The sequence below is a fragment of the Nipponia nippon genome, unplaced genomic scaffold (assembly GCF_047370975.1).
Source record: "Nipponia nippon isolate SJK-2023a ecotype South Korea unplaced genomic scaffold, ASM4737097v1 scaffold_33, whole genome shotgun sequence".
In the NCBI taxonomy this organism is placed as follows: domain Eukaryota; kingdom Metazoa; phylum Chordata; class Aves; order Pelecaniformes; family Threskiornithidae; genus Nipponia; species Nipponia nippon.
Genome location: NW_028262351.1, coordinates 4,991,955 through 5,064,043, shown reverse-complemented (window position 1 = coordinate 5,064,043; position 72,089 = coordinate 4,991,955). Strand labels below are relative to the sequence as shown.

Genomic DNA, 72,089 nt, shown 5'->3' with positions numbered 1-72,089 from the left:
TTAGAGGCCATTCTCTAAAAGCCATGGTAATGGCGTGCAACTCGACTAATTGAGGTGCACCCTCAATTTGTTCTATTTTGTGTTGCCATTGACCTTCTTTTTGCCATGTGATGACTGCTTTTCCTGTTTTCCCTGAGCCATCGGTGAACACCATTTGACCCTCAACCGGTTGCCACTGGTATAGTGGCGCCTCTTCAATTTTTACATCATTATTGTAAAAGGTGAACATTTTATGGGGGGGTGATGAGTATCAATTCTTCCACTAAACCCTGCTAAGGCCATTTGAAGTTCTAGACTATTTTGTAAGCACCAATCTAAGTAGTCCTTGACGACAGGAAGGACAATGAGATGAGGCTCTTCTCCAGCCATTTCTACAATTCGTTCTCTGCCCTTTTTTATCAAGGCGGCGAACATTTCTGTACGAGTAGCCAGGGTTTTCGCAGGTTGATGTGGCAAAAACACCCATTCCAACATTATGAGAGGGTCTATTCCTTTGTTCTCCCATTGTCCGATGATTGCTAGAGGCTGTTGTTTTTGGTTGCAGATATATAATTGTATGGGTAAATTTTCAAGTCGTCGGTGACATTGTTGCAGTGAGAGTTTTTCATTTATGATTCTCAGTGCGTTTTTTGCTTCGGTCATCCATTGGCGTGGTGCGTTAATATCGGTATCGCCTTTAAGTAGCTCAAATAAGGGTGTTAATGTGTAGTTATCGATACCACACTGTGCTCTAATCCAATTTATGTTTCCCAGTAGTTTTTGTACATCATTCAAGGTTTTTGTCTCTGCTGAAATGATCACATTTTGAGGTTGTATATTTTGTTGTAAGATTTTCCACCCAAGATATTTCCATGGTGCTTCCATTTGAATTTTTTCTGGTGCGATTTGCAGTCCTTTGCTTTGCAATGCATATTTTAAAACAGGTAGTGCTTCACGCACCATGGTGTTCGTGGGGCCTGCTAGTAAAATGTCGTCCATATAGTGATAGATATACATTTCCGGGAATTTTAGTCGTACAGGACGTATGGCTTTAGCCACATATGTTTGACAGATTGTTGGAGAATTCTTCATTCCTTGAGGCAGGACAGTCCAGTGGTATCTATCCATTGGCTCGCCTCGGTTAATTTTTGGTACCGAAAATGCAAAACGTGGTGCATCCGTAGGAGGTAGTGGGATAATAAAGAAGCAGTCTTTTAAGTCTACTATGATTATGTCCCAATTTTGGGGTATCATTGTTGGCGAGGGCAAGCCGGGTTGGAGCGCTCCCATTTCTTCCATAGCTTCGTTTATTTGTCTCAAGTCAGGTAGCAGTCGCCATTTTCCACTCTTCTTTTTTATAACAAATACAGGAGAATTCCAGGGGCTGGTTGTAGGAGTGATATGTCCTTGTTGCAGTTGTTCTTTGACCAGTTCTTGAAGGGCGGCGACCTTTTCTTTGGGGAGTGGCCATTGATCTATCCAAATGGGTGTTTCTTTTTTCCAAATAAGTTTCATTGTCGGTCGCTCATCAACGGCCGCTACTGAAAATTTTCAGGGCAATTTAAGGTGAATCCGCATTGGGACATTACATCTCGCCCCAACAGTCTCATGGGCAAATTTGTCACATATGGCCGTACAGTAAATGTAGACCCTTCTTGGGTATTGATATTGAACAGGTGGGTACTTTGAAAGGTTTGAGAAAGGCCGCCGACTCCAATCAAGCCCTCTGTGGGGGTGGCTATTAAATCTTTTGATTGAAGAGACAGAAAATGAGAGATAATAACAGGAATATTATTTTCAGACATATTCAGGTAGTTTAACACATACACGGCTTTGCTTAGTCTGTCTGCTGGAGTGGCTCCTGGCATTCCCCCTTTTTGTTTTTGCAGGTTCAATTGTTTGTTGCAAGGTTTTCCAGCCCAGATATATCCAAGGCTCAGTTTTTTGCACTTTTTCAGGGGCTATTTCAAGTCCATATCTGTTTAGAGCTCGTCGTATCTCTTTTTCTTAGTTGTGGGCAATCTCTTTTAAAATGTCCAGTTTTACCACAGGAGAAACATGATTTCTGTACTTTCATTGCGGCGGCAAAAGCTGTAGCTAATGTTTCCATATGATGGGATATTGACCCCACCTTTTGGGTAGCTTCTATCATGTCCATTAAGGAGGGATTTTTTAGAGGCAAAAGCACTTTTTTACAGTCCGTATTTGCATTTTCAAAGGCTAATTTTAAGAGTAGGACCTCTCTTGCTTCTGCATTTTCGATTTGTTTTTCCAAAGCCTCTTTAAGACGATCTAAGAATGAGATATATCCCTCTCCTCTTCCTTGCTTTATTAATGTAAATGATTTTGTCGCTCTTCCGGCATCCGACACTTTTAGTAGTGCCTGTAAAGCAAGGTCTCTGCCTTGTGCTAATATCTCTGGTCGTAATTGTGCCTGTAACGTTGGGTGATTTAGCAGCGGATCCCCCATAAGGTGGGGGAGTCCTGCCCCTTGTAAAGGGTCGCCTTGTTGCTGCATATTGATAATTGTGGTGTTTTGGCAGGCGGTACACCAGGTGCTTTCAAAGATCACCTTTTGCTTTGGGGTCAATATAAGATTAGTAAGCGTGCATATATCAAATGGTAGTATTTCATTTGTAAATATTCCCTGTAGCAGGGATTGTGTAAAAGGAGAACCCAGTCCGTGCGCGGCAACTGTTTGTCGTAGATCTTTTAAAACATTACAGCCAAAAGGTTCATGCTCATCAGGGACATTTGCATTGCTGCGTATGATGGGACACGCTATCGCTGAACAAAAAGCTGTATCTCCCGCTTGCAATGCTTGGTGTCTAATCTTTTGCCACCTTGTAGCAGAGGCTGATGCCCCCCATTCCTCGGGCGGCAATTGATTATGGGTTTGTGGAGTATCGGCATTAGAAGCAGTAGAGAAAGGAGGTACGAGTTCCGACGCAGCAGGGGCCGGGGTGGGTGGGCAGGGAAGTGGAGGGGTACTGATTGCAGGGATCGGAAGGTCTAGCAGAGGTGTTGAAGGCATAGGAGCAGGTGAAGGAGAAAACGGCGCAGAGGGTAGCGGCGGCGCGGGGGGGGGGGGGTGGGGGTGGCTGCTATTATCTTGTATGCGCACCGGAAACGTGAACCCCGCGGTTTCTCCATCTTTCAACGCTTCCCTACGGAGCTGCTCCCACCGATCCCGGGGGTCGAAGGCTCGCTCAGGCTGTGGTACAGCCTGCGGCGCAGGCGGCTGCATCGGACACGGGGGACAGGACAGAGTGGATTTCATTGGAATGGAACTTGGGGGAGGTGGTCTGAGTCCTGTTCCCTTGTTTGTTTCACCCAAGTTCTCATTCTTTTAATTTTCCCCAAGTCTATAAGAGCTTCCTTGTCTTGGGGCTTGCTTTCACTCAGTTCATCATTCCTTATCTTCGCCGCTTGAGCGACTGCGTTTTGTACCTTTTTTTTTTCTTTTTTTTTCTTTCCCTTTTTTTTTTCTTTTTTTTCTTTTTTTTTTTTTTTTCAGCTTGCCATTAGCGCAACGTCTCAGTCACTAATTGCCAAGTGGTCATGACTTCGGTGGCGGTGGTGTCCCCTCTGGACGCCACCTCCCAAATCGTCTACCCTCCTGTTCCCAAGTTTTCACATCAAATACTGCAGAGACTGTAGAGGGAGCCCCTTGCGTTTGTACGAACTTCAGTAATAATTTTATTTTATATGCGTCATACTTCACTCCTCGTTTCGCTAATAGCTGCATTAAAAGTTTAACTATAGCTTCTTCTTCAGCTGATGTGTTAGCTCCCATGATTACTGCCCAGCTGCTCACCTGTTTCTTAAGGTGATGTGCAGGGATTAAAGCCGCGGTCCTGCTGTCAGCTTGAGTCGTTCAGCTGGGGTTCCCTCCGGACGCTACTTGCAGCGCTGCCTCCTCCGAATCACGTCGGGGTCACCATTTGAAGGGAATGAGACACGGACTCCGCATATGAGTTCAGGCGAAGACAAGCGAAGACCCTTTATTTTTACAATCTATCCCTTTTATAATATGATCTAGTGTTCACAAGCAAGCAAAACCCATTTCATTGGCTACTGTCTTTCGTCCACGCGTCTCTTCAGCGTTACTTATTGGTTCTTCAAGCTGGTGCACGCGAATTCCTCTTTCAGGGATGTATCCAATCTCATCCTTATTTTTCTGCCTCTAAGTTTCACAGACTTGTTTGTAACAAGCCTCAAGGCCACAGCTGCATTCCTGCGAACCTGTAACAAGCCTCAAAGGCACAGCTGCATCTCATCAAAGTAAAACACAATCTCACGTATTCCTACAGCGGTGGATGGATTTTAGTAAGGCTTTTGATGCTGTCCCTCACAGCATCCTTCTGGACAAGTTGTCCAACTGTGAGATGAGCAGGTACACGGTGCACTGGGTGAAGAACTGGCTGAAGGGCAGGGCTCAAAGGGTTGTAGTGAATGGGGCTACATCTGGCTGGTGACCAGTCACCAGCGGTGTTCCTCAGGGCTCAATTCTAGTGCCAGTTCTGTTCAATATTTTTATCAATGATCTGGAGGCAGGAGTTGAATGCATCCTTAGCAAGTTTGCTGATGATACCAAAACGGGAGGTGCTGTTGACTGTCTTGAGGGACAGGAGGCCTTGCAGAGGGATCTGGATAGATTGGAGCATTGGGCAATCATCAGTGGCATGAAATTTAACAAGTTCAATTGCCGGATTCTGCACCTGGAATGGAGTAACACCAGGCACAAGTATACATTGGGAGAGGAGTGGCTGGAGAGCAGCCCTGCAGAAAGGGATCTGGGGGTTGGCAGCAGGCTCAATAGGAGTCAGCAGAGTGCCCTGGCAGCCAAGAGGGCAAACTGCATCCTGGGGTGCATCAAACACAGCATAACCAGCCAGTCAAAAGAGGCGATTATCCCTCTGTATTCAGCGTTGGTGCGGCATCGCCTGGAGTACTGTGTACAGTTCTGGGCCCCACCATTTAAGAAGGATGTGAAGGTCCTTGAATGCGTCCAGAGGAGGGCAACAAAGCTGGTGAAAGGGCTGGAAGGCATGTCCTATGAGGAGTGGCTGAGGACTCTGGGCTTGTCTAGTTTGGAGAAAAGCAGGCTGCGGGGCAACCTCATTGCTCTCTCTCATTGCACTCTTCGCTGCGTAAAAAACTGGCTGAATGGCCGAGCCCAGAGAGTGGTGGTGAATGGAGTCAAATCCAGTTGGCGACCAGTCACGAGTGGTGTTCCTCGGGGCTCAGTGTTGGGGCCAGTTCTGTTTGATATCTTTATCGATGATCTGGATGAGAGGATTGAGTGCACCCTCAGTAAGTTTGCAGACGACACCAAGCTGGGTGGGACTGTTGATCTGCCTGAAGGTAGGAAGGCTCTACAGAGGGATCTGGACAGCCTGGATTGATGGGCTGAGGCCAACTGTATGAGGTTCAACAAGACTAAGTGCCGAGTCCTGCACTTGGGTCACAACAACCCCATGCAACTCTAGAGGCTTGGGGAGGAGTGGCTGCAGAGCTGCCTGGCGGAAAAGGACCTGGGGGTGCTGGTTGACGGCCGCCTGAACATGAGCCAGCAGTGTGCTCAGGTGGCCAAGAGGGCCAATAGCATCCTGGCTTGTATCAGAAATAGTGTGGCCAGCAGGACCAGGGAGGTGATAGTGCCCCTGTATTCGGCCCTGGTGAGGCCTCACCTCGAGTACTGTGTTCAGTTTTGGGCCCCTCACTACAAGAAGGACATTGAGGTGCTGGAGCGTGTCTAAAGAAGGGCAATGAAATTGGAGAAGAGTCTAGAGCACAAGTCTTATGAGGAGCAGCTGAGGGAGCTGGGGTTGTTTAGCCTGGAGAAGAGGAGGCTCAAGGGAGACCTTATCGCTCTCTACAACTACCTGAAAGGAGGTTGTAGTGAGGTGGGTGTCGGTCTCTTTTCCCAAGTAACAAGAGATAGAATGAGAGGAAATGGCCTCAAGTTGTGCCAGGGGAGATTTAGATTAGATATTAGGAAAAATTTCTTCACAGAGAGACTGGTTAGGCATTGGAACGGACTGCCCAGGGAAGTGGTGCAATCACAGTCCCTGGAAGTGTTCAGAAAACATCTGTCTGTGGTGCTTAGGGACATGGTTTAGAGGTGGACCTGGCAGTGGTTGGACTCAGTGATCTCAGAGGTCTTTTTCAGCCTTAATGATTCTATGATTCTATGATTCTATACAGCTTCCTGAGGAGGGGAAGTGGAGAGGGAGGTGCTGATCTCTTCTCCCTGGGATCCGGTGATAGGACGTGTGGGAATGGCTCAAAGCTGCATTAGGGGAAGTTTAGACTGGGCATTAGGAAGCATTTCTTTACCGAGAGGGTGGTCAAACACTGGAACGGGCTTCCTAGAGAGGTGGTCGATGCCCCAAGCCTGTCAGTGTTTAAGAGGCATTTGAACAATGCCCTTAATAACATGCTTTAACTTTTGGTCAACCCTGACGTGGTCAGGCAATTGTACTAGCTGATCGTTGTAGGTCCCTTCCAACTGAAAATATTCTCTTCTCTTCTCTTCTCTTCTCTTCTCTTCTCTTCTCTTCTCTTCTCTTCTCTTCTCAAGACCTTCGTCTGCCTGTATCCAGGACCTTCTTCTACAGAAGAACATCTAAATGGGCAGGGCTCAGGCTTCCCAAAACATGCCCAGAGAGAGTGGAAATAATGGCTGATGTGCCACTTCAAAAATGGAAGACCAGTTCAACTTCCTCCTCAGCCAGATGGGATTTGAACCCACATCTTCACACTTCCTCAGGTCACCCATATGGTGGGAGCATGCCTTGTCCCCTCCATTGCAGAGTAATTGAAAATGGGTCATTGCACAGAAGGAAATCCAAGGGACGCAGGGCAGGAGGAGACCAAGAAATCAGCAACAATCCAATGCAACAATCAGCTGGGAGAAGTCTCTGCTTTCTGGACATGGATGCATTTTACATTATACCATCACCAGATGTAAAAAACGATGCCGGGAGCCTGGGTGTCTCACTTGCTTGGAGAATGCCCTAACCATTTAGACACAGTATGAAAAGGTGTGCCATCATCTTCCATTTTCCTAGGTGTGTTTCCAAATGGAGAATGACAATATCATCTGTGCTTTGCACTGGCCCTAGTGCTATTTCTGTACTTCAGAGAGTCTCCCCTGCAAGGACTTTAGCAGATTCAAGGCTATGCCACCAGTCTGGACTCCAGCATTCCCTCGTCTAGTGTGTTTATATATACACTGGGGAGTTAGAGTTTAGATGCCCAGGAAATTCTATGGTCCAAAACATAGCCCCTGAACAAATATTATGCATTTCCAGGTTAAAATGTTTACTAAAGCATGGGCTTTCAGAATTGCTCCTTGGTCTGGAGTACTTAAATTCTGCTCAAGTCCCACTTTACGCATCAAAGTGGGTTCTTTGGATGTTTCCAATTAGACCATTTTTTCTATATGAAGTGTTCATAAGCAGCCAGCACATAAGTCCATCTAATTAAAACACATGCAAATATATCAACCAGTATTAAGCACACTAAGCATGTGATTAGATATTAACCACACCTCAACCTTCAGATTAAAAATACAGAAACAAAAGAGCAAACTTTACTCTGAACTCCATTGCCTGATTAAAACTTTGGCCTGGGGCCACTGGGTTTCAATGTATATTGTAACATTGTAAAAAAAAGCCAGATAAACTTGCTCTAGGCAAGATAAGATTAGGACTTTCCCACTCAGCAAAAAGGGAGCCCTTAGGAAGACTTCCCTAACCAGGGATAGCCTTCTCTCTTCTCCAATACTGTGGCAAATAAAGTTACTCTTCTGGTGGCCAAATCTTAAAAACAATGCAGTATGAATGTTTGCTACAAAAGAACCTAGTTTTAAAAATAATTTAGTGAACAGTAATTAATCTTTGTGGCCTTAAAACACAATCTGCAATAATATCTTCTATTATCTCACCACAAATATTCTGGTAACTAATTTTTATCTGTGTGATAAAACACAGATAAACAACAATCTAATAACCTTCATCTAACTGTGGCCTAAATTTGTCCATGGTTAGCTTAAATGCACATGGTAGCAGAACCACCCGGCAGCTCAACTGTCTGTTTTCACCTCTAAATGCACTTACTTAGTAAGAAACAGCATCCACATTCCTCCCCATCCTTCATCTCTATAGACTAAGTGTTTGCTGGGCTACTCTCCTCTTACTACTCCCATCTGTCTTGCCCAGGAGCAAGCAGAACCTGATGATATAGAGTTATTATCAATAGCTTCATGATATTAAAATATGAAATATAAATTTTAAAGTCAGAAGGATAAATGGAAAGGTAAATGTGTTCTTTCAATACAAGGAAAATATTTTTCACCACAAGGATGGTCAAACACTGGGACAGGTCACCCAGAGAGGTTACAGACTGTCTGTCCTTGGAGGTATTCAAAACCTGACCCCGAGCAACCCGATCCAGCTTTGAGGCTAGCCCTCCTCCGAGCAGAGGGTAGGACCAGGCCACCTCCAGGGACCCCTTCCATCCAAATTCTGCTGTGGTTCTATTCCATGATCAGCAATATCAAAGCAAAAAACAAGAAGACATAATGACTGACTGATAGCAAGCTTTTTAACTAGACCTGCCTAAAAAGAAAAGATTTGTACTAATAAAAAAGTAAAGTTCTGAAACAACTCTTTTTTTTAGCAATGTTTTTCTTAAGAACAATTTCCAGTTTCAGTTCTCCTCTTTCACCACCTCCTCTTCTAGCTCTTCAGTGTGACAGAAAAAATGGCATTTCCCCACATTTTTCATTTTCTTTTCCCCTTCCCTTGAGGAAGATTTCAAACGCAGCAAAATGGCAAAGAAAATAAAAATTAAAAAATACCACAGCGAGAAGAAAAATAAACATGTGGTAAAAAAACAACATAATTAATTCAACTGCATTCAGTGGGAAACAGGAAGAAAATCAGGAAAAAAAAAGAAAGCACGGGGCTTCTTCAACATATTCATATTTAAATGGTATAAAATACCATTTTTCCATCAAGACACAAAACTAACGATTCCTAAGATTTGAAAGATGCACTGTTGGCTAATTCATACAGGGTCAGCTACTGCAAGGCAGGTGGTGCTATAAAGGCTATGCACTACCAACCAGGACATTGTTTTGCATTGCATCCTGATTCTTCAGCCAAAACACTTTGAGTTACACAGAGCTGAGCCAAACATAGTCTGTTTTAAATATTAAATAAATCCTTTTGTTCTTCCTTGCACCTGAATCTCTTCCTATGTCCAAAACAATAAACTAAAACCAAATATTTCTCTCTGACAGAAATAACTAAGCCCTTTCTGGGCTATGAATCTCATTCATTTCCTGGAAGGAGACTAAAAACCTCAAGACTTGCGATTTGAAGAGCAGAGGGAGACATCAAAACTGGCTGACAAATTCCAGTTTTTCCTGGCTTCATACTTTTATGCATTACTGTTCATTATTTCATTTTCCGTTATGTATGAGATTGTTTATAAAGCTGTCTTCAGTGCACCCCACTGCTGCAAAAACACACATATGTGCTTAACTCACACAGCAAGTGGTTTCATGAACAGACAGCAGTGGCTGCGATGCACGAAGTCAGGTATGCAAGAGCCTGTCTGAGGGCAGGGCTGCAGTGGCATCTCCCCTTTCCACTTACTGAATATCTGGAACATCCCCCTTTAATGAGTCCCCCTGTTCATCATACCTTTATCAACTAACACCCGGTGGCTGGCATCAATGCTGCAGAGGGGAAGGAGGAGATGTGGAAAGGTTAAGCTCCATCCCAAAAGCCTTGGAGCCATGGAGCCTTGCCCCGGCAGTTTTAGCAGCAGGACTGTTAGAGGAGGCTCCCATCCATCAGCCCCATGCGGTAAAGGCTGTGCATGGTGCCACTACCTACACCAGCAGGTGAAGTTTCAGTTGACTTTACTGCTTGGGCAACCCCAGCAAAGATGCAAAACACTACAGGAGATGGTTTCTGTTAACAGAGGGATATTCCTCTTTCATTTGTACTGCAGCCAAATGCTCCCTTGGGCTGTTTGGTTTAAGACACTTGTTTATTGAGTGCCAACTGTGTGCTCAACACCAGGTGGGGACACCCTCTCAGCCAGGAGCAGAGAAAGGCTCTCCAGCCCAGCACCAACCTGAGGTTGGGGCCTGGGTCAGGCCATAGCTTCATACCTGGTCTCTCCAGCAGCGCCCAGTACCAGATCAGGCTACAAAAAAAACTCCTGAGCGCCACTACTCATATATTGCCTTAAATAAGAAGCTTCATCTCTTGTATCTCTTACAGTACTTGCTCTACTGTCACTCTGCATATCACCATCTCCTCCAAGTGCTCTGGGCTTTTCCTGAAAAGCCCCTTCATGGTTGGGGGACCTCAAATGTCTCCTCTCTGCTATTTCTACCACAGACCAGAAGATGAGGATCATATGCTCACTGGAGACCTGCAGGTTCAAGCATGCTTGAACCAACATCTTGCCTCATGCTACAAGTTTCTTGGTCAGCAGCAGGCACTGGAAGATACTCCTCTGCCTCCCAATGCCCAGGCTGGCATCCTTCTCCCTCTGCCCCACACAGTTTCCAAAGAGGCAAATTCCTACAGGGCCAAAGGTCTGTCTGTTTCTCTAAACCCCTAAACTGTCTGACCAAAAAAATATTACCTCTCCTCACAAATCTCACCACACCTATAAATATTTATCCACTGTTCCCAGTGTTTTCCTAATTCCATGAAGGAAAACAGGCACTTCGCCCCTTCTCCTTTTCTTTTCACAGGAAAAAAAGAAATCTAAAACTCCCACTGAGGAAAAGACACAGAGATAATTTTCTTTAATTTAGACCAAAAATAGGACACGCGTGAGCCAGGTTTGAACACATGCAGCTTAGCAGGAATGTGTTTAGCACCAAGTAGAAACAGTAACGGGATTTACAAAGAAAAGGGCAGGGGGAAGGAAAAAAAGTCAAAAATGCCACAGAAAAATCGAACAGTGTTCCCCAAAGGGAGACTATAAAGCAGCAAGGTTGGATACTTCAGTTCACTCCACAAGACCTATTCCTAGAAAACAATTACAAAGCATTTATGAAATAAAATGGAAATTCTCTTTCTTCACGAAAGGGAATTAAAGAAGTCTAGACACTGTTCCCTTCTGTATGGGCAGACTGTTCGGTGGATAGCAAACTGGCTGGATGGTCGCATCCAGAGGGTAGTGGTCAATGGCTCAATGTCCAGATGGAGATCAGTGACGAGTGGTGTCCCTCAGGGGTCCGTACTGGGACCAGTACTGTTTAATGTCTTCATCAATGACATAGCAGGATCGAGTGCACCCTCAGCAAGTTTGCAGATGACACCAAGCTGAGTGGTGCAGGTGACACGCCTGAGGGATGGGATGCCACCCAGAGGGACCTGGACAAGCTCGAGAAGTGGGCCCATGGGAACCTCATGAGGTTCAACAAGGCCAAGTGCAAGGTCCTGCACCTGGGTTGGGGCAATCCCCGGTATCAATACAGGCTGGGGGATGAAGGGATTGAGAGCAGCCCTGAGGAGAAGGACTTGGGGGTACTGGTAGATGAAAAGCTGGACGTGAGCAGGCAATGTGTGCTCACAGCCCAGAAAGCCAACCGTATCCTGGGCTGCATCAAAAGAAGCGTGGCCAGCAGGTCGAGGGAGGTGATTCTGCCCCTCTGCTCCGCGCTGGCAAGATCCCACCTGGAGTACTGCGTCCAGCTCTGGAGTCCTCAGTACAAGAAGGACATAGACCTGTTGGAGCGGGTCCAGAGGAGGGCCACAAAAATGATCAGAGGGCTGGAACACCTCTCCTATGAGGAAAGGCTGAAAGAGCTGGGGTTGTTCAGCCTGGAGAAGAGACGGCTGCGGGGAGACCTTATTGCGGCCTTTCAATACTTAAAGGGGGCTTATAAGAAAGATGGGGACAGACTTTTTAGCAGGGCCAATAGCGATAGGACAAGGGGTAATGGTTTTAAACTAAAAGAGGGTAGATTCAGACTAGATATAAGGAAGAAATTTTTTACGATGAGGGTGGTGAAACACTGGAACGGGTTGCCCAGAGAGGTGGTAGATGCCCCATCCTTGGAAACATTCAAGGCCAGGCTGGACGGGGCTCTGAGCAACCTGATCTAGTTGTAGATGTCCCTGCCAATTGCAGGGGGAGTTGGACTAGATGACCTTTAAAGGTCCCTTCCATTCCAAAGCATTCTATGATTCTATGATGATTCTATGATCCACAATTAATTTTCATAATTCAGGGTGTAATTTCATTGCTTCTACTAATAGCCTTAAACCTAAAAGAGCACTCTTCCTCTTGAAAATAACTGTAAATAGTGCCAAAGCCAGCAGCAAATGTTTAATTATCAGCAAAGTTAAGTTACCCAGACAACCTGAACTCACCCTCCTAGCAATGTCCTTAAAACAACCAGAAACTGAGACACCCTCAGCCACCTGTATGTAATGCGGACTCCTCGCAAGGTCCACACTCCTGTACTTCCGCTCCCCCTCTGACAGCCAAGGGACATAAGCCTGAGTGTGTCAAGGACACAAAAGTTGCAGCGAAGATGCTGAACCTATGCCTGATGGCCTTTGGGGGCTGCCAGTCCTAAAAGACTGCCCTAACCTGATCCTACTAAAAGAGGAAAGGTTACTTTGAAGAATTTTTCTCATCCAGATTAAACCACTCCATCTTTCTTTCTTTCTTCGTTTTTTTTTGTAAACAGAAAAAGTGTAGGAAGATTATCTTTTTTTTTTTTTTTTACCAGCTCTAATAAGTTATTTGGCTTAATATTTATTACTGATTAGGTTCATAAATTGAATAATCCAATTTTCAGACGGAAAATATCCTTTATGAATGTGCAACCAGCAAAGAAAAGCAGCTTCTCCCTCTTCCCTACCTCTCTTTCCCCTTTCTTCAAGTCCACCAACAAATAAATGTCTAAGCACAGCATCTCTGTCAGGTCCTCAGTTTCCTCTGACAGCAAACCACTTGTGAGCCAGGTGATCTGAACATCCAACCAGTTTTTGTGAGTGGGCAGCTTCTGAGATGGTTGTCACACAGGTACTTATTACAAGTGAGGATTACCAAAAGGTTCATGCTTTCTTGTTTCTTTTGTTGAATTTTAAATAATGTGGTTAACAAGTCCTGACCTTTGCAACTGCACTAAATTCCTGAATTATTTGCAATACTGCCTAGACCTTCCAGGCTCTCTGAGAGCTCCAGGCTCTCATTCATAAAAACAAATGAGGTCCAAAAACATCAGATGGTGCAACAATTTTCTCCAGCAATGTGTCACTCAGAAGTATTTTTTTCCAATAAAAATAGCCCAGCAGCTCTGAAAACTGACAGAATCTCACAAGCATGAGGTCCTAACTAGTGATGGATGATACCACCCGAATCTTTCACAACACCGATACTAAAAAAAAACCATCCTGACACTGTCAAGTGTTAAGACACTATCAGACCTCCGGGGCAAGGAGTTGCAGGAACAGCAGGTAGGGAAAGAGGGTCTCAAATTCTTTCTTGATCCTCATAAATCCCCTATTTCTCACCCAGTTTGATCTTTTGGAGGGTGGGGAAGAAACAGGGTGCTAGAACAACCCTTGATCACCTCATGGTGGAAGACGAAGAACCTTCTCCTCCTCCTCTTGCCCGTGCTGGGATCTGAAGCCTTCTCTGCCCCAGTCCATCCCCTTCTCCCTCCCTCTTCTTCCCCTGCATGCACAGGGCTCCCTCAGCCACATGCAGCCCATGGCTGCACTTGGCCTCTTGGCTTTGGGGACAAAAACAGAGTCATGGGAACAGCACGGGGAAGCAATATGAGTCAGTGCTTCTCAGAGTCAGGTGAAAGGAGAATATGGCTGTAAGAAGAATCAAAACTGTACTTTCAGAAAGGAGAGAGAAAGGATACAGGAGCTGAAGAAAAATTATACTAACTGCTTAGAGGAGATCAAAATAGATGGACTTGGTGACCAAAAATAAAAATAAAAAAGGAATTTAAAAAGACCTATGTAGAGATTTTTAAAGTAAAATGCTAAATACTCAGTTACTGTGGGTGAGATAATCTCCTTCCAAGCTGACTATATACCCCCTGAGATGAGAGCCTTCCATATTTCTGCACACATGCACAGGGCCATAACCAGGTATTTGAGTCATTCTTGCAAGAGATGGACTAGAAGAACCCCACAGACATACGCCCCAACAGGCCAAGAGTTACTTCTCTGGATCTGGAAGGGTCCCCATGACCGACCTGCACTAACAAACGGAGCCACAGCAAACTGCCCTCCAAAGACCAGGATCCATTTTGTCCCGGTTCAGCCTCAGCCTCCTCTTTTGAACAAACACATCCTTACCATGGCGCTGGCAACAATACATTTATTACCCTGACTGAAGGGAAAACCCAGCAACATCAGGCCCAGCACAAGCCTGGACCTTGAAGAGAGACAGAGGGAATGACTCTCAGTCAACAAGGGTGGCCAGCAAGTACTGCCCAGGCAGGATTGCACTGAGAGCTCCTTGCTGTGCACAAGCATCACTACCAGGCCCTGGGAATTCAGTTGAGGTTTTGTTTTATTCAGAAACAAGGGGAAAGATCCCAGCTTCATTTAGGAGCAATGACTGGAGTACAAATGGAGATGTCACCTCTTCAGTGCAACAGTGCCCTTGCAGGCAACCGCTAATGCAGCATGCTCAAGACATACTTATCTAACATTTCATACATTTACAGAGATTTTGTATAGTGACTGAAGCACACATCCCTGCTTTTCTGCTGTATTCAAATTTTGTTTATGTATAATATTTAAATCTGTAAAGTGAACAAAGTATGAAAAAACACATAGAAACAAAGAAACAAGAGTCCTTTAAAAGACTTATGAGGGCAATGTACTCTTTTCCATATAGATGTTGCAGTACACCTGAAAATTAACAACTAACATAACTAAACATTAAAGAATCTTGCTATTTGGATACCAGCTGCCTTGGCAGAGCTCCATCTGGTACCAGCTGAGCTGATTTCCGACCCTCCAGACCCACAACACACCCATGTTTCAAGAAAGCAGGTACCCAGTTGGCTTTGCCTGAACATCTATCAGTACTTCTGGTATCCCGCTGATGCTTCTGGGTTGGGCTTCAACAGGTTTTGATGAAAAGCTTAGCCAAGTCTGTGAAAAAACTACAGCTGATTTCTTCAGGCTTTGAATCAAGGTCTTCATTGCTAAGATCCAACAGCCATTCCAGCAGTTGAGTAATGTGAACAAATATTTACTATGCACCAAAATGAAACAAGTAAAGGATATTTTTTCCTCCAATTTCTAACCAATATTTGAATGAGACTTCATATTTGTTTTTACATCTCTTGAAAGAGCTGTTTACAACAGACAGACAAAACCCATCCTTCTCCTGATGAAGGCAGTAGCAGTTTTCAAGCTATCTGTCATTAAGAATTAGAAAGATTTAAGATGGGGAAAAAAAGGCTTCACCCAAAGAAATAGGCTAAAAGTGCTGTGTTTTTAGTTCCCAAAAGCTTGCATGAATCTCTCTTTCAGTTTGGCTCATATGGAAACTGCCTGTCCTCCTTAGCAATTTAAAGTACTAAAAGGAAAACAGCCAAAAGTACCAAATTTTCAATGAAAAACATGTGAAGCCATCAAGTTTAACACTGTTTCCAGCCTCAGCTATGAATCAGCTGGGTCTGCAAAAAAATTATACTCTTCAGCAAAACATAACTACAGTTTTGTGTTTGCAATGAAACCTGAAACCAGGCAAATTTCACCTGATTTTGTTACAAAAGTTTTCAATAGCATACCCTAACATAAATTTTCACGTATATTTTCATTCCACTTCCTCTAAAATAAAAAAAAAAAACACAAAACTTGTTTAATGATACTCTCCCCAAAGAATGATCATAGTCATAAATAAAACATAAACACTGACAGAACTGTGATAAAAATTATGTTTACTCTATACATCAGAATTCATACAGTAACACATTCTTCTGTTTTATGACCATATACTTTGTCTCCTTTTTGTCTGCATAATTAAAATATCTCACTTGGCTGGAATCCTGGTGAAGATACTTCACTACTACAATTCTTGCTTTTTTAAAGCAGACAGCTCTTTAATCTTGCAAAGACAGAGTCTATTTATAAAAAGAACTGTATTCACAGTGAGTCAAGGCACAAAAAGCTTCTGGAGAGACTGAGTTACAATAACCATTATTATCCTTTTTAAACTTCTGGGCACAAACTGAATCTCTGATTACACCTCTCATACTTGAACAATTTTTAATCATAACCACAAAATAAAGCATAAGGGTTGAGAACCTTCGATAAAAGTGAGATACTCTGCTCTGAACTGTGCATCAAGCCACTGTTAAAAGCTTTCCAACTTAAAATAAAATCTTACCACCTTCTGAGCAGTTTCCAAGGATGTTCCATGTTGATGGCAATTCTTCATGAGCAACGGCCATCATCAAATCGTTATCCAGGGACTGAATATCTTTTATCCTTAGCCCAAACTTATCCAGTAACATCTTGTGACTAGTGGTAGTGACACATTCTGTGTATTCAACCAGAAAATGAGACAACTTGCAAGACAGATTCTCTCTGTAAGTGATGGGACAGCTGCCAAGGACCACAGGCGAATATCCCCTTGTGTACATTAACACAGAGACAGAAACTGCTTCTTGGCATCCATAGCCTTTAATTATAATGTAAATTAATCATTAACATTACATATGTTCAGAAAATACACTTGGATTTGACTAGACTGAACTGCCAGTCCTCCCAATTACACTGACATAATTAATTCTAAACCCAGTCTTTTTAGGTGAAGTTTCTTTAACCACAATGGAAAGAAGAAGTAACCACATCAGGATGAAATGCTACAAATCAAAAGCCATAAAGTTCTTGGATAAGAATTAAGAAAAATGAGACACCCATGAAAAGAGTGGCAGAGTGGCTTGCAACATGATCTCTGAGTAATATATCTATTTATTAACACCCATTTTGTACCTACCGAGTGCCTCCATGTAGACCAAAACCCAGAAGCTTTTAATAAACGCATGTTTCACGCTTTTGGCAGACTTGATTAAATGCTATATCAACTGTCTAACTTACAACTGGGACCCTCGAAGTCCAAGGGAGTTTGTCACTCAAACCTCTTAAGCATCTTGTGCATCCCTCCTCTTTCTTTGCCATCTAAGTGAGGATGGATGTCATACATCTAAAAGAGGTGCAAGCTGTCCCTGAAAAAATGAAGGTGCTTTCAGAAACATCCAGTAAGTTTCTCATCTCCAACAAACCCATTGATATATAATATATACTTCAGATGCAAGTTTATTATAACATTTTCAACTCTACTATACAGAGCCTGTGATCCAATGACAAATCTGCAGTTTTCTACTTCCATTTAGAAAAATAACACTGTTTTTATGCCTGCACAAGCAAGGGTGATTTAAAAACTTGTCTTTTAACTAATTCTTTCATCCTGACCCACACAAATATATCTGACTTTTAATTAAAAATGCCTCAGAATAAGCAAGTCAGTGAACCTGAGTATTTTGCTACTCTTTGTGTTAAAAAATTCAAAAGTGCTTGAAATGATCTTAGACTTGGTTTACAAAAAAAAAAAAAAGAACTTATGTAATTCTACAGCTGACTCTGCTGGTTTCAAAGAATACTAGTTCCCAGATATCTGCCCGTGTTTTTTTTTTTTATAGTAAATAAAAAGCAATCAGCCAAGAAAAATCTGTCATACAATAGCTTCAAAAAAGAACAGGAAAGGGATCTGAGAAGCAGCAAGCAATAACAAATGTCTGACATGTCTGAGGGAGGAAATTCAGATGAAGTTGCATTCCCTCAAAGAGGAGAACAGTGTGCTCCACCATGGTTCCTGGCTGTTCTAAATAAGACAGAATTGCCCCAACATCTGGCAGAAATGGTGTTTTCAGTCTTTCATGCTTCAAAAGGATGCCTACCCTGTCTCTATTCAAACCAGTTATCACAGCACTAACTCCACCAGCTCCATAAACAAGTTTGGTAAAAACCTGCACCAAAGCACGACATGGTAGCACAGAAATTTCCATGGCTCCAGTGGTAATAGGATGCAATTGTAAAAATGTTCATGTGGTGAGAAGGGGAAATGACATAACTGTACCAAAGGTATTTTGGAGAGGAGTAGGTGAGAAGAAAAAAAGATACTTTGAAGCTAGAGAAAAAGGCATTTATGGTGGCCTGAACAGCAAACTGATGCATATTTTAGTAGTGGCAGTAGAGAAGAAGATGATGGAATTGAGCAATGTGAAACGAGAATGTCTGAAGATAGGATGGATGTGATGGCAAATGGGAAGCACTGGAGATGATGATAGGAGCTTGTCCTTTGTGAATGTCCTGGTTTCAGCTAGGATAGAATTAATTTTCTTCCTAGTAGCTGGTATACTGCTGTGTTTTGGATTTAGTATGAGAATAATGTTGATAACACACTGATGTTTTAGTTGTTGCTAAGTAGTGCTTACACTAGTCAAGGACTTTTCAGCTTCCCATGCTCGGCCTGGTGTACAAGAAGCTCTTCTCCCTTTTACCCTTCCGATTCTGTCCCCCATCCCACCAGGAGGGGGGAGTGAGCGAGTGGCTGTGTGGTGCTTAGTTGCCGGCTGGGGTTAAACCACGACAGTCCTTTTTGGCGCCCAACGTGGAGCTCGAGGGGTTGAGATAACGACAAATCTGACCAGAGCGTGTTAAAATAAATTTGTTATAAGCATTCATTATATTAGTTTAATAGTCGCTGGTCATAATGCTGTTTTATTTGTTCGCATGGTTGTATCATGTAATTCCTCACTTGCAGTATGCATTCCCTGCGGTGCTGTTTATCACCTCTGGGAGATGGATCAGGATTATCATTTTACTGTACTGTGTAACACTGACGTATGATATGATAATATTACTAGTCAAAAAACTCATTTGGGATTTGTATTTGGTATTGCTGTCATCTCTGTACCTCAGGCGCCATCTCTCGGAAATTATTAATAATGACACTCTTTACCTCCTCGGAGAACCAGTCTATGGGGAAGGGGGGGGGTGCTTTCTCCCGTTCCTTCACCTGCCCTTTTTTCTTCAGGCTAGTTACACCAGCTCTCGAGAATTCTGAATATCCTTGGGATGTTCAAACCAGCATGCTCCTATTGCTATGTCGCCTGAATGTCTTTCAGGTCTTGTTTAGGTTTAAACTATTTAAAAAAATTTACCCAAAGATCCAGATGAAGTCAAGTGCACACGACCCATGTGGCAGAAGTTTGTATGGAACACACCATCATCGCACGCAAACTCATTGGAAGTAATGACCTGGAAAGATGGAGAGGGACAAATGGTGGATGAATTGGCTGGCCAACTCTGGCAATACGAAGAAAGTCTCTCTTCCTCCCTCATCTCAGCTGTAGAGAAACTGTCCCAGGAGGTCCAGCAACTCGAAGAGGATATGTCCTACTCCTCACCTGTATGGACCAGTATCTCAGCTATTAGGAGTCAGCATCCCTCTGCTCAAGAGGGAGGATATAGATTGTACACACCATGGGGCACCCTATGTTTTTTCCTGTGTGACCATGGAGAGGACATGAGGAAGTGGGATGGAAAACCTACCTCAACCCTAGAGACGCAGGTACGTGAGTTGCAAGGAAAAACAACTACAAAAGGTGGTTCTTCCAGGAAAATTGCTGCTCCAGTTTCCAGTGGGCAGTTCCCCAGACAGAGTAGAAGGGCTGATTTTACTTCCAATCTTAATAAAGGGACTTTTGATTCACATTTACAAGAAGTGAGTAGCAAATGCTATGACCAGGACTAGAGGGGCCCTGCCTCCAGCCATGTGGAGGAAAGGGACAACCAGGTTTACTGGACTGTGTGGATTCGATGGCCTGGCACATCCGACTCAGAGGAGTATAAGGCTTTAGTGGACACTGGTGCACAGTGTACCCTAATGTCATCAAGGTATAAAGGGGCAGAATCCATCTGGATTTCTGGAGTCACAGGGGGATCCCAACAGCTGACTGTATTGGAGGCTGAAGTGAGCCTAACTGTGAATGAGTGGCAGAAGCACCCCATTGTGACTGGCCCAGAGGCCCTGTGCATCCTTGGCATAGACTACCTCAGGAGAGGGTATTTCAAGGACCCAAAAGGGTACTGGGGGGCTTTTGGTATAGCTGCCTTGATTACATAGAAGATTAAACAGCTGTCTGGCTTGCCTGGTCTTTTAGAGAATGCTTCTGTTGTGGGGTTGCTGAGGGTCAAAGAACAACGGGTGCCAATCGCCACCACAATGGTACACCGGCAGCAATATCGCACCAACAGAGACTCCCTGATTCCCATCCATAAGCTGATTCGCCAACTGGAGTATGACATCATGCTCAGTATATAAACTGGGGGGAGGTGGCTGGGGGACAGCGATCACTGCTCTGGGATGGGCTGGGCATCAGTCAGCGGGTAGTGAGCAGTTGCATCACTTGTGTTTCCTAAGTTTTGTTCCTGTCTTTGTAGTTGTTGTTTTTTTCACTACAATTTATTATTGTTGTTGTTGTTGTTATTTTATTTCAATTATTAAACTGTTCTTATCTCAACCCACGAGTTTTCTCCCTTTTACCCTTCCGATTCTCTCCCCCACCCCACCGGGGAGGGGGGAGTGAGCAAGCGGCTGTGTGGTGCTTAGTTGCTGGCTGGGATTAAACCTCAACACTGCTTCACAAGGCTTTCCCAGAGCTTTTTGGGAGATGTTACCTCTTTGTAACACAGCTTCTTCTTAGCAGAGCCCGAGTGTTCAACCCAGGCTCTCAATCAAAACATATATCCACTAGACTATTACAACAATCAAATAGTGTAGGTACACAACAGTGAAACACATTACCAGGAGTTCCACAAGAAATTCATACTCACAGAAAACATTTGTTCAACATCACTCTCTCCACATCTAGAAAAAGCATTTGCTCCACTGCTTCCCACCCCATTCTGCAAGGCACGAGCAAAGCACCTTCTCAAGTCTGTGAAAACCTCTGACACTGACCCATTGCTAAAGCATGAAGAGAATATAATTACGGTTATCAGCATTTAAAAGTAGGTAAATCAAGCCCTAATTCACATATCAGTACAAAAGAGCAAAAACAACAGAAAAAATTGATGATATACCCACTACCTGAAATGAAGACACTGCTCTTAGAAAGCAATGTTTGTTCTGAGTCCGTTCCAGATACCGAAGCTGGAAACACATCCTAGCAGCATATTTCTTCCAAAACAGTGTGTGTTTCTAAATATAGAACCAATTTAGGCTTAACGGTTATTCTCTAGGTACCAAAACCTAAACTAAGTCAGTCACACGGGTGCCTCATCTTTGGAAAACCAGCCAAGTGGCCTGAATAAAGGGCAGGTGTGAGAGCATGGACCCGGAGGACTTTGCTGGGCCAGATTCCTGAGAATTCACCAGTTTCTAGGTGTCTTTGATGTTATTTTCACAAGTTCATTTGTCTAACAACAGTTCAATCTCTTTCCCTAACAATCTTATTTATATCCAGATGTACTTGGAAAAACGTAACAGGGAGCTACAGATTTATTTCTACGTGTAGGTATGCTTAAGCATGCTTCTCAGGGTCCACGTGGACCTAAGATAGTTCAATCCCTGTTTAATCAAAGCAAAGGAAAGGATGTGCCCCTTCACCATCTCAGCAAATAAACACAGCCCCTGGTCACAGCTGGTTTCTCAAATAAATGCTGGGGAAAGTCCTTGCCCTCAAGTTCATACAGTGTTGATTCTGACAGACTTGTAGAGGAAGCAAATTTTAAAGTCAACGGGCACTTATTGAGACCAGCCAGGCATTATCTTACTTAAGATTTACACCTGGGTGGCTGAAAACAAGTACCTCAACTCCACCACTGCAGGGACACACAGGAACTGGAGATCCCTCAAACATCATCCAGGCCTGTAACAACAGAGAACTTCAGGCAGCCATGTCAACATCTCCGATTGCAAAAAGATACCAGAAATTGTATAGAAGGAAAAGCCACTTTCTTTAAAGAGCATGGGAGAAACCCTCAGTCTGTTTAAGTCAGGAAGAGTTTTGACACCGATTTAATGAGCCAAGATTATCATTGCAATCCCTGATATTAAAAAAAAAAAAACAAAACAAACAAAAAAGCACACAGGAGGATGGGGGTGGGGCAGGGCTGCAGCTACAGGGGCATTAAGAGAGATGCTGATCCAAATCTAAATGCATTAAACCTGTGACTGAGCAAGTATTTGGCAGCTTTGACCTCTTTGGGATCCATAAAGGAAAGCATACCTTTTACTACTAGTGAAAACACTGCCCTGGCACCGGCGCCAAGGAGGAGATTAGGAAGGTTTGTTTTTTAACAGGATTTATAGATCTAAGCATGCTTTAATGTAACCAAACAGGTTTTTCAGATGTATATTTTCCTTTGATTTCTCTAGCACACTCGAGAGCTGACCAAGACAGGCATGCAGCAGCAGGGTCTCCTGAGCCCCACATCCTGGGTAGGGAGCAGCAAAAACCTGTCCCCCCACAATCTCAGGAGAACAGCTCCCACCTCCAGCCACGCTCTGACCCTCTTCTGCAGGAAGGCAGGGACCACACAACCATCCCAGTGAGGGACTAAGGCAGGCTCCCTGCACAAAAAAGAGGGGCACGGAGGTAGCAAACCCTCACGGCCAAGGCATGGCGGCATCCAGGCAGGCAGGACAGGCTGAAGGAGGGACCATGACACTTCTAGTGCATCTGATCCCTACTCTACTGCAAGTCACCCCATGTCCTAAAAAATAAGTGGCCTTTAACCTGAACTGAGCTTCTTCCATTTTGACTTCATTTAGGTAACATCATCATCTTCACTATCAATCTGCTCCAGCAAAACAGGTGCAATGCAAAAAGACCTTTAGTGGACTGCCAGATCCAGGCCATCGCACTGGCTAATGCTGAAAATTTAATGATTGGTCCCTATCCTTGCATACACAGCCTGGATAAATCTATTTTCCCAACGGCCTTTTACCATAAAAATAATTACTTCCATTTTAAGATACCCTTAGCATACATCCTAAAATACCCTAAAAATGTCTTTACTAAACTATATAAGCAACATAATAGCTTGAGAAATAATGTATGAACACAGCGTTTTCAAGGATATTATCTGTAAATATAATGGTACAAACATTTATAATTACATGCTCTAAGGAAAATATCTATGTGCAGTAAAACATGGCTTCTTTGTTCCCAAAATGCAACTCTCAACATCTCGAAGTAAATGCAAATCCCTAAGTATTGCTAACAATAATGGGGCTTTTATCCTCTATGTAAGCTGCCACTAGCCAGCTTCTGCTACAATTTAACATAAACATTTCTTCAATGTTCAAAAGACTCACTTCAGAAAATCTTGATATTTTAAGGTGAATTATTTAAATGTATTTTATTTGTGCTTAGATAAGAATAGTGGCAAGATATTTTCCCTGAGCAGCCATTCAGTTTTAATGACCTTTGTAATGAAGCTAAGCTGCGACTATCAACAATCCTACACAAAAGCTGCCAAAGAAGCAGTAGGGAAATTGTAAATAACAATGGTTGTTTAACACAAAACAACCATATTTAAATCATTAATAACAAGGACAAAGTTATAAACATGCCTTTCTAATGTTCAGTGATATTTTTATAACATTCACTGGACAGTTCTTGTAGCCAGACTGCAATAAACATTGTCGTGGACTCATTTAAGAAAGCATGTGCCCTATTTTAATGGAATGCAACAGGATTCAAGGCTAAACACACAATGAAATACCACTTACACCCAGGGAAGGAAGAGAGTAACAAACTGAAAAACAAAATAGAAGGTAATAGAAATTAATAACATCTTAAATGAAAACAATTTTTCCCCCAATTGAACAATTTAAGAGAAGAAGCAACTGAGTATAATTCATTTATTTTCTATCCAGAGTAATAGAACAAGTATAGTTCCACATACAGACTGGAGACAAGGTATGTGATGATATGGTCATATTTAGTATTACACATTGCCCAAAATCTATACATATATTCTTATAAAAATTAAATATGCATGTAAGGTTACTTTGAGAAGACCCAGGTCCTTTGCTGATTTACACTGACAAAACTCCACCAACACCCCAAGAACCTCACTCATTTGCACCAGATAAAACATCTGTCTTCAGCATCTGCGCATGTGCACAAGACACTGCCTGCGCGCAGCAAATGCACCACGTCAGATTCTCAAAACAACATGAGCTTTACGCACCAAGTATTTGTAGGTACTTTTTCAGCATGAGGCAGCTTTGAGAAATGCAGAGGAAGCGTTTGTGCCTCTGGGCACAGGTAAGAAGCACCTCCCCCACCTTTGCTCAGGGCGAGACAGCAGGAGGGAAACCTGACGACAGGCAACTGAGGCAGCTCTCTGTTTTTGTCAAAAGAGTGAGAAAAAAGAGGTTCAGTGACCACTTGCATCCCAGAATATAATCTGAAGGATGCTTCTAGCAAGGTCCCAGCACAACCTTGAAGAGAAAAGCACTAACAGAGAAGTTTCCTAATGAAGACTGATAAAGCTACCCTCTTTTGATATGAAATATCAGCAAGTTCACCATTTTGGTTTAGATGCGGTGCCTTTTTAAAAGGGCTATTGCCACCTTTTTGACTGCTTAACAGCCAGGGGTTACCTGCCCAAATAAACTGGAAAAAAAAAAGCATTCTACTACATCCAAAACGATGACAAAAGTAAACTTCAAGCAAAAAAGAAAAAGAAGGATGGAAGAGATCCTGAGAGGTCAACTGACTCCCTTGCCTCGATGTAGGATCAAATCTACCTAAGTGTGGTAGGTTGACCTTGGCTGGATGCCAGGTGCCCACCAAGCCACATTCTCAGTCCCCCTCCTCAACAAGACAGGGGGAGAAAATATGACAAAAAAGGTTTGTGGGTCGAGATAAGGACAGGGAGATCACTTAGCAATTACTGTCACAGGCAAAACAGACTCAGCTTGGGGAAATTAATTTAATTTATTGCCAATTAACAACAGAATAGGACAATGAGAAATAAGAAAAAATCTTTAAAAACACCTTCCCCCCACCCCTCCCTTCTTCCCAGGCTCAACTTCACTCCCGACTTCTCTACCTCCTCCCCCTGAGCAGTGCAGGGGGATAGGGAATGAGAGTTGTGGTCAGTTCATAATGCTTCATCTCTGCCACAGTCCTTCACTAACTTCTCCAACGTGAGTCCTTCCCACAGGCTGCAGTTCTTCACGAACTGCTCCAGCATGAGTCCTTTCCACGGGGTTCAGTCCTTCAGGAATGGACTGCTCCACCATGAGTCCCCCACAGGGCCCCAGGTCCTGCCAGAAAACCTGCTCCAGTGTGGGCTCCTCTCCACGGGGTCACAGCTTCCTTCAGGGCACATCTACCTGCTCCGATGTGGGGTCCTCCATGGGCTGCAGGTGGATATCTGCTCCACCATTAACCTCCATGGGCTGCAGGGGGACAGCCTGCTTCACCATGGTATTCACCACAGACTGCAGGGGAATCTCTGCTCTGGCGTCTGGATCACCTCCTCCCCCTCCTTCTTCACTGACCTTGGTGTCTGCAGAGTTGTTTCTCTCACATATTCTCACTTCTCTCTCTTCCAGCTGCTGTTGCGCAGCAGTTTCTACCCCCTTCTTAAATATGTTATCACAGAGGCGCTACCACCATCGCTGATGGGCTCAGCTTTGGCCAGCAGCGGGTCTGTCTTGGAGCCGGCTGGAGCTGGCTCTGTCCGACATGGGGGAAGCTTCTAGCAGCTTCTCACAGAAGCCACCCCTGCAGCCCCCCTGCTACCAAAACCTTGCCACAAAAACTGAATACACCGGGTTATTCCTTAAAGACAGGTTTTGTCCAACCTGTTCTGAAACCACCCCCCATATGGTCATCTAACACACAGAACATGCACAAGTTGAGCTCTAGCCTGTTGATGATTCAAGCCGGATTATTTTTTTTATTTGTTTTGAAGAGGAGGAGAGATGAAGGGTTGTGTTTTATTTTGTTAGGTTTTAATAGGAGATCAGGCTTAAACCTTGTGGGTTTTCAGTCAAGCTTATTACAATACTCCTCCCTTGGTGACAAACTGAAGTACATCTACTGTACTGAGAGTTTCTGAACACACTGGCATTTTCCCACAGCTGATGCTTCAAAATAAGCTACACACACCTTCTGCCTCCTCACTAGCCTCGACACAGGCTTACTCTCTTCGCAGACACAGGCAGAAGAATAAGTTTCTTGTTGAGAACTGCAAGATTTGGCCCCAGGAAAAGGAATTAGAATCCATCAAAATTCTGAAATAAAAAAAGCAGGAATCTAAAATGCCACTTATTTACAGCAAAACCAAATACAGTTCCTCTAAAAAGAAGAAATACAGTAGCAAGTAATGACATATATATGTCCAGAAGTCTCTATGCTGCTCTGCACTGCTAAGTTGTCTCTAACATTATCCATGTTAAAAAGAAACATGTATTAGACATATTGATGCATTTCATTCAGTGCACATGCAATAACCCCAGGTGCTTCCCAGGTCTTTATTTTCTATAGCATCATCTTATCATGACAAAATGTCCTCCTCAGTCCCACTTCTACTGTTGTACTCTCTCAGTCAGCCCTTTGTTTTTTGTTTAGCTTCTGTCAGCTCCTCCTGTTCACATTGCTTTTGTCCCTGCTGCAAAGCACCATCCTCAAATAGATGTCAAGCACAAACACAGCAGGATCTTACAGTTCACCAAGGTTGCAAGGGAAGCCTAGCACAATTTTAGGCCACAAACATACAGCATGCCATGCAGCAAGGAGGTAGTCAAAAAAGCATAATGCTGCAATGCAGGTATCACCTAAAACTTTCACACTGCACTGCTGTACCGGTATATAGGGTGATGGCAGGGCAAAGGAACAAACACTACTAGGGTACTGAAGGGATTAACTCATAATGGAAGATCAAAAGGCACATAAATATAGTATATAACTTGAACAACCAGCCATTTCAGGAATATATTCTAGTGCCAAACTCAGACGCTCAGACACTTTATATGATCATAAGGAGGTGGCTGGTTTCCCCTATGACTTGGCTGCAGGAACTCAAAAATCAGCCAAGAGTGAGAAAACCCCCAAATGACTCTGCAAATCATAAAGATGAACAGAATGATTCAAGAGAAAAAGCGTCCACTAATTTCTTCCTCAGCATAGACTGGTAAGTGATAAGCTGCTTCTTTTAGTCTATTTAAAAGACAAGCCTGAAACAACACTAATCTCTCATGTAAAGGTAGAGCTGGCAGCAAGACCATTTACACATGTAGGATAATAATGGAAGACTGGCGAGGAGAATTATAAACACGCTCAAGTGACTTGCAGCTGGGGTGTAGAAAAATACATATATCATACTAATCGTTGTTTATCCTTGTGTGCTTGACAAGTAGAACATCTGTGTTTAGATAACATAGGCCTATGATAGACTTAGAGGCGCCCTATCAGACATGCTTGAAATACCTACCCTGACTTGGGAAAGATCAAAGCACAGCAGTAAACTATGCCTGCACAAATCCTTGATAAACAGGCAAAAACAGCAGGGTCGTCAATCCTCCAGCATGGACTGAGCTCAGCGGTGCCTGCATCCCCGCTTGTGTGCCTCTGCCTGGGTGCTGCTTCGGGGATCCTCTGGTTGGTGAGGTAACAAAAATAAATTTACTCTTTGCATTTCATCCGTGGTTTTGTGGTTGTTCCTGCACCCTGCCTGTGCTGACTCACACAACACGTCACCATGAGCTACACCCAGCCACACTAATCTGACCCATGCCAGATGGGGCCACACAAGCTCATTTTTGTTGAATTAGTGAGAGCACACGATAAAGAGCTTATGCATGCTTTGTACTTTTCATGCTTGCTGTATGTCAGTAGCAGAAAAAGACAGCACCTGATCTGGCTGCTGGTGCAGAGTTAATCTACCAATGTTTTTAAACAATCTGAACTAGCAGAGCAAGTTTATATCAAATCAGCACTTTGCATCACATGGCCACAATTTTCTTTAACCTATTACTAGTGATCTTAAAACTGTGTTTAGTGCATCATTTAAAAAAAAAAAGCTTTTCAAGCAGTACACAGTGCCAAAACATGTATTAACATTCTTGTTGGTCTGTCATTAAAAATATCATTTAGTGTTTTGCTGTCAACAGCAACACAATTTATGTTGGTGCATAAAATCATATAGAGGAATTAAGTTTGGGAATGAGCTGTTGTGATGGGTTGACCCTGGCTGGCTGCCAGGTGCCCACCAAGCCGCTCTATCACTCCCCCTCTTCAACTGGCCAGGGGAGAGAAAATATAAAGAAAGGCTCATGCGTCAAGAAAAGGACAGGGAAAGATCATTCAGCAATTGCCATAATGGGCAAAACAGACTCGACTTGGAGAAATTAGCTTAATTTATTACCAATCAAATCAGAGTAGCGTAATGAGAAATAAAAACAAATCTTAAAACACCTTCCCCCCCACCCCTTCCTTCTTCCCGGGCTTAACTTCACTCCTGATTTTCTCTACCTCCTCCCCTGAGCAGCACAGGGGAACGGGGAATGGGGGTTGCGGTCAGTTCACCACACATTGTCTCTGCCACTCCTTCCCCCTCACACTCCTCCCCTGCTCCAGCATGGGGTCCCTCCCATGGGAGACAGTCCTCCACGAACTTCTCCAATGTGAGTCCTTCCCACGGGCTGCAGTTCTTCACTAACTGCTCCAGCATGGGTCCTTTCCACAAGGTGCAGTCCTTCAGGAACAGACTGCTCCAGTGTGGGTCTCCCACAGGGCCCCAGGTCCTGCCAGAAAACCTGCTCCAGCGTGGGCTCCTCTCTCCACAGCTCCACAGGTCCTGCCAGGAGCCTGCCCTAGTGTGGGCTTTCCACAGGGTCACAGCCTCCTTCAGGCATCCACCTGCTCTGGAGTGGGGTCCTCCATGGGCTGCAGGTGGATATGTGCTCCACCATTAACCTCCATGGGCTGCAGGGGGACAGCCTGCCTCACCATGGTATTCACCATGGGCTGCAGGGGAATCTCTGCTCCTGTGCCTGGAGCACCTCCTCCCCCTCCTTCTTCACTGACCTTGGTGTCTTCAGGGCTGTTTCTCTCACATATTCTCACTCCTCTCTCCAGCTGCAATTGTGCAGGTTTGGTTTTTTTTTTCCCCCTTCTTAAATATGTTATCACAGAGGCGCTACCACCATTGCTGATGGGCTCGGCCTTGGCCAGCGGCGGGTCTGTCTTGGAGCCTGCTGGCATTGGCTCTATCGGACATAGGGGAAGCTTCTAGCATCTTCTCACATAAGCCACCCCTATAGCCCCCTGCTACCAAAACCTTGCCACGCAAACCCAATACAGCTGTTTACATACACAGGTCAGAAAACTTCTGCAATAAGGCATATTAATAGAAAATGAACATCCATTCTGATGTGTAACTATTAACTGAAACAAAGGAGTTAGTTACCTTTTTCAGTTGACTTGATTTAAAATTTATAGATCAGATTACTTATTATTCTCATGTCCTGTGTGACATCAGGCCTCTACTGTTGCAGGCACTATACAAATACATGTAAGTGCAAAGTCCCTGCCCAGAAAAATCCCAATCTAAGGACTGAACACGAAAACAAAAAATTGAGGAAAAAATAATACATCATGGGAGCAAAAATAATCTGACTGCTGATGGACATGCTTTGACGTACCTGCTCTTTTCCTTCATATCTTTTAAAAAAGATCCCATTGTTTTAAATGTATTTCCTCAGTGTCTCATGATGGCAGCAACTATGCATCCACACACAGGGCAGACACTGTGCATGCTCTTCTGTGTGCTCCCTAAGCAAGCCGCCAACAATGGGCCTGACTAAGCTCCCACAGGGGTCAATAACAAAACACTCACTGACTCCAGTCAGAGCTGGTCAGGCCAGAAAACACAGCTTGGTGCATTAGCAAATGCACATTGGAAGCCCAACACACATTTACATTTTAAACCACATTTCTCTTGTGTTTCCAAATCACCATCTAACAGGACAGTGATTTCAGCCTGGTTGAACACACAGACTGTGGCCCAGGATACAGCCAACCTTACTGCAACAGCAAAGAACGTGAAAGCATAGGATGGGCTAGCTTCTTTCTGCAAAGTGCTGACCAGAAGAGACTGAACACATGGCAAGGGCAGAAAATCCAAAACCTGTATCCCACCATGGGAAACTCTGTCCCTTTCCACCCCTCTTCCCCTCTCAACTCTTCTTAGTTCAGCATGGAGGAACTAGGAAGGCGCACAGCTTGGCAAGGTAGATGATCAACTACTCACTTTGGGAGCAATATGTAAGTCCTACTGACACTTCCTACTTATACCATGAAAAAGCACACTGGAATCCTGTATCAGTTTGAACTTCACATCAATCACATTTAGAAAACAGAATACATTGTTGAATTATTTCTGTTTATTCTGCTTCCCAGTTCTCATGCATGTGAAACCCATGCATTTGTGAAGAAGATAACAATTATAGCACATTTGTCCCTCTAGCTCTAACTAGGCATACAACTAATGTATTTAGAAAACCATCTGGAATTTCTTTCTGCCAAACAAGATGATTCACAACTTTTTAACTGCTTCACTAAGTGTTTTCAAAGTCCCTCTCTCTATGGACCTCTGAACATTTTCCAGCAGATGTGCTCAAATTATTCCTGGACACACTGCTACAGTACAAATAAAACCCTATTTATTTAATCACCTTTTGCATGGACCTCAGCGCAGAACTGAAAAATTTCAGGAGTGTTCAGGGTTGTGGGAATATCAGAGTGCACTTTACCATTGCCTTCAACTGGAGCAACATCAACCAACACCAAGCACTTCAGAAAACTCTCACCTATGAGTTAAAAACAACCCAGACAAATAGAACTTGCTGACAGAGTTCCAAATTAATCCAATCCCTGGATATACATTAAAATCCTCTTTTCAAATGGGACTTTCTACTGCCCTTTGCTTTCTGATCTTTTCAACAGGACTTTGACTCCTAATATAAAACTTTTGTCCTTAATTTACTCAGCTGTAGAACAGCCATGCATATTCTGAAACTGGCCTGGAAGTAGTTTATGTAAATGTCCATTATGAAACTCTTTAATGTAATTATTTTTCCCCCTCCATGTCACTGCTGTTGAGCGTGCAGATGGTACAACAGTACCAGGGCTACTTCAACAGGCAGGCATGAAAGCCAGTGACAGGCAAAGGCAGGGATGGCCATTGGTAGCTGGCTGGACAGAGCTCCCTTGCTTCATTCCTTGGCCAGTGCCTACTGGCTTACATCTTTTTTTACTGGATAATGAAATGAAATTATTTGTAAGCTAAAACATTTTAGAATTAATTCTGTTTCACCATGTTTCTCACCCACAGAAATCCAGGTAGTTAAATTGTCCATCAGTACAGCAGCCTTTGCTTTGAAGAACCTTAAAATTCAGTCCAGGAATTTGCTGTTGCTGTTGTCTGTGCCCCTTGGGTATGAAATATGTCCCTTATTTCACTTTCTACTCCCTGTTCCTTACTCAAATACCTTCTATTGCCAAGGTACCTGTGAATAAGCAGTCATGTTCTTAATTGGGTCCCAGGGAATTATGCCAGCTCATCCTTGAGGAACCACAAGATTGCAGATTAATAAAACAGTGAAGAAGCTAATGAACCTGGCTATAAGCCCAGGTGTTTGCCCAAACACTCCTGGAGGAAGGGTATAGCCTTTGAAAAAGTAACAAAAGATCAAAAGAACTTTAAAATTGTTACTTAATGACAGAAGGAAATAAACCAGCATGGATCCAAGAGATAATTAACTGAGGTTGTAATACAGATATGCCTTTGTAGGGATAGGCTACAGGTATATTACATGTGATAAAAAAGCTGCCAGACTGTCTTGCCCAACCCAGCCTTTAATTTCCAATTTTGCATTCCTCCTCTCTTAAGAAAGTCAAGCTCCTGGGCCAGCAGTTAATGTGGAGGCAGCAGGGAAGCCACACTGTCATCTCAACTTGCTCGGAGCAAGTCCACCTGGAAGGCCAGCCAGGGCCACCAGGCTGCACTCGCTCCTCCTCCCTCACTGCTACCGAGGCTGAGCTCCAGCAGTGGCAATGGTGAAGGGAAATGCTGGTGTGGACGGGGCCTGGGTTTGCACATGCAGGGAACTAGCATGTGAATTCAGGACACGCTGCCTCAAGTGCTCCAAACCCTCATGGGAACAGCCCTTGGCCTTGGTACCTCCCACTCCCCTGCAGGACCATATGCAAGGGGTCAAAGCTTGAGGCACAGTTCCTCTGGCTCCCATTTACACTCAGAGGCAAGATGGCTGCAAACACAGGCTTGATGCACCTCCCTCCCTCTGCCTCAATCTAAAGCAGCTGCACTCCAATCTTCGGCACCATAAACGAGATGGGATGCACCTACATCCCATGGGATGCATATCCCCGATGGAATATGCCATGAGCAAGCTGCATTAGAAGCAGTTTCCACTTACCATCAAAGCAAAGCAAACTACCACACATGAAAATGTTCTTTATAAAGACATATTTAACTTCTAAACAAGCTACAGAGGAAGGATGCTGTCCCATCCTAGCCCTAGTTAGGATCTGAGAAACCTGGGTGGCAGTGTGTTTCACCACACCTTTCTTAAATTTTAGGCACGTTGCTGCATTTACATCACCTCAGACCTTCTTTGTAAATGAAGTTAAACAACTTTTCCTGTTTACAGAAGAGCATTGTGAGGAACGGTGCACTACAAATCACCAGGCACTGACATATTAGGATCTTATATTATTATATTAGGAATAATATATTATTATATTAGGAATTAGGATCTTCATATTAGGAAGAACTTCTTCACCGAGAGGGTGGTCAAGCATTGGAACAGGCTACCCAGGGAGGTGGTGGAGTCCCCATCCCTGGAGGTATTTAAAGAATGGATAGATATGGTGCTTGAGGACATGGTATAGTGATGGACTTGGCAGTGATAGGTTAACGGTTGGACTCGATGATCTTAAGGGTCTTTTCCAACCTTAACGATTCTATGATTCTATGAAAAAGAAACCCTAGAAAATTTGACATGCTCTGCAGCTGCAAGCAGCTTGGTGCTACATCCTACCCTCAGCCCTCCCCGATCCAGTCAGAGGAAAACCTGCTGGACCCTCACTGTTTGCAGGAATGCTTCAATGCATTGGTATTAAACAGTGAATACATAAGCACCCCTTCCTCCTTGGCACCTACACTTCACCAAAGAAGCTGTAACAATGTGAGAAACAAACCCTGACCCCAAACAAGAACAAACTAATAGAGACACTTAAAAGGGACAGACTTGGTATAGCAGAATATAAGAGAAGTTAACTAAGCTTTGACCTTGAGCACTTTTAGCTGACTCCAGTGATTGTAGGCAAGAGCATCCAATATCTTAGGAAAGTGCGTTTTGAGAACAAGTAAACAACATACAGTACAGGACCAAGTGGAAGTTTTATTTTCCAGGAGATCTTGAGTCTTAGAGCTCGGAGCCCGTGTCCCTGCCTCTTCCCAGAGAATTAACATCCAAATACTCCTTTGGAAAGACAGAATCAACACGTAACCTCCAGCATCTCCTTGGGAGATGAGGCCCCTCTGATGTCTACAGGGAACTATTGTGGATATCCTCCGTGGTTCAGCATCTATTTCTCTCTGCTACTCCCACAGGAAACATTCATCAGGCTCTCAGTAGAGAATGATTTACAAACTTCTGAGATCACTTATTTTCTGCTCTCGAGAGTTAACTACTCCCACAGTCTGTTTGCCTCATGGCAGCAAGATATTTCTTTGACAATGTCAAAGATCAACATTGGTAATCAATAACATTTCTTTAAAACAAACAAACAAAAAAAAACCAGTCACCTACCACTAAATAAGAAGGAAGGATTTTCCATGAGAGAGATTTGTTTTTCCACACTAGCAATTGCTTTCAATAGGAGGAACAACTGTCATATTTAAATTCTCTAATATCTGAAAAATGCTTCATCAAATATTTTGCTTTTTATCTTTCACATATACCCTTTTTTCCATCTACGATGAAACAAGTGGCTGCCTGAAGACAGTATGGTCTTATTCCATATACTGTTTACTATGCTGTGAAATGAAGACTCAGCTTGCTGCTCTCCTTACAGAAAGAACTGGAAAAATATAATTTTATTTGTATCAGTTAAAAAAGCATAATTTACGAGGGCAAAAGCTATTTAAATTCAAGTTCTACCTACTGAAACAATGTATTATTAGCATTGAAAGAAGAGACATGTATGATATATCAGTTTATCCTTGGCTAGTCAATCCTGAAAATTAGACTGGCTTATAAGGAGTAATTTTATTATGTGGTTACCAGCATTTTGCTGTCTAGAAGCCAGAAACAGGCTCCTCAAATTAACTGAAAAACATGTGCTTGAAATATTTAATTTTCTGTTTCATTACCATTTATTTTTAAACCATGACATTTATGTGTGTTGTAATTAGTTTTTAATCATATTGCTGCCACAAAAATTACATATAAGGAGAAGTGTATCAAAATAATGCATTTTTTTAAATTGAGTAATTTCATAGAGTATTTTAAAATTATATTTCTCAAAAATTATATTACCCAGCAAAGTCCTTGAGCTTTCTGAATACATTCCCTCTTATGCAACAAAAAAGAAAGAGCCATCACTCAGCCAACCAGATTACACATACTATTTTAGATTTGCAAAGAAATTCGGCACTGACTAAGTGTGACAGTTTGAAGTAACAGTTGTTGACATACAGCAAGTCAAGAAAGTACCTTGCATATAGTCTTTAAAAATATGTATTATAAACATAGAACTGCAGTTATTCTCAGATAATTTGACATGAAATACAAGCCTCTCGGATAAACATTCTTGGAATTAAGAGGAGTGTAAAATCCACTTGATACAGATGCTAAGCATGTTTGAATATAGTGTGAAAAGCATCCTAATTTTGGACCTAGCATACAAAAGATCTCTCTTTCTCTCAAAGAACAAAAACCTGTGCTTTCATAGAGGCTGGAAGGAAGGGATTACTTCCTACCTTTTGACCACTTGCACTGAAAGATTTTTCTGACAGAGTGAAAAATACTTAGAACTAAAGCCCACTTTATTCCTGTAGAAAATAACGTTATAACCATATGCTAACTTTTTTCAAGTTGCGTGCAAATAGTATGCAGTTGTCATTACATGGTATTCTGTAGCTCCACTATGCCCTTTAAAAGGGACTGGAACACATCAGAGAAATACCTGAATTCACTGCAGTGCACATATTTGCCATATTCCCTCAGTCTTCCCAAGAGATGCTTTCTCTGTCCTTTCTTATGGATGAAGATTCAACAAATTTTAGATAAGCTCTGTTAGCCAGAGAACTGCTTAATGAAAACTGTCTAAGGAACTGCACAATCAGAAAGGACTTTCACATGTAATTTAAATGCTGACTTGATTGTGTTCTCCAGCAGAGTCACGCAAATAAAGCAGGAGCAGTTGGAAGGAGTTTCCAGAACTGCAGAAGTAATTGTACCCAACTAAGAGAAAAGAAATGCCTTGACTCAAGGACTTTTTCCAGACAGACAGACCTCTCTGATCTTCCCAGATGCACTGAGAAGTACTCAGATTAGGAATAATGTCACAGGCAAGATTGTGAAGCTGCAACACTTTCAGATGCTAACTCACCAGAGCAACTGCATCAAAACCCCAGATGATCAGTATAAGGTCTGCCAAGACCTCCCCAGGTTTGATGGGGGGTTGAGAGACAACCTTGAATCTTTCTCAGTCACCTTATGGTGCTCACATAGCTTCTTCCCATCCCCTGCAGAAGCCCTGAAAGCTTTACATACCCTCATTCCCACATACACGCATCCCCCCCAACCTACATAAAATGTAGGAGGCTGTTCAGAAATTACTACAGTCCCAGTTTATAGGAAACTCACCCCAGACACTCCAGCTGCAAGTCTCTGGAAGTCCATGTTCCACCACTACCCTCAGGCTTGGTAGGACCCTAGGGACCCAAGAGAAAGCCACCACCTCCCCCGCTCCCCCCACAAGGAAACAAGTTAGTGACCACCTAACTGCAATCCAAACTGCTCTCATTGGGTTTCTGGCAAGTTAGGAGACCCCTCTGGGCTTTACCTGCCTGGGTTAGCAGGAGGCTGCAGACCACAACCAGCAAGTTACCAAAGCACAGGTCCAGTACAGGCTTAGGGTGAATGTTCCCAAATAAAATCACATTCTCACCCCACTCTACAAGTGACTAATACACCCTGAGCCCTCTCTGCCTCCACCTGATGAGTCCCTAGTTCATAAGAAGTTTATTGCTATTAGTCCCCAAATGCACACCTGAATAACTGTTCTTGCAATGTAACCCACTGTAACTGACATCACATGAGCAGGCCTCACAAATCTCCCCCCTCCCCCCACATTTAAAGATATTGCATCTAATTTTTGCCAGCCTGAGGTTCCCACTCCCAAGTTGTGTTCCTTCAATACTCCAGGGTACAGATTATTTGCACTCCTCCATTTCCATCCCCATCTTATCACAATAAGCAGATAATTGTTTTGCTTCTGTCTTTGTTTCATCTTTTACTACCCTTTTGATCCCCATTCAGTACCCTCCCACTACCCTCCTAGACACCAACATTCATGTATCCCTACTACTACCATTCTCATTGCAAACCAAGGCAGAACAAGCCAAAAAAACCAACCATTGTTTATTAATAAAAATGACTAGATTGTCTAAGTTTTAATCCTCATACTCACATCCCAGTGAAGGGACTCAGTAAATTAAGTTTAACTAATGCATGTCCTCACTTCTGTTACCACCTGATTTTGAACTCTGAGTTCACCTACTTTATCCCGTCACTTCAACTTTTGCAGAAAAAAATCCATTTGATTACAAATGTCAACTTACTCGTTGTTTTTTTTTTTACATAAGATACAATTTTCTGCTTTGGGGAAGTGGAGAGAATAGTAATTTGGGAAAAAACAACTGTAAATTGTGTCAAATAGAGAGGGAATATTGTCTCTTCACAGGCAGTAACTCTGTTTTTGAAAACTACAATTGCGACTACCAAAGGAGAAGAAAATAATTATCGTAAAGGGGAAATAATTTTAAACTTACTTCAGAGAACTGAGTGACAGTACTGAAAACGATCATACACACACGCGCCTGCATCAAACAGCAACATTCAACAGCCTGCTGTTGTCACCAAAATTGGGAATAAACCTCTTAACACCAATGTAGCATTAAGAAGCAGGCATTCTCTTTATTGCAGCGCTGGATGCACGGGGGATAGTTCCACCTAACGTGCATGCCATATGTTGCATCAGTCAAAGCTTATATCCCCCTGTTACATACATACGCATTGAATTTCCTGGAATTACTATACATATTCATTCTATTTCCTGGAACTAATTATCATATTTGCATAGTCTTTACACGTGCGGCCTGAGTCTCCAAGGGCTTCCATGGGGGGTCTTCGATGGTCCCTGGTGGTTCCTAGTGGTTACTGAAGAGGTGTCTCTTAGTGTTCTTTTCATGAACTCTGAGTCTTTCTTCCAGATGTGGTCTTGTCTTAGCTCATCCCTTTGTAGAGTTCTCAGGTTCCTTATCTTCGTTTCAATGGGTTTATCTGCACTCCTCCAGGATATGCCAGTCACAGTTGGAAAGTCAAGTCCTTGGGTGCATTCTTGTCTGAGGCCCCTGATAACACTGTCTCAGACAGCCAGAGAATGGATTTTGGTTTCATTTACTCTGCTTTTGAACGAGCCATTATCCAAAAGAAAGTGACTCTCCAGGCAGAAGCCTAGTGTTGTAGAACTTACATAGAGGTACTTCGGTGAAGCTCAGCTTCATTGTTGCAGCATCTAGAAACAGAATAAACCAGTGGAATTATTACACACCAAATCAGGAAGCACTGATATCATTATTTTCCCATTCATGTCTGTAAACTAAGCCGACATCTTCCAGAATTAGGAAAATAAAGGAGACTAAACTTATTAGCTATCCTGTTGCCCTAAATTTCCCCAGAATGAGGAAATGCTGGTATAATGGTGCCCAAGTAACGCTGGAGGAGGGGTGGCTGGTCTTGGTTAACATGCTGTGTGCTTTTTCCTGCCTCTTTGGGTGGTTGTAGTACAATTAGTGTGAAGTGATCAAGCGAACTATAGCTTGAAACCGGCGTGGGAGAGAAGGTATTTTTCAAGCAATAGGGGAGTTTCCCTCTCTCTCCTTTACTATCTTCTCAGGAATATCTGGGCACATCACAGGAGTTTGAGCATCCCCACCTTCTTCATCCTTAAAAAACTGATCTCAGTCAGTGCTGGTTGAGTATTTAGTTTAGCTCGTATTGAGTATGAACTGAAATTTTTAAAGCAAAGTTCTTGCTGCTTTGGTGAATGAGCCTGGTATCCTTGCCTCTCCGGCCGGGGGGGGGTGGGTGTCTGAACGTTATCTCAGCCCCTTCCCCTGCACTGACCCCTTTCACCGCCTAGTGCTGCTGCTGAGACTGCCTTTAGCACTGACATTCAAGGTGTGTTGGGGGGGGTCCTGCAGGACGGCACCAAAACTGTTACCTGGCCCGTCTCTGTGCCCGGATTGTTGTCATTCATAAGGGAAGAATCTTTTAAGGATCCCTAGAAGGGTTCCAGCTCCTTAGGGGAGGAAAAGGTTAAAAAAAAACCCCACAAAACCAATCATATATCCCCTTGGATCAGGGACTTATCTGAGCATCCTTGGAGACAAAGATCTCTTGTGCCACTGACAATCGAACTGGTTGACCCTGGGTTGTCCTGTCCAGCCAGCTCTTGTTTATAAACAGGATGGTATGCATTTGTTTAAGGAGATTTACATTTCCACTAGGTACATTATTTGCAGAGTAAAGTGATGTTTGTTCCCCTATAATTCACCGGTTTCCTCTATAATACTCAGTTCTACTACTCGGCTCCATCAGCTTTAAATCTCTGTAAGATGTGGCTATTCCTTTGCAACTGTGCATTTCCCTTTTCAACCTGATCCTTCACAAATTTGGAAATTCAATTTGTAGAGAGCTCAGCCTTAGCCTGATCCTCTCAGGTTTCCTCCTGCTTTATAGCCAATATCATTATCGATTTGAGAGGTGGAAGTGATCTGTTACTTACAGGAGGTCTTGTACATACTTTGGTAAGCCTCTCTTTTCATCTCCCAAACTACAAATCCCAGTCACTAGGCCTGCAGTTTGAGCCATTTACACCTCCTGTTGTCCTTCTAATGCTCTGTAAATGTCTTTTCAATACAGTTGTTCCAATTAACCAACAGATTTACTAGCACAGGTCCGCATAAAGCTCACAAGGTTGGTTACAAATTTAACACTGTAGGCACATTAGCAAGGGATCAGTCTCCTATCACATAAGAATTATGTACGTGTAATCTCGGGAGTACTCACAACTTGACCAAATCCTGCTGGCTATGAAACTGTTAAGGGATGTTAGAAGCATGGCTGACTTCTCCAGCAGCTTGGGCCAGGATCCTTCTGCACAGCCGCTGGAGCCCAGCCCTGGTGCCTGGGGACCCGGGGTCTCTGCCCAGGCTGGGGGCCACAGCTGCCGCTTTCCCGGGTGCAGGCTTAACCAGGAGCAAAGCTGAGCACGTATCCCAGAGACACACACATAGGACATACACAGGACATTGACACAGCCGGTCACGCAGACTGCCACAGACAAGGCGTTGTTATCAACAGCACTCACGTATAGAACTCACATAAACGCAGCCAGCCAAGTCCCCTTCCTCCTCTTTGGCTGGGAGGAATATAAGTAAGTTCACTAGTGAAAGCACGCACACACACACACATTACTTTCTAGATTCACAAGCACACACACATTCGCAGATCCCCCTAGTACCAGCATGGACCCTTCTGTCCTCTTGGTACCCCTGCCAGGACCTCTTTTAACCCTGCACCACCCTGGTGTATAAGGTGGGGTGTCTGGCACCACCGGAGGAGCAGGATACGGGAGGAGGACTGGTGCAGTAGCACCAGGTACTAAGCTTGGCTACAGAGTTTTAGGTGCTGCAGCTGAAGTTTTATTAGGATCCTTATTTTTATTTTCACCTAATTTTATCTTTTCAATTTATTCTTCCATTTTTGCATTATTATCATTTAAGCTAGCTATGATAGACTGTTCGCCTCCTCATCCCACAAAAACCAAGCATCCATATGTCTCGGTTTATTGTCTTCGAGGTAATGGCAAGGATAAGTTAATTTGTCCAGGTCAAAGGTTCCCTCATCTGGAAATTGCAGTTCTGGTGTGGCAAAAGTATAGCCCTTCCACTGGTGGGCAAGATGGACCGACTGCCTGCCTCCATTTTTTCCCAATCAATCATGTGCCATAACTGTGGCACATGGAGCCTAACAGCTTTTTAGGATCCGGACAGGAGGAACCTTGACCCATTTTCCCAATTAGTTTTCGACTTTTCTCAGTGAGGGAGTACAAAGCTAAGGCCTATGCACGGCAAAGGGTTAGAAGGAGAGGTTCGGGCATCCCCGAGAAGACAGAGCTTTGATCGATCCCCTCAAAGCAAAAAGCTTTCAGAGCCTACTCTCATTCGGCTTCTGGGTCCTTATAAAACTGAGGGAGCACAAAGCTAAGGCCTGTACACAGCAAAGGGATAGAAGGAGAGGTTTGGCAAAGGGACAGGAGGAGAGGCTCAGCAAAGGGACAGAAGGGGAGGTTCAGGTGTCCCCAAGAAGACAGAGCTTCAACAAGATGTCTCCTGAGGGGATAATGTAATGCCCTCAAAACCTGGACCCAAACAGGAGACAACTCGTTGTCACCCACAGAGATGTCTCTAGAGCATGACCTGAGCTTTCAGAAGTCTCAAACCTAGTCTACTCTCATTCAACTAACCCAGCCATTTCCTTGTTGGCCTGGGCCCACACACTGAGATGACTTGTTGTCACTCACAGAGATGCCTCCGGAACACAACCCAAGCTTTCAGAAGTCTCAAACTCAGCATACTCTCATTCGGCTAAAAAAAAAACCCTTTTCATTTCATTTCCCCTTAATTTTCCCCCTTCCTTTATATTCTAAGCACAAACTAAAATAACATAGGGTTTACTTACCGCTGACGTGACGGCCAGTCAGGAGACACAGTAGGGGAGAAGACCACACGCAAGTAAGATTTTGAAGTGAGGATCTCTTACCTCTTGTGGTGGCTCCGCGTTGGGTCTCCCCACCAGTTCCAGTCTGGTCGCTTCTGCCAGTGTGCAGCAATTCCACTTCTGATGCCAAACTGCTGGAGAATTTTTATGGTACCCCTTGAGGCGAATTAAACACATTTGTGCTTAAATATATAAAAAAATTAATGCACACTGCATTAGGCAGAGTCCTATCACCATAAGCGGTTCTACAAGGAGTCTGCAAAGATGCATCATGAGCTGATGCCTTATATCCACTTGCACCAGCACCAATCCCGTGAGCAGTTGCATGGGGCACCTCAGCCTGGCCAGTGGGTCCATCCCCCAGCCCAGCTCTGCTGCCCAAAGGTGGCCCCTGAGCTTGAGCCCCTGAGCGCTCCCATTCCAGGATGGCTACAAGACAATGCTGCAGCTCCTCCTTATCTCATCACCAAGGGAAACTTCGGTCCCTTGCAGGGAGTCCTGCTGTCTCTGGCATCCCTGCTTCCAGCCAGTTTAACCCCTTCTGCAGTTGGGCCTTCTTGCCCTCCATGCCAGACCATTATTCGGTCACAAACTACCACTGCTGAGCAGTTACAATTTGAATTTCCCCCTCAGAAGGCATAATTTAGCCCTTCCCTTGGGGGATTATCATTGTACCACCAGTACAATAAAATTATTTACCTAACATTTTTTCAATCTACAGTCTCCCACTAAACCTAGTGTCAAATGCTATTTCCAGTCTCCTGACCAGCTGGTTGCCAATTATGGGACTCTTGCATATCCGTTTTCTTTCAACATTACAAATTTTAGCATTTTATAGCATGGTTTCCCCAACTATCAAGACATGTTAGAAAGACCAGAAGAAGGAAATAAACTGATGGAAAATAAAAACATCAGGTATTGACTTAACTGCATTTTAATGGAAAAGACACCAGTTATCAAACTTTTTCACTGTGTACACACTGAAGAAATTAGATAAGGGAAAGTATTATCTAAATCTCAGTGGAAAGGCATTTCTACTGGTTTACAAGGTGACTCTTCAGCCAGCACTGTGACTACTATTTGGCTGTCCTAGCACCTACTGCATATCATCAGCCTTTTCCTAAACACAAAAGGACACTTCCTGATCCTCCAGCAACCTGGCTTACAACTCACAACTTGTCTTTCTCCTGTTCCCTGTAAATAAAGTGTATAACTGTGAGATAAAGACGCAGAGAAGGTGAAGACAGGACTTGGGCTTTGACGCTGCTCTGTGATCCAGCAACTACTCGTTTTGACTTCACTTATGTTAAAGGAGCAGCCGCTGCCCAAGCATTCACACACCATTCAGGGAGTCGCACACACACCATCCGAGACTTTAACTGCTAGGACCGGAGTCCCTCCGCAGCGGGCAGCTTACTGTGTCTTAGACATATTCCTTTTGTTAGTGGTTCCATTTAAAGACTTGGTGTTTGGTAATGGAAGGCTACTGAAAAAGAAATGGTAGTTTTATTTAATAGACACAGTTGTTTTTAGCTGCTTACATAGATTTGCTACAGTCTACTGTATAAATCTAAATAATGGGATATACTATTCTCCTTCATAAACAGAACACTTCCTGGTTCTTTGCCATTCAAGTGGTGTGGGATTCTAATTACTATCTCAGAATTGTCATTTTAAATGACAATAATGGTTGCCTGTGCAAACCTCATGAAGTTCAACAAGGCCAAGTGTAAGGTCCTGCACCTGGGTTGGGGCAACCCCCATGTCGTGGTTTAACCCCAGCCGGCAACTAAAAACCACACAGCCGCTCGCTCACTCCCCCCTGGTGGGATGGGGGAGAGAATCGGAAGAGTAAAACTGAGAAAACTCATGGGTTGAGATAAACACAGTTTAATAGGTAAAGCAAAATCCGTGCACACAAGCAAAGCAAAGCAAGGAATTCATTCACTACTTCCCATGGGCAGGCAGGTGTTCAGCCATCTCCAGGAAAGCAGGGCTCCATCACGCATAACGGTTACTTGGGAAGACAAACGCCATCATGCCGAACGTCCCCACCTTCCTTCTTCTTCCCCCAGCTTTATATGCTGAGCATGACGTCATATGGTATGGAATAGCCCTTTGGCCAGTCTGGGTCAGCCATCCTGGCTGTGCCCCCTCCCAGCTTCTTGTGCACCTGGCAGAGCATGGGAAGCTGAAATGTCCTTGACTAGTATAAACACTACTTAGCAACAACTAAAACATCAGTGTGTCATCAACATTATTCTCATCCTAAATCGAAAACACAGCACTATACCAGCTACTAAGAAGAAAATTAACTCTATCCCAGCTGAAACCAGGACACCCCAGTATCAGTACAGGCTGGGGGATGAAGGGATTGAGAGCAGCCCTGAGGAGAACGACTTGGGGGTACTGGTGGATGAAAAGCCAGACATGAGCCGGCAACGTGCGCTCACAGCCCAGAAAGCCAACCGTATCCTGGGCTGCATCAAAAGAAGCGTGGCCAGCAGGTCGAGGGAGGTGATTCTGCCCCTCTGCTCCATGCTGGCAAGACCCCACCTGGAGTACTGAATCCAGCTCTGGAGTCCTCAGCACAGGAAGGACATGGACCTGTTGGAGCGGGTCCAGAGGAGGGCCACAGAAATGATCAGAGGGCTGGAACACCTCTCCTATGAGGAAAGGCTGAAAGAGCTGGGGTTGTTCAGCCTGGAGAAGAGAAGGCTGCAGGGAGACCTTGCGGCCTTTCAATACTTAAAGGAGGCTTATAAGAAAGATGAGGACAAATTTTTTAGTAGGGCCTGTAGCGATAGGACAAGGGGTAATGGTTTTAAACTGAAAGAGGGTAGATTTAGATTGGACATAAGGAAGAAATTTTTGATGATGAGGGTGGTGCAAGTTGCCCAGAGAAGTTGTGGATGCCCACCCCATCATTGGAAGTGTTCAAGATCGGGTCGGATGAGGCTTTGAGCAACCTGATGTAGTGAAAGATGTCCCTGTCCATGGCAGAGAGTTGGACTAGATGACCTTTAAAGGTCCCTTCCACCCCAAACCATTCTCTGATTCTATGTTTTTAAGAATAGCTGAAGTGACATAACGTGTATGTGTAGCAACTGAAAAGCCAAAATACAATGTGGTCTGTTGGGATCAAAGTACTATGCCACATGAAAAATGCCTGGAGTGACCGTGCAGCAGTGTGAGCAAGCAGCCCCTTGCGTGGGCAGCGCCCTGCAGGGTGCTGCAGGCTCCGGGACTCCGGGGGAGGACCGCGGTCCGAGGGGGAGAAGGGCTCCGGCTGCTGTGTGCGGCTGCAGGGGTGCCGGGGGCTGTCCTCGGCCCCGTGTGCCTGCAGCCGCGCTCCGCCCGGGAGAGGGCAGCGCTCCCCTCCGAAAGGCTCTTGGGGCCGATGCTCCCCCTCCCGGGGCCAGGGCGCCATCGGAGCCACGCGGGGCTCCCCATGGGGCCCCTGCCTTCCCGCCCGCCCCGGCTATGTTTTGGTTTTGTGCTGAAAACTCGAAGAGGCGATCAGCTCCGGTGTAGGCGCGTTCCTCAGCGGAGCGGGGGATCGTGGCATACGGGGGGTTTCCTGAGCCGGGGAAACCCCAGGGGAGCACAGAGACCCGCCAGGAGCCGCCAGCTCTCAAGAGAACGGCTGACGAGGCGTGGGCAGGGCCAGGAGTAACGGCTGCCACCCCCCACTCCCACAAAAGGCAGCCCTAAGGAGCACTAGCGACCAGGACGGCAAACAAGGTGTGGTGTGGCAATTTGCGCGGGAGGGCGCCTCTTCGAAGGAGGGGCATTCCACTGGTCGAGTGGGAGACTTGAAGTACACATAGCCCAGCAACTGGGCACCGTTCTGTGACCATCTGCACAGGTCAAGGACACTCATCCTACCTGACCCTCAAGGCACAATGGTGGGCACTCGTATGAGAGCAAAGGCTGCAGTTCCGGCTGGGGGGTCTGCATCACCTACCCCAGCAGTGGCCAACGCCTCCACCCAGACAGAGCTGCTGAAGGGAGAGGCTGCAGTGCAGACCTCAGACTGCAGGAAGTGCCTAGACCTTTCTCTTGGGGCAGTGATAGGAGGCAGACCTGCCTGCAAAAGGTGTGCCTAGGTGGAGGACCTCCTGCAGCAGGTGGCTGAGCTGCAGGAGGCGGCGAGAAGGCTGCGTAACATCAGGGAGGCTGAGAAGGAGTTAGCTGGTTCCAAGCACAGTCTGCAGTGGACCCACAGCCCATGGACAAACAGCCAAGAACTCCCCCCCGGCACACACAGAAGGGAGGGGGGCCAATAATGCAGAAGAATGGACGGTTGCAACGGCAAGGACCAGCAGGAGGAAGAGACTTCCCCCAAAGCCTGAGGTGCCCTTGCAGAACCGCTTCACTGCTCTGCAGACTGAAAAGGAAAGACCTGTCAGACCAGGAGAGACATTGGAGCTAAGACAGCCCAATCTGCTCCCCATATAACAACCAGCGCAACTAATAAAAGGCGATAGGTGATAGTAGTAGGCGACTCTCTTCTGAGAGGTACAGAGACACCCATTTGCCAACCTGACGCACTTTCTAGAGAGGCGTGCTGCTTACTGGGGGCTCATATCAGGGATGTCACTGAGAGACTACCAAGCCTCGTACAGTCTACTGACTATTATCCATGACTGTTGTTTCACGTGGGCACCAGTGATACAGCCAGGAGGAGTCTGAGGAGTATCAAGAAGGATTACAGAGCCCTGGGAGTGGCGGTAAGGGACTCTGGAGCTCAGGTAGTTTTTTCATCAGTCCTCCAGGTCAAAGGGAAGGGGTTTGAAAGGGCCAGTCGAATCTGGCGAATCAACAAATGGTTACAGGGCTGGTGCCACAGCCAGGGGTTCAGCTACTTAGACCATGGTACTCGCTTTGAGAAACCTGGTCTACTGGGGGCTGATGGGGTCCATCTGTCAGAGAAGGGGAAAAGCATCTTTGGTCATAGGCTTGCCAAGCTGGTGAAGAGGGCTTTAAACTAAAATTTCTGGGGGAGGGGAACCTCAATCCATCCCACTTCTACCAGTTGGATGCCAGTGCCAGCAATAGATGCCCAGAGCCTGGAGAAGGATCACAGGTCAGCAGGAGAGCACCTGAAGAGCAGCACAAAGGGATTCCAATCAGTAAGTTGGCTTCATCGGAGGCCCAACTTAAATGCCTCTATGCAAATGCACGCAGCATGGGGAATAAACGAGAGGAGTTAGAGACGTGCGCACGCCTGCAGGGATATAATCTTATTGGCATCACAGAGACATGGTGGGATGGCTCCTATGACTGGCATGTTGGAATGGAAGGATACAGGTTCTTTAGGAAGGACAGGCAGGGGAGATGAGGAGGGGGTGTCACCCTCTATGTCAATGACCAGCTGGAGTGCATGGAGCTCTGCCTGGGGATGGAGGAGGAGCCAACTGAGAGCTTATGGGTCAGGATTAAAGGGAGGGTAGGGACAGGTGACATTATAGTGGGGGTCTGCTACAGGCCACCTGACCAGGAAGACCGAGCGGATGAGGTCCTCTATAGACAGATAGGAGCAGCCTCACGTTCACAAGCTCTGGTCCTCATGGGGGACTTCAACCACCCCGACATCTGTTGGAGGGAGAACACAGCAGGGCATAAGCAATCCAGGAGGTTCCTGGAATGCACTGATGATAACTTCCTTATAGAGGAGCCAATGAGGAGAGGTGCTCTGCCGGACCTTGTTCTCACCAACAAGGAGGGGCTGGTGGGGAATGTGAAGCTCAAGGGCAGCCTTGGCTGCAGTGACCATGAAATGGTGGAGTTCAAGATCCTTAGGGCACTGAGGAGGGTGCACAGCAAGCTCACTACCCTGGACTTCAGGAGAGCAGACTTTGACCTCTTCAGGGATCTGCTTGGTAGAGTACCACGGGATAAAGCCCTGGAGGGAAGAGGGGCCCAAGAAAGCTAGTTAATATTCAAGGATCACCTCCTCAAGCTCAGGAGCAATGCATCCCAACAAAGAGGAAGTCAGGCAAAAATGCCAGGAGGCCTGCATGGATGAACAAGGAGCTCCTGGACAAACTCAAACACAAAAAGGAAGCCTACAGAGGGTGGAAGCAAGGACAGGTAGCCTGGGAGGAATACAGAGAAATTGTCTGAGCAGCCAGGGATCAAGTTAGGAAAGCTAAAGCCCTGATTGATAGAATTAAATCTGGCCAGGGACGTCAAGGGCAATAAAAAAAATCTTCCATAATTGCATCAGTGATAAAAGGAAAACTAGGGAAAATGTGGGCCCTCTCCGGAAGGAAACTGGAGACCTGGTTACCTGGGATATGGAGAAGTACTGAGGTACTCAATGACTTCTTTGCCTCAGTCTTCACCGGTAAGTGCTCTAGCCACACCGCCCAACTCACAGAATCCAAAGGCAGGGACTGGGAGAATGAAGAACTGCCCACTGTAGGAGATCAGGTTCAAGACCATCTAAGGAACCTGAAGGTGCACAAGTCCATGGGACCTGATGAGATGCATTTGCAGGTCTTGAGGGAACTGGCAGATGAAGTTGCTAAGCCACTATCCATCATATTTGAGAAGTCGTGGCAGACTAGTGAAGTTCCCAGTGACTGGAAAAGGGATAATGTAACCCTAATTTTTAAAAAGGGAAAAAAGGAAGACCCGGGGAACTACAGGCCAGTCAGTCTCACCTCTGTGCCTGGGAAAATCATGGAACAGATCCTCCTGGAAACTATGATAAAGCACATGGAAAACAGAGAGGTGATTGGTGACAGCCAACATGGCTTCACTAAGGGCAAATCATGCCTGACAAATTTGGTGGCCTTCTATGATGGGGTTACAGCATTGGTGGATAAGGGAAGAGCAACAGACATCATCTACCTGGACTTGTGCAAAGCATTTGACACTCCTGAACGACATCCTTGTCTCTAACTTGGAGAGACATGGATTTGATGGGTGGACTGTTCAGTGGATGAGGAATTGGCTGGATGGTCGCACTCAAAGAGTTGCAGTCAACGGCTCAATGTCCAAGTGGAGACCAGTGATGAGTGGCGTTCCTCAGGGGTCGGTATTGGGACGGGCGCTGTTTAACATCTTTGTCGGTGACACGGACAGTGGGACTGAGTGCACCCTCAGCAAGTTTGCCGACAACACCAAGCTGTGTGGTGTGGTCGACACGCTGGAGGGAAGGGATGCCATCTAGAGGGACCTTGACAGGCTTGAGAGGTGGGCCCGTGCGAACCTCATGAAGTTCAACAAGGCCAAGTGCAAGGTCCTGCACATGGGTCAGGGCAATCCCAAGCACAAATATGGGCTGGGTGAAGAATGGATAGAGAGCAGCCCTGAGGAGAACGACTTGGGGGTGTTGGTTGACGAGAAGCTCAACATGATCTGGCAATATGCGCTCACAGCCCAGAAACCCAACCATATCCTGGGCTGCATCAAAAGAAGCATGACCAGCAGGTCAAGGGAGGTGATTCTCCCCCTCTACTCTGCTCTGGTGAGACCCCACCTGGAGTATTGCGTCCAGCTCTGGGGCCCCCAACATAAGAAGGACATGGACCTGTTGGAGAGAGTCCAGAGGAGGGCCACAAAGATGATCAGAGGGATGGAACACCAACACCTCTTCTATGAGGAAAGGCAGAGGGAGTTGGGGTTGTTTAGGCTGGAGAAGAGAAGGCTGCGGGGAGACCTTATTGCGGCCTTTCAATACTTAAAGGGGGCTTATAAGAAAGATGGGAACAGACTTTTTAGTAGGGCCTGTAGCGATAGGGCAAGGGGTAATGGTTTAAAACTAAAAGAGGGTAGATTCAGACTAGATATAAGGAAGAAATTTTTTACAATGAGGGTGGTGAGGCACTGGCACAGGTTGCCCAGAGAAGTTGTGGATGCCCCATCCCTGGAAGTGTTCAAGGCCAGGTTGGGTGGGGCTTTGAGCAACCTGATCTAGTGGAAGGTATCCCTGCCCATGGCAGGGGAGTTGAAACTAGATGATCTTTAAGGTCCCTTCCAACCCAAACCATTCCAGGATTCTATGAAAAAAAGTGTTGATTGATAATACAGGGATGTTTTAGTTACTGCTGAGCAGTGCTTACAGAGAGTCAAGGCCTTTTCTGCTTCTCACACCACCCCACCAGCGAGTAGGCTGGGGGTGCACAAGAAGTTGGGAGGGGACACAGCTGGGACAGCTGACCCCAACTGACCAAAGGGATATTCCATACGGTATGATGTCATGCTCAGCATATAAAAGCTGGGGGAAGAAGAAGGAAGGGGGGGACATTCGGAGTGATGGCGTTTTGTCTTCCCAAATAACCGTTTCGCGTGATGGAGCCCTGCTTTCCTGAGGATGGCTGAACACCTGCCTGCCAATGGGAAGTAGTGAATGAATTCCTTGTTTTGCTTTGCTTGTGTGCGTGGCTTTTGCTTTCCCTGTTAAACTGTCTTTATCTCAACCCATGAGTTTTCTCACTTTTACTCTTCCGATTCTCTCCCCCATCCCACCAGGAGGGAGTGAGCGAGCAGCTGTGTGGTGCTTAGTTGCCGGCTGGGGTTAAACCATGACAAACAGTTACCAGTACAGGAGTAAATCTAGGCTCAGTCACACACCTGCAAAATTAGAAGACATCCCAATTTTACTGTTGTTGCCAACTGCACTCCTTCTCCTACCAACCAGTTACAAGCAGCTTTCTCATATAGGCATACAGACTTTTTTTTCTTCATAAAGAGCAGCAGTTAGAGACATGAGTCAAAAAAGCTACATGTGGTATTTACCCTCCTCCTTTCGGGAAGGCAGCAGGGCTTGGAGGACTCGCAAAAGCCTCAGGTACATGAAGACATGAGTTTCATCAAGGAGACAGAAAATAAGAGACTAAGGGTAGAATGTCTGGCAAAGGGGCAAAATATACTCTCATACTTTCAGCAAAATTGTTTTGTGCTAACATGTAAACTATTTCAGTACTATGGGTGAAATCCCAGACTTCGATATCAGAAAGCAAAAGGCACGTAAGATTCCAAGAGTACCAGTGTTCTACCCAAGATCTCTTAAAACTGGCAAAAGCTATTAAGAAATACAAGTCTCAAAATAAGTTGTCAGAGAAAACTCAGGTTAAAATAATACCTTGTCACAAAGGTAAGGAGGAGACTAATTTGCTTCTCGTCTCAGCCTGCAAGCGCACTCCTTGGTGTTCCTCTGCGATGTAGTTCCTGCATGACTGCAACTGTAACTTCAGGAGTATAAAGCCTGATGTGTGGCTGGACATATATAAGAAGAGTTTAGTACCAAAGCAACATCTTTGCACACAAAACAGGGCTGATATCAATTTGCAAAACCAAAATAGATAAAGGATACACAAGGAACCCACACAAGTTTGATTCCTTTCTAGTTATACACTGAGATAAAATCAGTTTGAGATACAGAAAAATCCACTTCAGATGACAGGACACAACTTTGATGAGACAAAAACCAATGTCTTACCTCCATTACCACGTTAAGGGCCTTGGATGACTGAAAGCTCTTCAGTAGCTTGTCGTATTTCCTCAAAACACATTTTCCAGGTTTACTGACACAGAAATCCTCCTAGAACTGAAAGACATCTTCAGAATAAGACAGACACACACACAATGGATTAGATTTATTACCATGAACAAGCTTATATGTCTTTATATCTTCCCTCCCTTCCCTTTCTTCAACTTAGCTCACACAAAAAAGAAATCTTGAGGAGCGCTTCAGTATACATTTTCTCACCCCCCCCATACCTGTTTTGGCATGTAATGTCTTCCTTTCACATAGGTTCTATATGCTGGTTATCTCTTCTTTTGAGACTTTTCTTTCATTTCTTTAGGTCTTCTGTGTTTAACATTTAGCACCCCACTGGTCATGCCTACAACTATGGTTTCATCTTCAGGCTAAAACGAAGAAATCACATAGTTATGAACCTAGTGTTTTATTTGATGATGTATGCTCTACCATGCAGATTTTTCAATTTTAAGCTTCATGATAAAGCTCTAATCACAGTATCATAGAATAACTTAAGTTGGAAGGCACCTTTATGAGGTCCCATGGTCAAACTCCCTGTTCAGTACAGGGCCAGCTTCAAAGCTATGATCCTAAGCAACATTATCCATCTAATCATAGAATCATAGAATCGTTTAGGTTGGAAAAGATCTTTAAGATCAAGTCCAACCATCTTCCCCTGTCTTCCAGCTCAGGGGGCTGGGTACCCCAAGAACAACTGGTCTGACTATTAAAGACCTCAGCCTTTTCCTCAGCCTTTGTCACTATGTTTCCCCCTGCATCCAATTAAGGATTGAGATTCTCCTTAGCTCTCCTTTTGTTGCTAATGTATTTAAAGAAACATGTTTTATTATCTTTTATGGCAGTAGCCAGATTAAGTTCTAGTTGGGCTTTGGCCCTTCTAATTTTCTCCCTGCATGGCCCCATGACATCCTTGTAGTCCTCCTGAGTTGCCTGCCCCTTCTTCCAAAGGTCACAAACTCTTCTTTCTTCTTTTTTTTTCCTGAGTTCCAGCCAAAGCTCTCTGTTCAGCCAGGCCGGTCTTCTTCCCCGCCGGCTCGTCTTTCGGCACGTAGGGACAGCCTGCTCCTGCACCTTTAAGATTTCCTTCTTCAAGAATGTCCAGCCTTCCTGGACTCTTTTGCCCTTCAGGACTGCCTCCCAAGGGAATCTCTCAATCAAGCCCCTAAACAGGGGCATAATGCTTATCAACTCCTGGCTACGTGGGTGGTGCTGTCGTGAGGGTTTTGGCTTTTACGACAATGAGGCATTCTTCGATGACTATAACATGCTAGGGAGGGATGGAATCCACCTGTCTAGAAGGGGCAAGGGAATCTTCAGCAACAGGCTGGCTAACTTGGTGAGGCAGGCTTTAAACTGAAGGACTTGGGGGGTGGGGTCCAAAACTCATGCTCATGCCATCACATCCAACTGGGGAGTAAGTCAGGCCAACCAGAGCGGCGACAAATGTTCCTTAGCTGTCTCCCAAGATGTGAACCAGAAGAGCAACCACCTCAAGTGTATGTATACAAATGCACACAGTCTGGGAAACAAACAGGAGGAACTGGAGCTCCGTGCCCAGTCAGAAGGTTATGATATCATAGGAGTATCTGAAACATGGTGGGACAACTCACATGACTGGGGAATCACGATGGACGGTTATAGACTGTTTCGCAAAGACAGGCAGGGAAGAAGAGGTGGAGGAGTCGCATTCTATATTAAGGAAAACCTCGAATGTATCGAAGTCAACTACGGTGATTGTGAGTGGTCTATTGAATGCCTCTGGATTAAAATCAGAGGGGTTGTCTCCAAGCAGGACCATACAGTGGGCATCTGCTACCGACCTCCAAACCATGATGATAAAGCTGATGAAGCAATATTTGGGACACTAAGGGAAGCTTCTGGTCAACAGAACCTGGTTCTCATGGGTGACTTCAACTACCCATTTGCTGGAAGAACAATACAGCAGCTCGCATGTCATCCATTAAGTTCCTGGAATGCGTAGAGGACACTTTCCTCTTACAAATGTTAGATGTGCCAACCAGGAAGGAGGCACTGCTGGACCTGCTATTCACAAACCAAGAAAACCTGCTTTGTAATATCTCGGTCAGTAACAACCTTGGCTGCAGTGATCACAATATTGTGGAGTTCGGGATCTGTCTGAGCATGCTGAAGGTTAGCACCAAGACAAGGGTTCTAGATTTTAGAAGAGCAAACTTCAGCTCACTCAGAGCTCAGCTGGGAGGGATTCTGTGGGATGCTTCCATGGAGGATAAGGGAGCCAGCGAGTGCTGGGAGTTCTTCAAGAATGCTCTCTTGGAAGCACAAAAACAGTTTATCCCCTATAAAAGAAAGGGAAGGAAGCGGAGCAAGAGGCCCCCTTGGCTCAACCACGAGCTCCTGGGTCTGCTTAAAACCAAGAGAGATGCGTACCAGAGATGGAGAAGTGGAAGATTATCCACTGAGAACTACAAGGGCATTCCCAGAGTGTGCAGAGATGCAGTTAGAAAGGCAAAAGCTCAGCTTGAATTGGAACTGGCCAGAGATGTCAAAAATCACAAGAAAGGGTTCTTCAGGTATGTAAGTTGCAAGCAGAAACAGAAGGAAAACATAGGCCCACTGTTAAACAGTAGAGGTGAATCAGTCACCAACAATGCTGAAAAGGCAGAGGTTCTCAACACTTTCTTCACCTCGGTCTTTACCAACACTGTTGGATCCCAGGCGTTGGGAACGAAAATCCAGGAGGATCCAAACATAGACCCACCATCAGTGAAGAAAGAGTTAGTATGTGAATTATTACAGGAGCTTGACCCCTACAAGTCGATGGGCCCTGACGCCATCCACCCGAGGGTGTTGAGAGAGCTGGCTGATGTCAGTGCGGGGCCACTCTCCATAATCTTTGAGAAGTCATGGAGATCGGGGGATGTCCCAGAGGACTGGAGGAAGGCAAATGTTACCCCTATCTACAAGAAGGGCTCAAGGGAGGATCCGGGTAATTATAGGCCCATCAGTCTTACTTCAATCCCTGGGAAAGTTATGGAACGGATCCTCCTGGGGGCCATCACGAGTCAAATGAAGCACATGATTGGGAAAAGCCAACACAGCTTCACCAAGGGCAGATCACGCCTGACAAATCTGGTGGCCTTCTATGATAAAGTGACCTGCTCGGTTGACGTGGGGCAAGCGGTGGACGTCGTCTACCTGGACTTCTCCAAGGCTTTCGATACGGTTCCCCACGGCCTCCTCCTGGAGAAATTGATGCGTTATGTCCTGGACAAGTGGTCTGTGCGGTGGGTGAGGAATTGGCTGGCGGGCCACACCCAAAGGGTGGTGGTAAATAGCTCTTTTTCAAACTGGCAACCCGTCACAAGTGGGGTCCCCCAAGGATCGATATTGGGCCCAACGTTATTCAATATCTTCATAAGTGATCTGGATATCGGGATCAAGTGTAGCCTGATGAAGTTTGCAGATGACACCAAACTGAGTGGGGAAGTAGACACTCTGGAAGGGAGCGCCACCCTGCAGGAAGATCTGGATAGGCTGGAAGAGTGGGCTAACATGAACCTTATGAAGTTTAACAAGGACAAGTGTAAGGTCTTGCACCTGGGAAAACATAATCCAGGAGTGAAGCTCAGACTGGGATCCACCTGGCTGGAGAGCAGCTCTGTGGAAAGGGACCTGGGGGTCCTGGTGGACAGGAAGCTCAATATGAGTGAACAGTGTGCTGCTGCAGCCAAGAAGGCCAATAGGATGCTGGGCTGCATCAAAAAGGGCATCACCAGCAGAGATAAAGAAGTCATTATCCCTCTCTACTTGGCGCTTGTCAGGCCACACCTGGAACACTGTGTACAGTTCTGGTCCCCGTTATACAAAAAAGACGTGGACAGGCTGGAGGGGGTCCAGAGAAGGGCCACCAAGATGATCAAAGGTCTGGGAAGCCTGCCGTATGAGGATAGGCTGAGACAACTGGGCTTGTTCAGCCTTGAGAAAAGGAGGCTTAGAGGTGATCTCATCACCATGTACCAGTACTTAAAGGGGAGCTACAAAGAAGATGGACACTCCCTTTTTACAGGGAGTCACATGGTGAGGACAAGGGGTAACAGGTACAAGTTACTCCCAGGGAGATTCCGATTGGACATGAGAAGAAAATTTTTCACAATGAGAACAGTCAGTCATTGGAATAATCTCCCCAGGGAAGTGGTTGACTCCACTACGCTGAACATGTTTAAGACTCAGCTGGATAAGGTGCTAGGTCATCTTGTCTAGACAGTGCTCTTGCCTAGAAAGGTTGGACCAGATGATCCTTGAGGTCCCTTCCAACCTGGTATTCTGTGATTCTATGATGATATTGTGGGGGACCGTGTCAAAGGCCTTACAGAAGTCCAGATAGATGACATCCATAGCTCTTCACTCGTCCACTGATGCAGTTACTCCATCATAGAATGCCACTAGGTTGGTCAGGCAGGACTTGCCCTTGGTGAAGCCATGCTGGCTGTCTTGAATCACCTCCCTGTCCTCAATGTGCCTTAGCATAGCTTCTAGGAAGATCTGTTCCATGATCTTCCCAGGCACAGAGGTGAGGCTGACTGGTTAGTTCCCAGGATCCTCCTTTTTACACTTTTTAAAAATGGGTGCAATGCTTCCCTTTTTCCAGTCCCCAGGGACTTCACCTGACTGCCATGACTTTTCAGATATGCTGGAGAGTGGCTTGGCAACTACATCAGCCAATTCCCTCAGGACTCTGGGATGCATCTCATCAGGACCCAAAGACTTATGTACGTTCAGGTTCCTCAGGTGGTCGCGAACCTGATCTTCACTTACAGTGGGAGGAACTTTTCCCCCCTGATCCCCCTCAAATGGCCCATTGACTCAGGAGGTGTGAGGAGAGAGGTTGCCAGTGAAGACCGAGGCAAAAAGTTGAGTACCTCAGCATTCTCCTCGTCTGTTGTTACCAGCTCTCCACTTCTACTCATCAGAGGGGGTATGCTTTCTTTAACCTTCCTTTTCTGGTTGACGTATCTGTAGAAGCCCTTCTTATTAGCGTCCCTTGCCAGGTTCAGCTCCAGCCGAGCCTTGGCCTTCCTGATCCCATCATTACACAACCGGGCAGTGTCCCTGTACTCTTCCCAAGATACCAGTCCCTTCTTCCACTGCCTGTGCATTCTCTTCTTGCCCTTTAGTTTGACCCACAGGTCTTGACTCAGCCATGCTGGCCTCTTCCCTTCCTTTCCTGATTTCTTGCACCTGGGGATCGAGAGCTCTTGCGCTCTATGGAAAGCATCCTTGAAGACCTGCCAGCTCTGTTCCGCTCCCTTATCCCTGAGGGCCATTTCCCAGGGGGTCCTGTTGATTAACTCCCTCAAGAGCTGAAAGTTTGCTTTCTTACAGTTCAGGGTCTTGACTATACTCTTCACCTGACCCTTACCTCTCCGGACTGTGAACTCTATCAGTGTGTGATTGCTGCAGCCCAGGCTGCCTCCAATCCTGACGTCTCTGATTAGCTCACTTGCATTGGTGACCACCAGGTCCAGTACTGCATCCCCTCTGGTAGGGCTATCTATTACCTGGCTTAAGAAGTTGTCCTCCATGCACTCCAGGAGTCTCCTAGATTGCCTACTGCCTGCCGTGTTACTTTCCCAGCAGATGTCAGGGTGGTTGAAATCCCCCAGCAGGACAAGAGCCTGTGAGCGCAAAGCTTCCTGTAGTTAGAGAAAAAAGGCTTCGTCAATAGGCTCCCCTTGATCAGGCGGCCTGTAGTGAACACCAACCACAAGGTTCCCTTTGTTGCCTCGGTCTCTAATTCTTACCCATAAGCTTTCAACCTGCTCATGGCTATTCTTCAGAGACAGCTCTTCACATTCTATCCATTTCTTGATGTAGAGGGCAACCCCTCCGCCCCTCCTACCTTGCCTGTCCCTTCTGAACAGCCTGTAGCCATCGATAGCCGCACTCCAGTCATGGGATGCGTCCCACCAAGTTTCAGTAATGGCAACTAGGTCGTAGCTTTCTAGCAGCACGGTAGCTTCCAACTTCTCCTGTTTGTTGCCCATGCTGCGTGCATTGGTGTAGAGGCACTTCAGCTGGGCTGTTGGCCGTGTCACCTTCTTGGAGGAACACCCCTTGGTTCCCTTGAGGAATTTTTTTGATATTTCCCTGTTGGCTCCTATTACTTCAAGAGCCCCCTGCTCATTCCCGTAAGACTTTGACTGTGCTGCGTGCCATCCCACCCCTTATCACAGGCAAACCTGATATTGACCCCCCTTCAAATCTAGTTTAAAGCCCTGTCAATGAGCCCCGCAAGCTCCTGAGCAAAGACCCTCTTCCCCCTTTGAGAAAGGTGATCCCCGTCAGATGCCAGCAAGCCTGGTGCCGTGTAGGCCATCCCATTGTTGAAAAACCCAAAATTGTGACGTTGACTCCAGCCACGGAGCCATGTATTAATGGACTGGATCCGTTTGTTCCTCTCAATGTTCCTGCCTGCAACTGGAAGGAGGGAGGAAAAAATAACCTGTGCTAATCCTTTATATTACTTAGCTAAGATTACAAAGTTTCAGCGCACTTGTTCCCAATTCATTTACCAAGTATCTGATGTAATAAGGATTCTCTCAGCCTTGAGGAGTAACCCTGAGAGGTGTCCCTACTCAAGGGGAGATCCCGGTGTGCAGCCTGCTGCCGTGCAGGAGAGTTCAAAGGGCTCTTGGGCTGCTCACTATTTATGGGGGTAAGATGATTGGCTTATAGTCATATTTGCATACCGACCGCAGATGCCAGTTTCTTCCAAATCTGGCTTGAGTCAGGCACGGACCAGCACTGTGGTCAGGTGGGTACATTACCATAAATTAGCCCTTGGCTATTATGTTGTTATCTGTCTCCCCCGAATCCACCTTGAGCCAGATGCAGCCATCAAGACCAGATGCACCCATCATGGGCACCACTGGTGCTTATCACTTGATCAGAGTTACAGGAAAAGGTCAGGTTTAGGGGGCAGGGGGAGCATACTGCCACAGTATGAGACGATTTCTGTAGCACTCGGAATATCCCACAAATTTGATTAATAATCATCACCACCAGAAAATATTTGGTATTTATCGGACAGGAAGCCCACTACATGAACAGTTCTAGAAACCAAAGTCCACAATATCCAAAGTTTAAATATATACTTGTTTCCAGAACAGTTAGTCTGAATGAAGAGCTTATTAAAGGAAAGCATTTACTCTAACTTAAAAGTGCAAAGTATTTACTATTGGAAGTTACAAAGCCTCACTTCAGAGGTTAAAAACACTTCATTTTTTTACATTTCCAGCTAGAAAAGGGTCATGCTGACAGATGCTTACCTAAGCACTGATATGATCTGCGTTAAGGGTTTTACAGGTCTACTGGATGCTCATTCAAAAACTGTAAATTCTGCATTTGGTACTTAAAGATCTGTATACTATCACTGTCCTTTAGACCAAATTTATAATAGTAAGTTTTAAGTACGACTGGGTAGGATGCTCTTCTTGTCCTTTAAAAAAATCATTATTTAAATCCATATTATCATTGTAACATCCCAAGAGAATGACTTTGACAGAAAACACAGATACCCTAAATCTTATTAAAGGTAACCTAGTGGTTAGGACATAAGATAATACTGTATCTACATCACACATCTCAAATAGAAACACTCTCAAGACCTGCAAGATGTACTTTCCAGTGAACAGGGTGTTGTTGTTGCTGTTCTAGGTATATAAAACACTTATTGGTCTTCCATAGCACAGCAATCTGTTTAATCTAAACATTACCATTGTCTTCTCCTCACTGGTACATCAGAACTCCTAACTCCTTCCCCTGCCGCTGCCACGCACACACTTTCTTTGTTTTGTTTTGTTTTTTTGGGGGGGTTTTGGTTTGTTGGGTTTTGGGGGGGGGGGGGGTGTTTTGGGTTTTTTAAGTGATTCCTGTTCTTCCTGGTATATTTCTTCACTGTTTTTGTTTTGCCACTTTTTAGAACTCCGTTCCTCCCAGCATCAAATAAAACGTGCTCATCAGCACCATGTAGTCACAAGACTATGTCTACACAACATATTAACAAACACTTACCTGAATTAGAAAATTTATTTTTTCTTCCATGTTCTCAATTCACATTTAGAATTAAAAAAAAAATCACTCCAATTCTGAATTCAATATAAAAATCTACTTTTCAGCAAGATCTACATGAGACAGTTGCAAGCAACATAGATTAATATTTTTCAGATTTTCAGCAACATGCAAAGCACACCAAACAAACTTATACACACAAAGAACAAAATAACAGTCTGTCTTAGTACGACCATCAAATTGTCTCAGTGGTGCTCTTCCGCTAATGTCAAAGAGGCGAATGCTACCTTCCTCACTGCCAGCAACAAGCAGATTGCCATCATCTCTGTATGTGGCACAATAAGCAGCAACTTTGAAGTGAGAAAATGTTTCGATTGGTTCCTGAGAGCAACGACCATAAATGTGGATCTAGCAAAACAAGACGACATTAAGTTCACTCATATGATGCCAGCTGAAGGACAACAACAGAAAAACCTCAAAAAAGCCACTTACCCTCGAGTAGGCTGTGACAGCACAGTTACATGGAGGAACTGGGGAGAAGTCAATTTAAATACACGTAAGTATGCCATGAAAAATGAAAGCGGCAAAAGAAAAATCTATTCTTCCTACAGAGAGCTCAAAATCCCATTTAGAGCCAAATTATTTTTTTAATAGAATCCTATTAAGTTTCTCTTCTGCCAGGTTACTTCTGCTTTTATACTTTTTTCCAATTCATGCACTACAACTGATCCATTAATTATGCGTTTTATTTGAGGAAAAAACAACCTTATTCACTCATGCAAGTTTAAAAATACTTTGATTACTCCCACGAAAGCGGTAAAAAAATATTTTAGGACAATAACTATGCCTGTTAGGCCAATTTGGGGCACAAGTCAGCCTAGTTTTCTAGGAAGCCGTTTAATAAGTTTCAGGGCAGTATTAAAAAACCGCTTCTAATCGAAAGCCACAAGAGCAGCCCGGTTAACACATGAGACTGGTAGAAGCGATGTGCAGACCCCATGCCAGTGACGGAGCGACACGGGCCCACACAACCCCTGGCCCGCCGGCAAGCTGCCCCAACCCCCCCCCCCCGCCGGAGGGCTCCCTCCTACCTTGTAGCCCCACTAGTACAGCGTCCTGTGCGATCTTCTCCCCGAACTTGGGGAACGCCTGAACCACCACAGGCTTGTAACTGGCCATCGCTGACTAGGAGCGGGGGCCACCTGGCGAGGCGAAGGCCTGCGCAGCGCCTCCTCAGGGAGCCGCGGCCGCCGCCGAGCCGTGCTCCCGCCTGCGGGCCCAGCCACATGGGCAGCTCTCTAGGAGGGCCAGACAGGTCGAACCGATTCGCGCCACCTCAGGGAGCAAGGGCCACGCTATATCCCACCACCACGGCGAGCCCCGCGCTTGCCTTGGGGAGAGCTAGCGTGCTGGTGAGAGCTGCACGTCAAGACGCAACTCCGCTCGTCCAATTGCAACCGCAGCAAGGGAAGTGACATCCTACCGCCTCACAAACAGCGACGGGGTGGTAGTGCGTTATTTCCCTCTCACTGTCAACAGCAGTAACGACAGCGCTAAGGTGAGGTGGATCTGCAGAGAGTGAAGCTGTAGGCCTGCTTGGGGCCTGCGGGAGGGGTTCCCAGGTATCCTGCCCCGCCCCGGGGGCGGGGGGGAGGAGAATGCTCTACAGCGTCTGTGGAGGGCATCACTGTCGTAGCTCTCCTTCGGGCTTTTCCTCCTGGAGCCGGCGGTCTGCAGTACAGAGACAGAAGGAAGGTGGGCGGACAGGCTCTAGGACTTCTCTGGGGCTTCCAAGTCGTTCTGTCTGCTAGGCGCTGCTGTGGAGCCTGGCCTGATGTTAGACCTCCATCAGCGGTGTCAAAAAGTTCCGGGTACTCTGGGCTGTTTTCCTGTCTTCGGTCTAAAAGGACTTACCATTTTCCTACGTGTATAGTAGGAGCCATTTATTTTACTCAGGTTATGAAAAGACTTAGAGTCATAAAGGGACATAACAACACTTTAACTTTTCCTTCAAGTCTAATGGTTTTTAGGCAATAAAGTCATCTTCTCCTTATAGCTTGTTCCTGTTCTTGGTATAAATGTGGTTGTTTGGTTTTTTTTTTTTGTTTCAACCAGACTAATATTCTAAAATATTGCTTAGATGAAACTCCTACTGACTTCATTAGGGAATTTGGCTTAAGTATCCATGTGATAAAATTTAAACAAAAGATAGTCAATAGCTTGTGGCAGTAGTAGTAGATACTTCACCAAGGTTTAAACTACCAAAAACAAATGCCATGAACTTAAATGAAGCAAGTTTGGTGCATTTTTTATGCATTACTTCACAAGAATGTTGTTACATGTGTTCAATTACAGGTTGTTCAAACATCTGGATATCTTTGGATATGGCTTGGTTGGCCAGAACTGCTCTCGGCTAGAAACTATGAAGATATATTTTGCATAAAACTTTTACATGACTGAAGCCATGGCATCTTCAACAAACTTAGATATTGGGGCCCAGTTAATTATAGAAGAATGTACCACTAGCTACAGCCTTCTGCCCATGCCAGACATTAAGGTGGAGCATCAGCTTGACTCTAGCACAGAGGAAGGCCCAGCTCAGAGTGTCACCATGGGAATGAAATTCATTTTGCCCAATAGATTTGATATGAATGTCTGCTCACGATTTGTGAAATCTTTAAATGAGGAGGACAGTAAAAATATTCAAGACCAAGTTAACTCTGACCTTGAAGTGGCATCTGTCTTATTTAAAGGTTGAACTTTATGGTTCAAATTGTTATGTATGGACTGTCTCATCCTGTTAAGCTGTTATGTTTAAAAAAAAAAACAAACTCTGCCATATATGTGTGTTAATCAGTAATAGTTTTCTAAGATTTGTTCCCCTAGCATTTTTATTATCATCTGCTTAAAAGATTATTAATGTAAAATTAATTTCCCCAAGATTATTTTTTTATCACATTTTTAATTATTTTTTAATTGAAAAAGTAGTGGCACAAAAAGCCTTTAATTTCATAAGATCTGATGCTGATTATGAAAACAAGCTTACTTCTTTTGGTAGCGAAATCTCTTATAAAGTCCTACAATGTGCTACACATTGTTGAATGTATGTGTCTTTACAGAACATTACTGAAAGCACTATGTTATCATTTCAACTTCAATAGTTTTTTGGATCATGTTTTATCTTTTCACTAGTATGATGACAAAATAACATAGGTCATGCAGTTGACTTTGTTTTATCAATATGGCTGCACAAAGCCTGTAGTCATTGTAGCAATTGTCTCACCGATTCAATTTCACACTATTTGAAAGTGTATGTTGTTGCAATTCTGTAAACTGACCCCTGCAGCTAATCTCTAGCCATTGCTGTGCAGCTTCATCAGAACTGATCCATGCTTTTTCATGGCTGAGCATATCGATAGAGAACAGAATTAGAACTTCTATCTGTTTCCCCTTAATAATTGTGGTTTTCAGTGCTTGCTGTAATATTTCAGACTATTAGTAATGTATCTTCTCATGATGTTGAATTTGACCCATTTCCTATAACAAACACAGACCTATTGTGGATTTCGATGATTTCTCTGATTTGTATTATTTGGCTGCAGTTCAGCCATTGTAATTTTCAAACTTTTTTGATTTGCAGGCCCTAAGTGCTTTCTAGTGGAGCTGCAGACCTGAATGGCAAATTTAGACCCATCGGCAATAGGGTTGTTTTTCTTAGGTAACATTTGTGAACCCCTTAGAAGTAGTCCTGCGGATCCAGGGACCACAGGCTGAAAATCCCTGGTAGGCCTCTTAATTTGATAACGTCAGCTGTAGCTATTTGATTAGCAAACAAAATGTAATTTTGTTTTCATCCTGTTGCCCTGTACTTCATTTAATTGGTTCTCCAAATTTGTGCTTGGGTTTATGATCATGAAGTTCTCTATAGTGTGAATTCAGTGTGCATGTTAATTAGCTTCCAGTCATTAATTACTAGTGCACACTGGTGTCAAATCAATTTAGCCAATAATGAAGTTTAATCCTTCAATATGTCTTTCCAGTATTTAATCAGTTGGCTGCTTAAAAATTATTTGGCTTGTCAGCTACTTCTCAAAACCAAAAGCTACTTGTGAGAATTAGAAGCCAAGATAACATATATATTCTGTAATAAAATATCATTAAATTCTAATAGAGAGCTAGAAAAGTTAGTACAAATAAACACAGTAGTACTGAGTGACTTCTTGAATTCTAAGTGGTGACCTGCTGTTGCATTTTCTGTAAGTTAGTTAGTGTGAAATATCTCTGTTCCTGCTGGATAAATATTCATAAGGCAGTCATAATGCAGTTACAATTTTATCCAACAGGAGTAGAAAAAGTCCTGGTGAAGAAATTTGGTGAAGGTCCCATGTAGTGGACTGGTTAGGGAGTAGGCAAAGGGATGCGGTTACCTGACTGCATGGCTGCCTAGGGCTGCATCAAGTTCATTGCACTGGAGAGTGTTAGTAAGGATATTACAGGCCAAGTGGAGCTGTCCTATCTGATAAATCCATGCCAGGCATGTTGAAAGTCTAGACAAAGGTTTACCTCATTTAGATACCAACTTGTCTCTGGGTGACATTACACAATACTGAATGTGTGGGATAGCAGCATTGTTTTATGCAAGAAACTAATACAGCCCTTTCTTCAACTTGCACAAAACAGTGTGGAAAAAGCATGTCTCACAAAGCTTACTTAACATGGGTTTTAAAGATCTTGTGACACTGGTGCTTTCTAGTTTGACTTAGAAGCTGTGACTTTCTCTTAATGCTCTTACTAGTGCTGAAATGCTGTCTATTTTCTCTGTTCAATGTAGCTGAATGCAACATCCATACTTCTCCTTCCCCTGGTATCCAAGACAGACATGTTTATACTCCATCAGCTACTAAGCATTTCTCACCAATAAAACAGTCAACTACCCTAACTAACAAACGAAGTCTCTGCAACACCTCTGCTTGTAAACTGTAAGTATCCTTCTGCCTTACTGTTAATAATTATTTTGTGAACTGTAAGTTAGATGCCAGATTTTTCCTATTTTTCTTTGGTCTTGTAATGAACTTAAATATGGGAAGAAAACATTGAGATAATCTTGTCTAATTTCACATGGTTCCAACCATAAAATAGTAATCCACCTGCTGTATTGAATTCATGACTGAAGCGTTATTTTCCAGAAAGGATCTAATTATTGATTTAAAAACCAGAGATAAAGATTTTTCTGATCCTTTCTAAGCTTTAAGTTAATATGCTTGATATAATTGTTTTCAGAACTTGTGTAGCTTGTAAAATTTATTGAAATTAGATGATTGGTAAGTGCTACAGACTACTGCAAATGGTACTACTTCATCTATAAACTTACTTCCTCTATAAATTACTTTTAAATTTTGAGTGTGCATCTTAAACTAAGCAAGTCCAATGCTTAAAAAGAAAACAAAAACCAAAAAACTGTTTGCATGAGAAAAATTAATCTGGAACTGCAACATAGGCCTTTGAACAAAATACTTTTTCTGAAAAAAAAATTCAAACTTCCATGTAGTGAGTAGGAAGAGGACAGTGAACATTTACATGTAATCATTAGCTAATTGTCTTATTATACAAATTGGATAATTTATTATATATTCCCTCCTGAGCACCTTTCAGACCTGCCCCAAGTTGTAATTATCAAAACCATGCACCTATGCAGAGTTTACTGTGGGATCAGAGATTTTTTTTTCTTCATAACTCCTTAAGAATTATGCTGCTTTTAATGCTTGGTACTTTTTATTAAAAATGAAAAAACCATAACCTTTTTCTTCTCCTGTAGATGTCATGTATATAGTTTTGTAATGTCTGATCTGTTCCACATTGTAGTGAGTGAGAGTCATGCTAGGGGCTTCATTGAGCAGCATGACAGGTCTCCTGATAGCATGTGATCTCTTCACGTTATAAATGTCATTTTTAAACTACACAGCCTTAATTTATCAAATGAAAATAAGCATTTTTTGATAAACATTCTTAATGTGATCTTGGGTTGCTGACCAAACAGCAGAGAAGACAGCATGCTGCCTTGTAAAAGAGTCAGTGTAGGATGTATCTTTGCTTTCTAGTATGATTTATACATTGATTAAAAAATTACCAAAACCTATGAAACTCTTTGGAAACTTTTCAGTTTTTAAGATGGTGATTTCATTTCAGAGTATAAGGTGAAATCTGTCTACACTCTCAAATCCAAGTTCTGTACAGCTCAAGCCAGTGGACATGTTGTGTCCAGCTCCAAATAAAGCAGAATGGAAACTGATGTGCTTATCACATGCTTTTGCTTCCCTTTTTGCAGCTTTATCAGTTCATCAGCTGGCTGCTCAGGGAGAAATATTATATCTGGCCACACGTATTGAACAAGGTGAGACTGAGGGAGGTTAAATGCCTTTCTTTTTTCCTTTGGGGCATTTATACCCTGTTGTGCTTGATGTTTTCTCCAAATCTGATAGAAATTGAAGGATATTTGAGATATTTGTTCTTTGCGGATGTGAATTATTTTGTACATGAGTCTTTTATTTACTCATTGCTATGATTGGGTTTTAAATGTAACATTAGCATTAATGGGAGTTGTAGGTAAATCCCTTCTTCCCCCTGCTCCCCAGTGTCCTGATTTCAGCTGGGATAGAGTTAATTTTCTTCCTAGTAGCTGGTACAGTGCTGTGTTTTGGATTTAGTATGAGAACAATGTTGATAACACACTGATGTTTTAGTTGTTGCTAAGTAGTGCTTACACTAGTCAAGGACTTTTCAGCTTTCATGCTCTGCCAGCAAGAAGCTGGGAGGGGGCACAGCCAGGACAGCTGACCCAGACTGGCCAAAGGGCTATTCCATACCATATGAGGTCATGCTCAGTATATAAGCTGGGGGGAGTTGTCTGGGGGGCGGCAACCGCTGCTCAGGAACTGGCTGGGCATCGGTCGGCGGGTGGTGAGCAATTGCATTGTGCATCGCTTGGTTTGTTTATTTTTATCATCATCATCATCATTATTATTATTATTATTTTATTTTCCCTTCCTTTTCTGTCCTATTAAACTGCCTTTATCTCAACCCATGAATTTTACTTTTTTTTTTTCCCCGATTCTCTCCCCCATCCCACTGAGGTGGGGGGGAGTGAGTGAATGGCTGTGTGGTGTTTAGCTGCCTGATGCGTTAAACCACAACACCCAGCTATACAGATAACCCATGGAAATGAGGGAGGAGAATCTGTTAGTTCTATCAGAAGAGTTAAACTACTTTTTTTTTTTATTATCTTTATAATTTAAAACACGTTCCTATTAATGGTGCCTTTCCAATTCTATTTCATCAATCAACGTATAGAGCTATATGTTGGTAATAATTTAAGCCATGGATCACACCTGCAGTATAACAGTGCTACTCATTCTGAGTTGTGTGATATTCTTCATTGTGACAGTTGTGTGTCCGTAATACATATACAAATTTTCAACTCTGCATAACATATTGAGCTGAGTACTGTTAATAGTATATTCTTATTGTACTATTAGTAATCAGCCTTGCTTTCAGTGCATCTTTGTTGAAATGTTTACTGGAAAGCAGGTAATGAGTAGCCGAGTCTATATACTTTGTAATGAGTTGTGTATATGGAAAGCAAATCGATCCTGAAATGTCAGTGACAGCTAAAAATGCTTATTATGGTGCTATGATAAGCATGGGTTTTTTTTAAATATTTAGATATAAAAAAATTAATTCTAACTCAACTATTTCAGTCAGCCACTTGTTAAAAAGAAAATTATTTTTCCTTCTTCCAGCTGCACTAAAAGTAGACCTTAATTGTTTCCACAAAACACTATATTGATTACATGAACTTTGGGGTGAATGGAGTATATACTATCTATATTGGTTTACAAGCTAATTCTTTACAAGATTGTGTGGCTCACTCTGTTGAAAAAAGCACTTTCTACAGTATAATACAGAATATATTTCTTTATTTTTAAAGCAGCCCTTCTCTTCTTTCCAAAGATCAAGCCCAGATTACAGACAACTTGTAACATTTCTGAGTAAAAACAGAGCTTGATTTATAGAGTTTAAAAAAAACATAACACCAAACCCCGAAATTTTACTTTGGTCAGTTGGATTTTTTTTAATTTTTTTCTTGGACAAGGATATTTGTACCACCACTAGGGTAGAATTTTGTTTTTAAAGTTAAGATGAGAATGACTTTTAGGTACTAGTACATCAGTCAATCAGATATGTCAATGCATTTTACCAGCTCATACAGTGCATCAGTGAAAGGGATTACTAAATTGTATATATTTCTTTAAACAGAAAATGTAATCAGTCATAAGGATGAAGAAGGATTTACTCCTTTGATGTGGGCTGCAGCTCATGGGATGATAGCAATAGTGGAATTTCTCCTCCAGAATGTAAGGAAAAGTCCATGCTTCTTTTTAAATGTCTTGATTTACTTTTTAGTTCATTTTGCCTTCCTAAGTTTGTCAATGCTGCTATACATTTAAAAGTTTTAAAGTTAAGTTCTGTATAAAACCTCACTATAAAAGTGTGGTTCGTTTGATTTTTTTTATTATTATTATTTCAGGGTGCAGATCCTCAGATTTTGGGGAAAGGGCGTGAAAGTGCCCTCTCGCTGGCTTGCAGTAAAGGATACACAGATATTGTCAAAATGCTGCTCGACTGTGGAGCTGATGTCAATGAGTATGACTGGGTAAGCCTCTAGCTTGAATTTACATCAGAGTGTGCTTTGGTCAGAAATTTGAAATGGCACAGCACTGGCTTGGGTTTGAAAATTGTTCTACTTCTGAAATATCTGAGATTTTCAAAATTTGCATAGGATGCTCTTTGACAGCATGAGAGAAATTGGCCCTACTAGTTCTGACTTCTTGGTTAAAAAGAGAGAGTAATGCTGAGCCCTTATTAGAAAGGTGAGCTTACAGTCTAAACAGTAGACAAAAAAAGATGGAAGTTGTGAAGAACCAAAACTGAGAACCTGATTTTTATAAAACCTGTGAAGTCTCTTACTGATACATAGAAGTATACTGGTGTGTTAAGGAATTACAATTGCAGACTACTCAATCATTAAGCATCTAAGGCTTTTCCCTGCTTTTGCAGAATGGAGGCACACCTCTACTATATGCAGTGCATGGGAACCATGTGAAATGTGTAAAAATTCTTCTTGGTAAGCAGACTGTCCAAACGGAATTATCAGTAATGATGTACTATCAGTTCATATTGTCAGAAATGTGAGTTTGTTTCCTTTCCTATTTTACACAGAAAGTGGTGCTGATCCAACTATTGAAACAGATGCTGGCTATAATTCCATGGATTTGGCTGTAGCCTTGGGATATCGGAGTGGTGAGTGTTGCAAATCATAGAATATCTCAAGTTGGAAGGGACCCATAAGGATCACTGAGTCCAACTCCCTGCTCCTCGCAGGACTACCTAACGCTAAACCACATGACTAAGAGCATCATCCAGGCGCTCCTTGAACTCTGACAGGCTTGGTGCTGTGACCACTTCCCTGGGGAGCCTGTTCCAGTGACTGACCACCCTCTCAGTGAAGAACTTTTTCCTAATGTCCAATCTGAACTTCGCCTGACACAGCTTCATTCCATTTCCTCGTGTCCTATCACTGGTCACCAGAAAGAGGAGATCAGCACCTCCCCCTCCGCTGCCCCCCTTGAGGAAGTTGTAGACTGTGATGAGGTCACCCCTCAGCCTTCTCTTCTCCAAGCTGAACAAGCCAAGTGACCTCAGCTGCTCCTCAGAAGTCTTGCCTTCAAGACCTTTCACCATCTTAGTCGCCCTCCTCTGGACACACTCTAATAGTCTGATGTCCTTCTTATATTGAGGTGCCCAAAACTGCACGCAGTACTTGAGGTGGGGCCGCACCAGTGCAGAGTAGAGTGGGACAATCCCCTCCCTCGACCAGCTAGCTACGCTGTGCTTGATGCACCCCAGGACATGGTTGGCCCTTTTGACTGCCAGGGCACGCTGTTGACTCATATTCAACTTGCCATCAACCCAAACCCCCAGATCTCTTTCCGCGGGGCTGTTCTCCAGCCTCTCTCCCCCAATTTGTATGTATAACCAGGATTACCCCATCCTAGATGGAGAATCCGGCACTTGCTCTTGTTAAATTTCATGTGGTTGGTGATTGCCCAGCTCTCTAGTCTATCCAGATCTCTCTGTAAGGCCTCTCTGCCCTTGAGGGAGGCTCCTCCTAGTTTAGTATCGTCGGCAGACTTACTTAATGTACATTCAATTCCTGCATCCAGATCATTTATAAAAACATTAAAGAGCACTGGCCCTAAAATTGAGCCCTGGGGAACCGCACTGGTGACTGGCCACCAGCCTGATGTAACCCCATTTACTCTTTGAGCCTGACCCATCAGCCAATTGCTCTCCCAACGTATTATGGACTTGTCTAGCTGTATGCTGGGCATTTTGTCCAGAAGGATACTGTGAGAGACAGTATCAAAAGCTTTTCTAAAATAAAATAAAAAAAACACGTCTACTGGCTTCCCTTGGTCAACTAGATGTCATAAAAGGAAATTAAGTTGGTTAATCAGGACTTTCCCCTCATGAACCTGTGCTGGCTATGACCAATGACTGTGTTGTCTCTTGAGTGTTTTTCAGTAACTCCCAGAATGACCTTCTCCCTAATTTTACCAGGCAATGAAGTGAGACTGACAGGCCTGTAATTACCAGGGTCTTCCTTCTTACCCTTCTTGAAAATTGGGACAATATTTGCCAGCTTCCAGTCAACTGGGACCCCTCCAGACTCCCAGGACCATTGAAAAATAATGGAGAGAGGTCCCATGATAACATCAGCCAGCTCTTTCAATACCCTGGGATGAATCCCAATGGGCCCCATAGCCTTATGTGCATCCAGCTGGAGCAGCAAGTCTCAAACAGCTTCAGAATCGGCTGGGAGTTTATCATTCCCCCAGTCACGGTCTTCCAACACAGGGCTCCAGGGGTCCCAGGACCCATCATCGGTGTTAAAGACAGAGGTGAAGAAGGCATTAAACATCTCCACTTTGTCTATGTCCCTATTTGTGAGGTGACTGACCTCATCAAGTAACGGACCAATGTTCTCTCTGATCCTCCTTTTGCTGTTAACATATTTTAAAAAGCCCTTTTTGTTGTCCTTCACAGTGCTGGCCAGCTTGAACTCTAATCGAGCTTTGTCCACACGAATTTTCTCGCTACAGTGGCAAACAGCATCTCTGTAGTTCTCCCATGTTGCTTGTCCTTGCTTCCAATGTCCATACGCTTTCCTTTTCTGCCTAAGTTCTAGAAGATCCCTGCTCAGCCAAGCCGGACTTCTGCCCCGCTTGCTTGACTTCCGACACTTTGGAATTGCCTGCTCCTGCACTCTTAAGAGATGGCTCTTTAAAAGGGACCAGCATTCCTGGACCCCAATACCTTCAAAAGCAGATTCCCAGGGGACCTTACTAACTAGCTCCTTCAGCAGCTCGAAGTCTGCTCTCCCTATTCAAAGTTTTGCTAGCAGTTTTTCTCCTATCATCATCAACGATTTGAAACTCAACTACTTTGTGGTTGCTGTGACCAAGGCAGCCACCAATCACCACTTTGCCCACAAGTCCCTCTCTGTTTACAAACAACAAATCCAGGAGGGCACCTTTCCTAGTTGGCTCCCTTAGTACCTGCACCAAGAAGTTATCTTCAACATGCTTCAGGAATTTCCTGGATCTGTTTGTGTCCACTGTATGATAGTCCCAGTTGACGTCTGGGAAGTTAAAATCACCCATTCTTTGATTTTTATTTTTACTGCTCCTTGTTTATGTAGCTACATGAATGGCCTAGTAGAGATTTTGCAGCTGTAAGAAGATACCTGTCCTAAAAGTCTTATACACCTAAATGTATCAGCCCAAAATGGGTAGGAGTTTTCCTCCCTGGTTCAGAAAGCCAGGTCCTTAGTGAGAAAATGTCACTGACCTGGATCTGCATCTGTGGGCACAAATAATGGTGTGTAGGGCTGATGCAGCTGTGATCCAGACAAGGGGAGCTGAGCTGCTCCTCAGCCCTGTGCAAGGGCTGTGTGTTGCACTGGACAATGATAACAGAGGCCTGCAGCCCTCCTGAACCCTTTACCCTGGCACTCTGTTGATTGGCATGATGTGATGTAATTTGAAAAACCTTCTTCCCCTGTCAGACTAGCTCTAGCTCTAGTTTATCTTGGAGGCAGACAGTAATAGCGCCAGGATCAGTGAATTAGGCTACCTTATTTGGCTCTGGAAAACCAAGAGGCAAAGAAGGGACTCTTGATTGTTTTTTCCCTCATGTTGCCTTCATTTTGAAAGCTGTGAAATGTCTGTCATTACAGAAATTAACTGAATCCAAACGTAAGCCCAGCACTGCACATGTAGCTTCTCCTGTAGCTTTTTCTGTGCTTATGGGGGAGCCAGTAACTTCACTGATATCTAGATGTAGGACTCCTTCAAGAGTTCAATCTCAAAATGTTCCATAGAAGTAGTTCTTAATAAGTGTTCTTGCCTACTCTCCATTTATAGGCTTAAAAATTTGCTTTCCATTTGCTGTCTGCCTATTCAAACCAGAGAACAGATCATCACCTCCAAAAACCATCTGCCTTACTGGGTGTATTGTTTTAGCATTATATGAGGCTTTTATTTTCTGAAGGGATGCAAACTCCCTTTCCAGAGTGAATGTATTCATGTCTGGCTTTATTAAATAATTCTACAAGACAAGCCAGAAAAAATAGTACAGCCCTAAAGACTTGAACAAACATTGAACACTGATTAACCTGATTGTTTCTCTGCTTTAGTTCAACAAGTTATTGAGTCTTATTTTTTAAGGCTACTTCAAAATATCAAGGAATAATGGTTGGCTCTTCTGCGGATGTCAGTTCTCGACTTGGAGATTTGGACTGCTTTTTAGCCTTGTAATCAGTGACAAGGGTTGCTTGTTTTGTAACTTCACCTCAGTTCAACTATTTGCTGTTTTTAGTTAAGCTTTTTAATATGATTCCTCTTGTTTCATTCTTGTTCATAGAAGTATGTGATGTTATCCTTTTCTTAAATATATTTTATGTAATTTTAGAAGAAAAAGTCAGTTGTCATGCATGAAAAATTTTGTGAATAAAACCAGTTTTGACCATCTAAATGTTCACAGTGAATGCAGTGGGTGACACTGTGCCAAGTGTCCTACTTGATCACATCATTGATATGTATTCACAGGAAGAAATTTGTTTAGATATTGAGGTATATCACCATAGAAGATAGATGTCTTTACTGTTAATAGTACCAAAATGTGCACTATG

General features: G+C 44.2%; 1 protein-coding gene across 1 annotated transcript; it reads left to right on the top strand.

The window, feature by feature from the left end:
* The first annotated feature begins 61,244 nt into the window (after positions 1–61,244).
* Positions 61,245–71,650, top strand: LOC104009188 (ankyrin repeat family A protein 2-like). Its single transcript, XM_009461139.2, is given in 9 exon segments — positions 61,245–61,533; positions 63,612–63,723; positions 63,725–63,759; positions 65,106–65,171; positions 67,094–67,191; positions 67,365–67,490; positions 67,895–67,961; positions 68,057–68,137; positions 71,595–71,650. Coding segments are annotated over 9 exon segments (930 nt in total).
* Positions 71,651–72,089: the final 439 nt, after the last annotated feature.